The sequence below is a fragment of the Benincasa hispida genome, chromosome 5 (genome assembly GCF_009727055.1).
Source record: "Benincasa hispida cultivar B227 chromosome 5, ASM972705v1, whole genome shotgun sequence".
In the NCBI taxonomy this organism is placed as follows: Eukaryota; Viridiplantae; Streptophyta; class Magnoliopsida; order Cucurbitales; family Cucurbitaceae; genus Benincasa; species Benincasa hispida.
In genome coordinates, this window is record NC_052353.1 from 19,934,357 (window position 1) to 20,006,445 (window position 72,089).

General features: G+C 35.1%; 3 protein-coding genes and 1 non-coding gene across 10 annotated transcripts; 1 reads left to right on the forward strand and 3 right to left on the reverse strand.

Moving 5' to 3' along the window:
• The first annotated feature begins 1,370 nt into the window (after positions 1-1,370).
• On the forward strand, positions 1,371-12,775 carry LOC120078074. Of its 2 annotated transcripts, none has more exons than XM_039032276.1 (6): positions 1,371-1,660; positions 4,551-4,751; positions 6,244-6,360; positions 6,458-6,607; positions 9,074-9,132; positions 12,345-12,775. In XM_039032276.1, exons 1-6 carry the CDS (start codon positions 1,490-1,492, stop codon positions 12,478-12,480), a joined length of 834 nt encoding a protein of 277 aa, XP_038888204.1. In that variant the 5' UTR covers positions 1,371-1,489; the 3' UTR covers positions 12,481-12,775. The 2 variants fall into 2 exon arrangements, with proteins under 2 accessions (XP_038888204.1, XP_038888205.1); XM_039032277.1 differs by having other exon boundaries at positions 1,523-1,660; positions 4,524-4,751.
• A 21,305-nt stretch (positions 12,776-34,080) lies between these two features.
• LOC120078109 (40S ribosomal protein S5) lies at positions 34,081-36,835 on the reverse strand. Of its 3 annotated transcripts, XM_039032328.1 has the most exons (4): positions 36,695-36,766; positions 36,137-36,267; positions 35,949-36,034; positions 34,081-34,983 (listed from the first exon to the last, which is right to left on the reverse strand). In XM_039032328.1, the coding sequence occupies exon 4, from the start codon at positions 34,976-34,978 to the stop codon at positions 34,355-34,357; it is 624 nt and encodes a 207-aa protein (XP_038888256.1). In that variant the 5' UTR covers positions 34,979-34,983; positions 35,949-36,034; positions 36,137-36,267; positions 36,695-36,766; the 3' UTR covers positions 34,081-34,354. The 3 variants fall into 3 exon arrangements, with proteins under 3 accessions (XP_038888256.1, XP_038888255.1, XP_038888254.1); XM_039032327.1 differs by lacking the exon at positions 36,137-36,267 and having other exon boundaries at positions 36,695-36,770; XM_039032326.1 differs by lacking the exons at positions 35,949-36,034; positions 36,137-36,267 and having other exon boundaries at positions 36,695-36,835.
• On the reverse strand, positions 36,177-36,273 carry LOC120078873. The gene has a single exon (XR_005482152.1). It is a non-coding gene; the product is annotated as a small nucleolar RNA snoR116 (small nucleolar RNA).
• A 17,988-nt stretch (positions 36,836-54,823) lies between the features above and the next one.
• LOC120078669 (40S ribosomal protein S5-like) lies at positions 54,824-57,236 on the reverse strand. 4 transcript variants are annotated; one of them, XM_039032962.1, is made up of 3 exons: positions 57,082-57,228; positions 55,923-56,025; positions 54,824-55,688 (listed from the first exon to the last, which is right to left on the reverse strand). In XM_039032962.1, exons 2-3 carry the CDS (start codon positions 55,957-55,959, stop codon positions 55,060-55,062), a joined length of 666 nt encoding a protein of 221 aa, XP_038888890.1. In that variant the 5' UTR covers positions 55,960-56,025; positions 57,082-57,228; the 3' UTR covers positions 54,824-55,059. The 4 variants fall into 4 exon arrangements, with proteins under 4 accessions (XP_038888890.1, XP_038888891.1, XP_038888892.1 ...); XM_039032963.1 differs by lacking the exon at positions 55,923-56,025 and having other exon boundaries at positions 57,082-57,236; XM_039032964.1 differs by lacking the exon at positions 55,923-56,025 and having other exon boundaries at positions 57,003-57,178.
• Between the last annotated feature and the right edge of the window lie 14,853 nt (positions 57,237-72,089).

The following is a 72,089-nucleotide window of genomic DNA, read 5'->3' on the forward strand; positions in this document are numbered from 1 at the left end:
TCGAGGACGGCGTCTGCTTTATTCAATCTTATTGTCTCTATGGTTCATGCTCGTGCTACTTCTTGGCGAGTTGATCTTCTTGGTCTTCTAGTTTGTTGGATGTCTTTGTTTGGACTTGGTTTCTTTTTGTCGTTGTGTTGTCCTCGGTTTGTGGGGTTTTGTTTGTCTTTTCTTTTCTCTGGATGGATTCTGTTCTTTTCTTGTTTCTTTGGTTTGTGTATCGGTCTTCTGGTTCTGTGGTTTGCCTTGCTGGCTTATCCCTTCTGAGCTCTGTCTCTGTTAGTACTTTATTTGCTGGGATGCCTTGATCTCGGGCTGTGGGATCATCTTTATTGTTGTATAATAATATTACCTATTCAAATAAATAAATAAATAGTTGTCTTTTGATGATCATAACTTTCTTTCAATTTTTTTCACAAGATAAGGGGATCTTTTATGGTAAGATATTCCATTTTTAATCCCTCGTGGAAATGATGACAAAGAAAAATCATAGTTTTTGCTTTGTCCGACTAGATGTTGTATTCATTCTTTAGTTGTTTCTCTCAAGTTCATAGTATCCAAGTGAATTTCGGCACCGAGCACCCATGACAAATAATTATTGTCATTAATGTCAAGGGTTGCGAATTTTAATTTTGCTAGGTTTGTCATGACAACACTATCACAAAATATTATATTTATATTAGAAATTTAATATGTACTAAATATGCAAAATAACATTTAATTTATTAATAATAATAAAGAAGAAAAAAAACCGACCTACCTTTAAGACCTACCTTCAGCGACAGAACTCGTGCTAATAATGTGTTGTGAAATTGAGGAGTACGACGGGAACACAGATATAGAGAAAATATAATATAATAATATATTTATATAATAATAATAAAAAAATAAATATAATATAAAATGAAATAACTAAAATTATAATATTTTTTGAAGTGGATTTCTTACAAATGTGCATTCTATTAAGATCCACCGAATGCCACAATTTATAGGTAAAGTGGCAAGTAAGATGTGGACTTACAGGACACCAAGCGAATTATACAAGGCACATAGCCAAAATGAAAAATAACACATGACTTTTAAGATACTAAGCATTTACATCTATTTTATGATATTTATAATAATATTAAATTTTTTCTTGAAAAAAAAACAATTATTGTCACATCAACATCAAACTAGAAGTAATAAGAAAAAAATCCCCCATCAACTTTTATAATATCATTCAAATTACAATATTAGGTGCCATTTTTTAAAAAACTAAGAGATTAGTACTAAAAGGGTATTTATTCCCAAAAAAAGAAAGAAAAAGAAAACAATAACAAAAAATGTTGTGTTGTTGGGAATAATAATAATAATAATAATAAGTATGAAGATAGAAAAGAGAGAGGAGAAAATCAGAAGCGAGAGAGCAACAAAGGCAAAGGCTGCAAAGCGCAAAAACTTTTCTTCAGCTTAAAGCTTAAGAGAGAGAAAGAGAGAGGTCCAGAGAATGACTTCTTCTTCTTCTTCTTCTTCTTTATCTCTCTGCCTCTTCTTCCCACTTCCTTCTTCCCCTTCTCTTAGATACATTAACATTTCCAATTCTTTCTTCTCCCCAAACCCTAATTTCCCACTTTTCACTTCTTCTTCTAGGCGCCGCCCTTCTCTCAATACATCTCTGGTAACTTCTAATTCCCTTCTTTTCTCTTGTTTTTGTTATTGTGGGGTTGTGGGGTTGTGGGGTTGGGGGATTTGGATTGGTTGAACTTACAAATCTCTAGTTGAAATGAATTGCTCTGAATGCTTCATGGAGTTATGTAGGTTTCTTTTCAAGCCTTGCAGTTTTCCGCTTGTTGATTTGTTGTTCTTTATTGACTTGAAGGTACCGAATCTTTTTTATGTATTTAATGCCTAAAGATTTATTGGATGGATCTTTATACCCGAAATTTATAACCGGCAGAGACGTAGTTCTTGAGGAGAAGAGATGATTGTATGGACGAGAGAAATGGAATTAGTTGTTGATGTCAGTCAATCATGAACTGTTAATAAAAAATTTAGAGACATGAGCTTTTAGAGGTGGGCAGATAGTTTTAAGTTTGATGATGCAAGGCATTGATTATCTTTTAATTGAAAAATATTTTTCTTAGGTTTAAACCATAAAGTCATTGTAAAGTTGGTGTACAATATTCATAGGCGCCCTTGGGAATGGTCAAGTGCTAATTACAAATAGAATGTAAGGAACTTCATCAATTTCCTGCAAAGGGACAGTTGAAAGAAGGTAATCTTGTGCTTTTCGATCATTCTTCTGAATGGTACATGATCCCGGAAAAACTATGCAAGAAGGGAGGGAGGCATTAGACCTTTGAGCTGAGATCCCAAAAGAAAATTTTGACTCTCTTCGGGTAGTTGTATTTCCAAATTATATTGGAAGGGAGATAACTCTCACTCTTCCCCTTGCTCATCAAATCTATAAAAAGAGAGCTCACTTTAAAGCTGCCATCTGGATCTCATATCCAAGTCCAATGATCGATGAGATTCTTTGGTTGGAAATCACCCAAATATGAGTTAGGAGGCCCCTTCAAGGACACCTCATCTTCATTGAGGCTTTTTCTTATACCAAGATTGCAGCTTCTACTTGAAGAAATCTATCTCCCTTTAGTGGATGATATTTTTTGGCTAGGTAAATAAAGTCTCATAAATGCTTTAGCAGAAGGCACATTGTCCAACCAAATATCTTTCTAGAAGTAGTCAACCTAAGCATAGTTTAATTGATTAAGACATATGGCCATGACCAAAAGGTCAAAGGTTTGAATTCCTGCACCCCCAAGTGTTGTTGAACTCTGGAAAAAAAGAGAAAAAAAAAAAGGAAAAAAGATCTTTCCAAAAGTATGTTGAAGAGCCAAAGCTTACTGTCACTTTCATTCAAGTGTAAGTAAGGTCTTTGTGCTTGACAATATTTCTCCAATAGCCTAGTGTTGGATGAAGAGAGAGTGCCTGACCATTAGCCAAGCTTGGAAGAGCATCTCCCGATGTCTTCAGTTAATGTTTAGATTGATTTAAGTATATTACTGGGATACATTCCTCTTTCCACTCTCTGACTGTCTCTATTTACACAAACAATACTCTTCTAATTTCTATAAACTATTGCAATTGAGGGACTTGGTTGAACTTGTTTTTGTTGGATTTTTGTACTTTTATTGCTCATAAAGCTTTTAAGTAGGATATCATTTATGACATAGACTAGGGTTTACGGTTCTTGACACTCATTTTCTTGTTTATCTAAAGGTGATTATAAAAATGAAGTCTCCATGTTTGTTGCTCTTTGACTCAGTTTCTCTGGGAAAATTAAATGAGCAGGTTATTTTGCTTTTTTGGGAACCTAGATGTATGGTGATTTTGTTATTGAATTGTCATATAAATTAATGGAATAGTTAGTATTTATAATAAATTTGTTCTTAATTTGTTTTTCTGTACAGTTTAGTGGTCTGACCCATCCATAAGATAAATTTATATTCATTTTGAGAAGCAATAAAGTCAATTTTAATGGATGAATTTGCAATAGAAAAGGAATGAAGGCCTTAGCTCCAAGTCGTTTGAGGTAAGATAATGATAAAATGCTAGAAGGGTATTATTAGGATATTAAGAGTATATTAGTAATTAGTTTAAGAGATCATTATGGTATTTGGTTATAAATTGAGGGAGGAGGAAAGGATGGAATTGTTTTGATGGTTTTAGGCCTGATTTAGTATACTCTTGAGAGGGAAGGTTCCAAGTATATTGAATACTTGGGTTATCTTGTATCTCTAATCTTTTATACTTCAATAACCAATACTATTCTAGTTTTGTTTGGTTTCTATCAAATTACTAACAGAGCAGTTTAGTTATGGCCATGGAATTCGATGCAAATTTGTATGAATAGATACTGAGAGATGTATGTGAAAGGTTGGATCAATAGATAGATCGATGGCAGGTGATCTCTAGGGAATTATTTATTTATCAATAAGGATGCTGAACCAAGGAAAAATTGTAGAACTTCCCCTCTTTCCCATGTACAGGACTCTCTCTAACAAGATACTAGCACAATCATACCCTCCCCATCCCATCCTTATAGTATGTATCCATCTCTCACTACAACCCAACAACTACTCTTTTGGGTTTCTGGGCATCCCATCCTTATTTTTCAGGGCATATGTTGACATGATTAACTTGGTATTTTCTATAGACTGTAACTGATTTATCCTCGATCAGTTATGAAGATTAGTCAGCTTCATTCCTATATTTGCATCTTTCTAAATGCAATGGCCATCATCGATCTTTTATAAAAAAAAATGCTGATATTCTTATCTTGTTTGGTTAACTGACCAGATTTTGATTCCCAGTTGACTTTTGATGCTCTTCAAACCTTCTAATTGATTGATTTATTTATTTGTTTGTTTGTTTGTTTATGTGTGTACTGAGACTGTTTTGATGTTGGCATGAAAATAGCGAGTTTTTGCATCACCACAGTTGTGGGCAGTTGGTTTTCACTAATGATTTACTATCAGGGGATCTTTTTTATGTACTGATTATAGTGGATTCAAGGGCATATAAGAGGAGATAAAGATGGAGATAGTAGCATGCCTCGAAAGAAGCATACAACACAGATGTTTGGATTTGGGTCTAATGATGAGACAGGCACTCAACTTCCAACCCAAGCCCAATCGATTGTGGAAGGATCGGGATCAGTTATGGTGTCTGAGTTCAAACCAGTTCCTGATGTTGATTATCTACAGGTGTGTTGTGGGATCTAATCTTTTATTTTTCTTTTTAATGCCTATGAAACTAATAATAAGTCAAGTCCTACTCCTATCCTTACTCAAAAAGGACAAAGTTAAAAGTTCTATCCACATTGGGTTTTTTTTTTAAAATGAGAAACATATAATTATAATTTCGTTGATAGTATGAAATTACAAAAGGGCAGTAAATGCCGTGAGGTATTACATAATGCTACTGAATGCAAAATGAGAGATGTAAGGTCATAATCAGAAAATAAAGGAGTGAATTTACACCAAGAAAGCGAAATATACAAAAGGTGATAAAAAATTGAGTGGATTCCTTCATCTTATCTTCAAAGATACAACGGTTTCGTTCATCCCATTTGAGCCAAAAGAAGGCTTTGATGATGAAGGTCCATAAGATTGCTTTCTGATTCTTGAATGGATGGCCCATAAGTTCTATCCACATTGGTTAATAGTTATAAAACTAAAAGAGGGCTTGAGAGAGCTTAAGATGTATGGACACAGGCACGCTGAGGTAGGTGCGGATTTACTAAGGGCCCTCTCAACTTGAAAACTTATAATATTTATGTATATTTTGCAAACTAATTAAATTTACATGGTAGCTTAATGACCAAAAGGTCTGTGGTTTGAATCCTCCATTCCTGTTATATGAAAAAAGAACTAAATAATTTAGATTCTTTATAATAAAAAATAGATTCTTATGTTTCTATTTAAACTTTTTATCATATTATCTTAATAAAAAAAATTATTACTTTAATAAATTTAGATTTAACTATGAGATCAAAACAAGGTTAAAATATGATGTTGATCTTCGTTTTTTGGGACTCATTCTATTTTAGTTCACATACTTTCAAAAATTCAAATTTAGTTCTTGTATTTTCAACAAATCTTTGGATTAGGTTCTCATTATAATTTGAAGATATTTTTTGTGGAGACTAAATTTATTTTGGAAAAGTTAACCATAGACCAATAACAGAGACAGATTTTAAAAGTTATTAAAAATACATGGTTTCTATTTGAACATTTGTAAGTATGTGAACTAATGTTTATCTCGGCCATCTTTGAAATAAATATAAAAATGGGCTGTATTTTTCTTCTAATGCATTTTGAGTCTGCAAAAATTTATCTATATAACTTCTGCATTTGCAAATGGTTCAATTTCCCGAGGAAACTAATTTCTCTATTTTTTGGGGGGTAAGAAACCAAGCTTTCCTTGATAAAAGTTTATACAAGGACATACAAAATTAAGCCCTCAACTACCTACATGAATGGGCAACTTGCAAAAATTCCAACAAACGGAAGCCCATTCTTACCCAAGGAAACAAATCTTTTGGGGGTAATCTTTTGTTAACCTTTCATTCACAGCTCTTAGTTAGCCAGTGCACACAATTTCTCGATTATAACGCTTGGCGTGAAGCTCAGCTCCTTCCAAATTACATTGTCTTTTTATTTTTTATTTTTTTATTATTATTCTTTTCATTTGCAGGAGTTATTGGCCATTCAACAACAAGGTCCTAGAGCCATTGGTTTCTTTGGAACACGAAATATGGGTTTCTTGCATCAAGAACTCATTGAAATTCTTAGCTATGCAATGGTTATAACGGTAGAATATGTGATTTAATGTTGATGCATTATTGGAGGGCTATTTGGTGTTTGATGACTACATAAAATTCATATTGCTTTGTATCTTCTGTATGTAGAAGAACCACATCTACACTTCAGGAGCATCTGGAACCAATGCAGCAGTTATCAGAGGTGCACTGAGGGCTGAGAAACCAGAACTGCTTACTGTCATTTTGCCACAAAGTTTGAAAAAACAACCTCCTGAAAGCCAGGAATTATTATCCAAAGTAAGTTTGATGGTTATAAAAATATTTTTACTTAAGAGTTAGAGCTTGTATCTGTGTATTGTTTGATTGGTTAAGTCGAGTAACTGTTTTGAGTTATTGAAAAATGGCTTAGGGAGCGGTTGATGTGCAGAGTTGAGTTGATAGTTAAATTATTGTTTGTGGAGTTTATAAATCTGTAGTTAGAGTGCAAAGTTAAGTTGGTAGTTAAATTGTTTGTGGAGTTTATAAATTTGTAGCCTGGGTGCAAAGTTAAGTTGAGTTGGGTTGGAAAGTATGTGTTTGGTGTGAGTTGAGTTCTCGTATCTTGTGCAACTTTTCTAAACAATTTTGATATTCTCTTGGATTTTGTATTTGTTAGATTAACTTTTTTGTGCAAGTATTGAATTACTCACATATTTTCCTGAAATATTCAACACTCAATTACTTAACATAATTTTTTTCAGTTCTTAAAAACTTAACATATTCTAAACACAAATTTCAACACTCAATTACTTGATATATTCTTGTTCAATTCTTAAAAACTTAACCTATTCTAAAGACAAAATTTCGACACTCAATTACTTAAAAACTTAACATATTCTGAACACAAATTTTCAACTCTCAATTACTTTAACATGTCTTTTTTTTGGTCCATTAAGTTACATTATCCTCAAAGAAATTACACCAAAAATTTATGGTACATTATTGTATGTCATTTTCAAATGAAATTTAAAGCAAACATAAGTCACATTACACCAAAATTGATCCATATTCAAATACGTAAAAATTTCATTCATACTCAAATACAAAAATTTATGGTACATTTGTTTTCTATTCTAGGGCTATTTAGAATTTTTTTTTTTTTTTTTGCCATGATACTGAATAAATTGTAGATCAAATGCGAAGATCGTCAAATCGTGATTTTCAATTTTTTTTTTTAACTTCAAAACAATTTTGAAAATTTTGTTCATTTTCAAAACGTTTCAATACAATTTTGTTTTACTTTTACTTCAAATTACTAGTTTTGACATTTTATAAAATCCTTCCATTTCAAACAGTACACCAATTTTAAAATCTTTTACTTCAAGTCAATCCCTCAAATGACACTTACGGTTGAGTCCGATTGGCTCTTCCCACCAAGCTCCAATAACATGGTCCAACCCCTACCACAAATTTCCTCGCCCGGGGGGAATACAACAACAACACAAGGAGTAATAGGGGGAGATGCACACAAAAATTAGGGAGATGCGTACAAAAATTAATGAAAAAGAAAGAAAACTCAAAGAGAGTCCGTCAGAGGAGATGCAAGCAAAGAAAAAAAAATACTAGAATAGGTAGCGTGAGGGAGAGACCCAGATGCCTGATGGAGACAAGAGAAGGGAAGAACGAGATGGCTGGGGGAGATGAGAGAAGGTGAGGGACGAACCAACGGGTGAGAGAGATGAGAGAAGGTGAGGGAGATAAGAGGTTGAAAATGGGAGAGAGATGATGAGACGTACCACGTGCACTGTAGAAGTCAATGGGAAATCCATGGGGAAGGGAAAAGGTGGGTGGGAAATTAGGGAGGCTAGAACACAATTGGAACAAACCCACCATTTTTCATAAATGGTGGGCCAAACCTTGAGTGTGTTTTCTTATGCCCACCCAACCCAATTCAAACCAGGGGCAAACCCCCTTAGGAAGTTTGGGAAAGAAATTATGTTGTTTTGTTTCAGTTTACTCTTTTGTTTCCATTATTTAAGACCACTTGGAGCAACATTTGTAGGCTGCAATAAAAAAAGTTTTGGTTTCTTATAAGAATTTAAATGTAAGGCCCCAAATTGTGAAAGACGTAAATAGAATTGTGTTATCTGACAGTTGGTTAGTAGGAGGTCGGATGTGAGGAGACTGTACGGGAGGGAGGAATGTTATTGTGTTGAGGGTAATAGTGCAGTAGGAGTCTTTTGTGAAAACTTTTGCTGAGTGCAGTTATTAGGAAAAGCTCTCAACTCTTGTAAAATCACAGGTGATCTGACTCTTTATCATATTTGCTGTTGTGTTCTTGGCTCTGATCAAGGGCCTTTATCGAAGATATTTCAATAGAACAATGTTTGTTCTTGTTCTGTTTTGTGTTTGTGTACTGTTTTGGTGTTTTCCAGGTGCTACTGACTTGGATTCCTAACAAAAAAATTGAAAATCAAAATTGGTTCCTATGCGCCTGAAAATATCATAAGTTATTCTGTTAAGAGTTTACGGTGTGCTTTTAGAATTAGAAAATAGTTTTAAACACCATTTCTAAATATTCTCCAACTTTTGATTCTCTAAAATGTAAGTTATCTGCTTGTTAATACAATAGACAATGAATTGTAAATGTCCCTTTGGTCAACAATTATTTACACAATTTGTTGTTTATTGCTGCTTAGGTGATCTAATTTTATTGTTGACAAATTCAATTGGATAAGTCTTTATTAAATTCTTTATCTATTTTGATTATCTTGGAATTTGTAGGTTAAGAATGTGATAGAGAAGCCCCACAACGATCATCTATCTTTAATAGAAGCTAGCAGGTATGCATGTAGCTATTTTCTTATTTGACAATAATGTGGATTAGAACTCAACATAGTGAAAGTATAATTACACAACAATTTTTAATAATAGTTTATTGGTAAAGAAAAAGAACTGGTTAATCAATGATTAATACTGATTAATCAAATTTGACTTTGACATACCTTTAGTAGTTCTGGATTACTTAAGTGTACACTCAGAGGAATGCAAGAGAGAGAAAGGGAGAGGAGAATGATGTAATACGTGCAAAATAAAAAGTTTTATGTCGGAGTGAATCTGTATGGTTGTGTGGGGTCCATGGGGGATTTGGTTAGTTAGTAAAAGTTCGAGAGCTTTTCTGGAGGCAGGGAGGGGGAGGTAATTTTCATCTTTTGGCATATTTGTTTGTATTTCTTTAGAGCGTAGAGGAGAAGGGGGAGATCTTGAACTCCCTTGGCTTTTTGCCTAAATAGTAAATACATTAGCCAAATAGTAAATACATAATTTCGAGTACTATCATTTTGGTATTAGAACTACCAGTGGAAAGATGGAATCCAGTGTGGCTGCGTTAGAGGAACAGTATGCATTGTTGCAAGTTGGTCAATTTGCTGAAATACAATAGGGTGTTGAGACCATTGCGATGGAGTTGGCCCAGGTGAAAGATGAGTTAGCACAAACGTAGGGTTGGAAGCGTGGTCAAGAAAAGGAGGAATGGTTGAGGGAAGTGGAAGTTTTGAGTCCATTGAGAGAACGCTAACCGATAAAGGAAAACAACGGATGGTGGAAGAGGAGGAACATACAAGGGAAGTAGCGGGCATTGGGTCGCAAGAAGTACTTCTATTCAAATGAGGTTACAGGAACTTGAGGTCTCAATTTTCAAGGGAGCAGAAGATAATGATCCTCACGGATTGGTTGCACAGACTTGAGAGGTATTCTATGGTAAATCGGCTAAGCGACAAAGATAAACCCAATGTCATCTTGCTCTGTTTGGAGGGAGAAGTCCTTAAATGGCATCAGCGGGAGGATGCACGTGCTTCAATGTAAGTTGGGCGGATATTAATATAAGTTGTTGCTGCGATTATTACTGACGAAGGATGAGGATAGGTGAGCGCAATTCTTAGTTTCGGTCCAAGAAGGTATAGTGAGCCGTGAGGGAATGTCATCAGCGATTTGAGCAACTCTCAGGACCGCTGAAGAACATCTTCGACCCTGTCTTGGAGAGCAAGTTTGTAAGTGAGCTCAAAGAGGAGATTCGAACAGAGATGAGGATGTTTGAGGTGGGGTCCTCAAAAAGAAAGATGAAGATGGCCCAAGTCATTGAAGATAGTGAGATAACCCGATTGAAAAGATGGGGAAGCCTACATATGGGTTAAACTTCGTAAGCTTAGGAGTAAGGCTGTTTAAGAAAGAGAATTGATTGCTATTGATAGGAATAAGTCTGTTTACGAAAGAGAATTGATTGCTATTGTTTTAGCAATCCAAAAATGGCGTCCCTGTCTACTTGGAGGGCAATTTACTATTCCAATTGATTAGCAAAGTCTCAAGTTTTTATTAGAACGAGTTTTGGCGGCGTACCAGAAATGGGAAAGTTGTTAGGATATGATTTCGTTATTGATATAAGAAGGGGCTAGAAAATACTGCTGCAGACGCCCTTTCTCGCCTTCCGGTAGCCATGGAGTTGGGTATGTTTTGCTTTGTGGAGGGGAGAAATACTACTGTTTTTTTCCACTCAAGTTGACCAGGACAGAGACATATGTGAGATTCAAGAGGCTTTGCGCATGGGAGGGCAATATCCACTTGGGTACACCGTGAGGAATGATTTCTTATTCTATAAAGATTGGCGTTACGTCCTAATTCTCCTACAATTCCCCTTATTTTACAGGAATTTCATTAACAATCCAATGGGAGCCATAATAGAGTTGTTAAAATGTATCAAAGGCTAAAGCGAGTAAGGTAGGAAACTTTGCTGGAGAAAACTTAATATGAAATGTATGTAACAGTCTGCCCTTTATTTACAGAAGCCGAGGCCTTTTATAGGGAAAATACAACAAAGAGGCATGCAACCAAGGAGGTTAAGTACAACTAACCAAACTGAAAGAAAACTGAACCCAAACCATTACAAACAATAACATTCTAAAATCCCTAAAATTACCCTAACATCAATTCCTCCCCATCCAAAAGAAACTCGTCCATGAGTTTAAACAGAAAGATGAGCCGTCCAGTGCAAAATAGGGGAAAATGTCAGGCACATTGAAGGTAGTGCTAATGTTCATAGATGTAGGAAGGTTCACTCAATATGCATTGTCCCCAAATCTTTCCAGAATAGTGAATGCCCTGTATTTCTTGTTGGAGAGTTTGGAATAAGATCCAGCAGCTAAACGGTTCTTAATATAAGGACCATCACCAGATCACTAGGATTAAAAGATGATTTGCAGCGATGGATATCAGCTTGCTCTTTGTACTTAGAGTTTGCCGCCATCAAATGCTCAAGGACCTCAGCATGAATCTTTTGAACCCGATCAACCGTAAGGTTTGCCTCCTCACCTATGTTGTGTTGGATGTCTCACAATGGAGGAAGGCTATCTGGGACTTTCGTTAAATTGGGAAATTTGTCTAAAAGTTTAACAACCCAGGTCCACAGTGGTTGGAAGTAAAGGGATCGTAGAAACAATTTTAACCATTAATGCTAAAGTAAACTTAAGACACCTGTATGAGGACCTGTTTAGTAGATAATATAGAGAACAGCTATCCTTTTTGTGTTCCAGTGATATTTGAAGTCTGTCTTGAACTCCCTCGACTTTTTGCCTAAATAGTAAATACATGAGTTCGGATATTATCATTATGTTTATACTCATATCTAGATATTCGATCCGCTACTTATTGTGATTTTTTAAAAGAATATATATAAAATAAAATTCAAGTTAAATTTTAAGTTATTATCAAATAGGTGTGGTCATTAAAGCTTCAATTTTGTGTCTAATAAGTACCTGAAACATCTCATAAATCCCTAACTTTCAATTGTCCAATAAATCTTAGGCCTATTCAATTTTTCTAAATTCTCATACTTATCCTATTAAACATGAAATAAAAAGGTCAAAGTCCTAGATATATAGTTGAATTTTGTGTTTGATTAGTAGTTTTCAAAAAAGTTTAAATGAAATTATGATCATGGATAGACTTTTTGGTTTAGGTTTTTAGATCGTTCCGATACTAATGGGTTTGTTGAAAGTTGCAGGTTATGTAATATGGACATCATTTCGCATGTACAGCAAGTCATTTGCTTTGCATTTCATGATAGTAGGTTGCTCATGGAAACATGTCAAGAGGCAAAAAATCTCCGGAAAATTGTTACGCTTTTTTATCTCGACTAAGAACTAGGTCGAAATTCTGTAAATACATTATTATTTACCAGAGATTATTTACATATTTTGGCTAATTTTGATTGTAAAGCTGTTATCCTTGATCCTGCCTGCTGGTGCTCAGAGTTTCCCAATTATTGTGACGGTGGAAAAGAGGCCAATTTGCCTTTCCAGAGTTTTATGTTAGATAGTTTTTGTTTTTATTTTATTATTATTTTTAAGGACAAAAGGGACAACCCTTCCTTTTGAATATGCTGTTCTAATTGGATTTTAGGATTCACATCTGAATTCTGCTACAGTTCTTCAATAGATGCAGTGGGAAATTTTCTTAGAAAGTGGATAAATGTAAAAGTTACTTTTTAATCATTAGAATTAGAATGTTTTAAATTTCAGATGAATATTCAGTACTGCACTGAATGTGTAATTTACGAGGAATGAAGACCACGAAATGGCAGTCCCATTCATTTTTTTCCCTTGGACAAAACAGAACTTATGACCAACGGACAAAAACACACAGTTGTTGAGGGAGTAACACTATCTGGAAGAAGGAAAAAAGTCTTTCAGATCAGAGAGCAAGAGAGCAACATTGAGAGGAGGTCAAAGTTGCAATGATCGCATAAGTAGCTTTGTTTTCTACAGAGGATTGTGACAAAAATGAGCCACATAACTGTGTTTCCAACAAAAAGAATCTTCTCAATGAAAGATTCCAATATCTGCCTTAGTGCCCTACCTAGAAACTTAATGCCCAACCCATTAGATTCCACTTCAAGGGCAGTTGTTATGCGACCACTCCTACTTAATTGCACATAAACTCTCCAATAGTTCTTTTGTTACCAAGAACCAATACTACCACAACTCTAGGTGAACCTGTAACCTCCCAAAATTGCATGACCTTCGTGATCACGAGCCAACCAACCAAGCCTGCCTCTTCTACTCATCAATGACCAAGATGCATCCACGTTCAACTTCCAACTTCAAACTGTCGATGGCATCCACATAGAGAAAAATGGGTGCACCAAAGGAGAGCTCAAAGGGATTTGATCCAAAACCATCCATCCGATTTGAAAGTTTGGAGTTTATCTTGATCCTAAGCAAAATAGAGTCGGGCACTCAAGAAATGACCACCTACCCCTGTCAACATCAAATGAGCCAACACAAGATGGAAGGAAACAGTCTTGCTCCCATATCCATAATTTTTTAAGTTGGCACCACACTAGATGAAGGGACAATTTTGAATTTCAACTTGATCCTCAAATTATAAGTATTCTTGATTTAAAAGATCCTTTTTTTTTTATCAAAGCCCTAGAACATCTCATCCTCAATCTTCTTTCGATTGATAGGAATGGAGAGAATATCAGTAACATCATGGGAAGAAACATCTTTCTAATCAGACTTTTATTTTAGGACCTCTCTAAAGAGGGGGGAAACTCATTTTTGGCCCTGTTATAACTCATTCATTTGAAAACCCACAGGTCATTCTCAATCGAAATGTCGCTACTATTTTTTGCACACCATCTCACACCCTTTGCAAATAGGACTCTCCTCCACACGATGCTTCTCCAAATATGAGAAGGATTATGACCCACCTTCACCTTCAAGAACTCCCTAGTATGGAAATATCTCCCCTTAAGAACTCTCGCCATGAGGCAATTAGCTAGCTTAGCTTGGTTGAAGATTCTAAATTCCATTCATGTTTGATAAGTTATTTGTGTACAATTTTGAGAATGGTTTTAATAAAAGGAGAGACAACCACATGTACGCCAAGTCAATCAATGGAAAGAAGTAGAAAGTAAGGAGGCTATTGGTTTGAAAGATGCCACATCTATGGCTATGTTCTTGCGTTTTATAAATGGAAATGTTTTTTATATTTTGGAAGAGAGTGTGTAGATCATCTACAAGATTTATTGTTATTATATTTACAGGGGTAGAGTATAGAGATTTGGACTCTCATCTCAAGAGAAAAAAATGCATACATTACTCTTAATTTTTAGTCATGATGCGGGTTCTATTTTTTGGTTTTTATTAACGTTTATGATTATTTGATCCATGTTTACTACTCTGTAATCAAATCTTTACAATCGTAATAGATCTTTTTTATTATTCATAGTTCACATAATGTTGTTAACTAGTCATCTAAGAACATATTTAAATAGCTCCACTTTTCATATTACGATTGATTGATTATGTTTATTAGGAAGTAAACATGGTCTAGGTTCAGTTGTTAAGTTGTTTAAGATTCTTTTAGTCTTTATATGGTAATATAATTTTATCTAACATTTAACAAATTCCATCAAGGTTAAAATGCAAATTTTGAGAAAGTTTTTTTTAAAATTTTTTTTTTAAGTACAACAATTGGGATAGGGAGATTTGAACCACAAATCTCGTAGTTATTAGTATGTCGGATGGCAATTGAGAAAGCTTTTCAAGTTCATATATATATAGACTAAATATGAAGACATTCTTAATCTTTTTTTTAAATGACACTTAGAATTGTTTTTTATCGTGAAGTTCTTTAACATTTCTAGACTAAAAATTTGAATAATAATAATCTTTAAAAAATAAAATAAAATAAAATCTCAAGTCAATCACAAAATTCCATTCACGGTTGGTACTAACAATATTCTGTATTAGCTAAAAATCTATCTTATTTTGAGAATTAATAATATGGTCGTCGAGAGTGTCTAGTATGAATTAGTGAGGCTGCTTAGATTTAATAAAAAAAAAAAAAAAAAAAAAAAAAAAAAAAAAAGAAGAATCAAGGTAACATGGGAAACAAGGTAATTGCATTGAGTAGCACATTGATAGTAATGAAGTGTATAACAACATTTTTAAACAATTACAAATATAGCAAAACATATCATTGACGATAGACCCCTACTAGTGATATGATCCATCACTGAGAGATTTGAATGCCAAATTTAAATTTTGCTATATCTGCAAATTTTTTTACATTGTATTATTTCTGCAAATATTTTGAGTGTAATTGTTATATTTGTAATTGTCCCTTTAGATATCGATGATTTTTGAGTCAAAGAGTCGAATAAACTCTCCCCTATTAGGATAGTCTTCAATCAAGAACATAGCCATAGTCGAATAAACTCCAACATCTCAAATTTCGATTTTATGCAATTTTCTCGCACTTTCTTACCGATGAATTTTTTTTGCACAAGAAGGTATGAGAAATATATCTTTGGTCTTAGTAGTATAGGTAGGCTCATCAAACAATGGAGGAAACTCTAGAACGTAAATAATTGATTGATAGAATTTTTTTAGCATGAGAAGATGTGAGAAAAATTCCAACATGTTTAATTGCTGTAATTTTCTTGTAATGAGAAGACTTGAGAAAAAATTCAAGTTGAATAGAATGTTTCTAGCATCAAGGTATGAGGGAAAAAAAATCACTATTGTAAATTACAAAAAATGTAAAAGATTAAAAAAAACATTAGAATGAAAATAAGTTAGAAAGCTCAAAATAATAAAATTTAAAAAGAGAGAGAAAAGATAATAAATAAGAAAACCTAAAATCTGTAACAAATATGAAAAAGAAAAAGGGAAACTCTTATAAATAGAAAAATTTCAAAAATGTTTACACTTTATAACAAAAAGTTCCAAAAGTACTTATGCTTTTGAAACTTTTTACTATAAAGTATAAATATTTTTTATATTTAAAAATATCCAAAAGAAAATTTACTATATAAGTTGCAAAAAAAAAAAATGGTGAAAAAAATGTTGAGAAAAAACTAAGCAAACGCAAATTCTATAGAAAGAATTAAAGATGAGACTTTTAAAAAATAATGATGAGGGTTTTCACTTTGAAGGACAAAACAGTCATTCCTTATTAGTCTTCAAAAAATAAAAAGCATCCTAAATATCTTTAATCCTCCTTTATTTGAACTATTTTTGGCAATTTTTCAATTGTCCCTAATGTAAAAATGACAAATTGATGATATATGGTTGTTCTACTTCCTTGTCGCTATTTGTGAAAACAAATGAATGTAAGGATGTGACAGTAACAATTGTTGCAAACTACTACTTCCATTATCAATGGACACATTTCTATGTCGGAAGGAATGATTCCTAGAATCATTCGTTTCCAAAACTCTAGAAATATTTTCCAAATTTGAGACGAAAATCAGTAAACAACTATGATGATGAGAGGATTACGAGTAGTTGTCAACAAACGACGACCGCTAGGAGAAAAATGTGGTTGTGACTTTCGTGAAAGTTTGTTCTCTTACTTCTCCATTTTCGAATTGTTAATACAAAGACTTCTTGCAAACTTAAACATACAGCAACAATAAAATCTCGGAGAAAATCTTTAGAAGACTTTATTAGTTTCTTAGAACAAATATCTATATACGGTATCAATACATAACGGACAACTGAAAATAGGGATCAAGTGGCTTCGTTGATAACTAAATCAGAAACGTCAATGGCAACAAATCCATATGGAATAATTAGGTAAATAGCAGTAATTACACTATCATTTGGAAAAATAACAAAAAGCGGAGTAGTTTTTAATTATAGCAAAACGCATGAAGATCATGTGAGTCAAACTTTTGGAAATCCTAAAATGCCCTTATCATCTCTTTTAATTGCAGTGTAATTAATTCGACATCTGTATTAATGAGACTGTAATTAATTCAACTATATATTCCAGTAGACTTTCAATAGCAACTAACTTGATTATTTCAAGTGGATAATCATCCTTAAATCTCGTGATTTTAGTAGTTGTTATGAATATATGTACCAAATTTAATACTTATTTTGAATTTTTAAATCTTCTTTAACAACTGATTTTAAAATCATTGTTTGAAATTTAAATTATCATATAATATTAATTATCCCAATAAAAATTTATTGTTTTTATAATACTTTCTATTAAACTTAATCAAGATTCACAGTTTTAAAATAGTTTTGAACATTATATTTATTATCCTTTGGTTTCAAACATAAAATATTAGAATACAATACGCAACCCTCTCTTTCTTCATCCTCTCGACGTTTTCTTCTTATAGCTGTTAAACGATTAAGAGTTTTGTTCAATGGTAAGTGAGATGAAAATAACTACTATCATTACTTCCTATTTATTGAAATTTTTGTTGCTTCAAATACATCTTTTAAACATCATGTCAATCTAATCCAATCTAAGGTTTTTCCAACTTCTGAATATATTATTTCTCGGTTAACAATATATCGTGATGACTGCAAAAATCTTAATGTGATTAGAATTTTGGAAGGCAAGGATGTGAAATCTTAATGTGATTAGAATCGTGGAAGACAATTGACGACAAGTCTACTTTGTAGGATGAAAGACTCGGCTTAATCGACCACGACTAATAGTTCAAATCGCAGAGTCTCTTCTTTCTAAAGTGATTCCTATCGAGCCATTGTGAAAAGGTAGGCCAAGTATATAGACGGCGTTGGTATTAACATGTTTGCCTTGGGGGTCTTATACCCATCTTGACTGATTTGATCAAGGAAGTGAAGAAACTCTTATCAAAGAGTGTCTCTGAGCGGAAGCAAGATCGTTCCAAACTCATTATGACAGAATTACCACATTCACAATCAAACATACAAGTTATGCATTAACAACAAATTACAACATGCTTTGTGACTTTAATCAACAAAAGAGCAAATACATACCAATTAAGAACCCTTCTTACCCTCAAAACTCGCTTTCATCAACGGACTGCACCTCTCGCTCACGTTGTGCAAGCCAAACCAATCGTCCACTAAATCGCTGTCGTCTACCCATGAACGGGCTCCTCACGAACACGACAGTAGGAAAAACACCACCACTCGGAACCTCAGTATTATCAAAGTGAGAATCCAGAAGGTGTGGGCTTTGTTGGATTTGGTAGAGGGAAGGAGGAAGGAACGATCGTTTGCCACGACCAAGCAAGTGGGAGATATCGGGTATCTATCGTATAGACAGATGCTTGATCATTTACGTAAAGGTACATGATTGTGTAGTAAACAGGGTTTGATCGTATAGACGATCATTTAGTAAAACGCTCAGGCGCCCGATAGCTTAGAAAACGTTAGACGGTCATTTAGGTAATTCTATGTGATCGTTTAGGTGTACACGATCGTTTAGTAAACTCTGAGCTGTCGTGTATGCTCTCGGTTTTTGATGTGATAGGTAGTGTACCAACTCAATGAGCGAATATATGATCTTTGCAAAAATGAAAATCATTTTCATTTTATCCTTCACTTACGAAAATTGAATGCAACCTCCCACTAACTCATTCGGTAACAGAGAAAAAGTCGGGCAACAATTATCCCATTATCATTTAATTAAAAAAATAAATATAATCATATTATATTTATAACCTATAGTTTAATATCACATCATATGCAACATATGAACCATAGTCCTTTTCTCCTCCACTAAATATAAATCATATTTATATCATTTTCCTCTAGTTAATGTATCTCATACATAATGTCAATCATATCATATATAATTGACCTGCTCAATCATATCATATATAATCAAACTCTCTCTTATCAATTTGAACACTTCAAACTGACCCAAAAACTGATTCTTAACATGAATCCATTGAGCTACCAAGGGAACCGTATGGACCTATGGCTTAAAGCTCCAATGGTACATGAATAGCTGACTAAACTCTTTAGCCACAAGATCCATCATCTGTTAACTGTCAGGCATTCCACTAAAGATCGTCAGCTACACTTTTCTCACCACAGATGTATTTATGTGTCCATCGGATATAACCAATCAACAGTACGATAACCCTTCGTAGATGCTTGTAAATATAGCTGGGCTACCGTTTTCCCCTGTAGTTACATCTAACTTCTTAAGTATCATTGATCCCTCTAATAAACAATACAACATAGTCCTACTATGTGTAGACACCTCTCGAACCATGAGAAGGTGTGTGGCGCCTCATCGTTCAAGCCCCAAATCAGCCCTCAAGGGAGCAATCTATCTACTTACCCCTGCTTCGGGGAATCAGTGAATTCCATATTGTGTAGCTGAGTTCTCAGCTCCCAAATCAGACGAATCCCTAAAGTGATAGGTTTGAGTTGGTGATCTGGCCACTCGCACCCATGTAAATCAAAGGACCGCCCTCAAAGGCAGGAGTTCCCAACTCACTTAGGATTGAGGTCATGTTACCTATGGTCATCCTAGTGAAGTGAAGTCTCTGTCATGAACGACGTTATATAACGAGACTATTACACTTCGTGGCCTGGTCTTATACAAACTCCTTTGTATAGGATGCCCCTGCTCACATGTCTCCACATGAATGATTAGGATCAGACCATTTGTAGCAAGCCATAACACTTATAACTATTCTACAAAGTGGGCCGCATCCGTAGCGCTACCAGGATAAGGTTTCTCTCCTATATCCATATACTACAAACCATTTTGGTTATCACTTAAGGCATGATCCACTTGTATGTCTCCACATACATGCTTAAGCTACAATGACAACCAGGGATCTTAGTTTATTGGTTTGTGGTAAAGCAATTAATACATCCAATGTTCTATAGACAAAAGTGAAGAAAATATCATATATTGTTACATCACAAGCATTTGTTCAATATTGTGTTTACAAACTACTTGGACCCAACGAGAGTTTAGGGAATCATCCCCAACAATCTCCCACTTGTCCTAAAGCGAGTGGGGTGTACAAAGAACTAGTTCAAAACAATAAATTAGGACACTAAGGCCCAGTACAAAATATCTCCCACTTGGGTTAGTCCAGCCGCGGGCGGTCCCGTAGACCCATGCTCTGAAGGCGACCCTAAAAAACTGTAGCCATGAGAACCTTCGTAAATGGGTTAGCAATGTTGTGTTCTGAAGCGATCTTCGTGACTATCATGTTCCCTCGATGCACTATCTCGCGGATGAGATGATACTTCTGGTCTATATGTTTGTCGGGGTTGTGACTCTTAGGCTCCCTGGAGTTCTCCATAGCACCACTATTGTCACAATAAAGGGTGATGGGCCTAAACATGTCTGGAACAACTTCCAGATCTGCCAGGAATTTCTTGAGCCAAACGACCTCCTTAGCAGCTTCACAAGCCGCTACATACTCGGCCTCCATCGTGGAGTCAGTGATGCACCTTTGCTTAGTGCTTCGCCACACTACTGTTCCTTCGTTAAGAGTAAAAACTTTCCCTGAAGTGGACTTCCTAGAGTCCTTATCAGTCTGAAAGTTAGAATCCGTGTATCCAATAAGGATCAAATCCCTAGTTCTATACACAAGATGTAGTCCCTCGTTCTTCGAAGATACTTGATGATGTTCTTGACTGCGGTCTAGTTACCCTGTCCTGGGTTAGGCTAAAACCTACTGACTATTCCTACAGCATAGCAGATGTCTGGTCTAGTACAGAGCATCGTATACATCAAACTGCTAACGACAGATGCATATGGGACCCGTCTCATCTCCTTAACCTCTTGAGGCGTCTTAGGATACATTTCCTTAGACAAAGTAGCTCCATGCCTAAACGGTAGTAGGCCTCTTTTAGAGTTATGTATCGAGTATTTGAGCAACATCTTGTCAATGCACGATGCCTGAGACATCACTAAAGTTTTGTTCTTCCTATCCCGAAAGATTTGTATACCAAGAACAAACTGAGTCTCTCCCAAATCTTTCATTTGAAATTGGGTTGCTAGCCAGTTCTTAACTACAGTCAGTAGTCCTACATTATTCCCAATGAGTAGGATATCGTCTACATACAACATTAGAAAAACTACTGAACTGTTCATAATTTTCTGGTAGACACAAGGCTCATCAACGTTGATCAAAACTGTATAATTTGATCGCAGTATCAAACTGAATATTCCAAGATCGAGACGCCTATTTCAGCCCATAAATGGACCGATTCAGTTTGCAAACTTTTTGCTCTTGACCTTAGGCAATGAATCCCTCGGGCTGCACCATATAAATGGTCTCCTCAAGATTGTCATTCAAAAAGGTAGTCTTGACGTCCATTTGGCAAATCTCATAATCATAATAAGCAAAAATGGACAGAAGGATACAGATCGACTTCAATATGGCAACAGGCGAGAAATTCTACTCATAGTTAACTCCCTCCACCTGGGTATAACCCTTTGCCACAAGTCGAGCTTTAAAGGTTTGCACCTTCCCATCAACACCCTGTTTTCTCTTATAAATCCATTTAAAACTTATAGGTCTTACCCCAACAGGCTGATCTACAAGATCCCACATTGAGTTGAAGTACATCGACTCCATCTCTAGATCCATGGCTATGACCCATTCATCCCGGTCAACATCCTCCATTTCCTTCTAATAAGACAATGAATCCTCAACGTCGCCATCGGCTAGCATAGCCAAGATTTCCATGAAACCCAGATAGCAAATAGGTGGGCTCCCACTGCATCAAGGTTCCTTCAACATTTGAGGTAGAACCGGCCTACCAGATGAACTATCATCAACAACTCTTGTTAATGAAACAGACCCTTCAACAATTCTTGTTGAAATTTCAGTAGTTTCGTTGGAAAGCTCACGTAATACGATCTTACTATTTGGATTGTGCTCCCTAATATGATCCTCCTCCTAGAAGGTAATGTTCGTAGAAACAAACACTCTGTTTTCCGTCGGATCATAAAAGTAACCCCCTCATGTACCTTTGGGGTAGCCTACAAAGAGGCACAACCTCGACTGTGGTTCCAATTTCTTTGGATTGGCCTCAAGTACATGTGCTGGGAAACCCCATATGCAGAAGTGATGTAAACTAGCTTTACGCTCATTCTGCAACTCTAGAGATGTTCTCGTAACACTCTTGGAAGGAACACAATTGAGTATATATACTACAGTCTCCACTGCAAAACCTCAAAACGAGTCCGATAAGGAAGTTAACTCATCATCGACCGAACCATGTCTAACAAGGTTCTATTTCTCCTCTTCGCTACACCATTCTGCTGAGGTGTACCCGGCGCTGAGAGTTGGGAAATGATTCAATGTTCTATCAAATAACCCTGGAACCCCGAATCCAAAAACTCTCCACCTCGATCCGATCGAATTGTCTTAATCAGTCTATCCAATGCATTTTCTGTTGGAATTGGTGTCCTGATTCTCCCGGAGTCTCGTTGTTTTGTAAAGATACACATTGTTCAATAAATAAAATAACTGTTATTTAATTTTGGCATTTACTCATATCCAATAAACAAAGCTCCTTGGTTATCTTATGTAAACTTAAGCATGTATATGTGATATACAAGTGAATCATGCCTTAAGTGATAGCCTAAATCGGTCTATAGTATAAGGATTAAGGTGGGATACCTGATTCTGGTGACACTACGGATACGGCCGGCTTTGTAGAGGTTTGCAAGTGTTGTAAACTACTACAGATGGTAGATCCTAACCATCCGTGTGGAGACGTGGAGCGTGGGTATCCTATACAAAGAGTTTGTATAAGACCTAGACCACGAGATGACTAGACTCTGTATATAACATCGTTGATACTAGAGACTTGCATCTCACCTAAACGACCATAAGTGACACGACCTCAATCCTGAGTGTTTTGTGAACTCCTGCCTTTGAGGGCGGTCTTTTGATTAGTATGGGTAAGAGTAGCCAGATTGTCAAGTCAACATGCCTACCTTTTTGGGGACTTTTTTGATCTGGGAGCTGGAAACTCAATCCATAAGATAGAATTCACTTCTTTCTCAAAGCAATAATAAGTAGAGAGATTGCTCCCTTAAGGGATGGTTTCGGGGCTTGAACATAGTGGCCACAGCTTCTCTTTGGAAGAGAAGACTCAGTCATAGTAGGACTATGACTTATGTTCATTAGAGGGATCAGCGGTACTTAAGGAGACAGATGTAATTACAGTGGCATAACAATTATTAGCCCAGCTGTACTTACGAGCGATCTGTGAAGGGTTGTCGCACTGCTTATTGGTTAAGATGGACACATAATATATCTATAGTAAGAAGAGTTCAGCTGTCAGTCTTTAGTGGAGTGTCTGACAGTTAACGAATGGTGGATCTCGTGACTAAAGAGTTTAGTCAGTTATTCACGTACGGTTGGAGCTTTGAGCTATAGGTCCATAAGGTCCCCTTGGTAGCTCAATGGATTCAACTTGAGGATCAGTTCTTGGTGTTGATTTGAAATTTTCAAATTGACAAGAGGTAATTCCATTATATGTGATATGATCGGTATGGTGTATGAGATACATCAAGTGGAGGATTAATGTAAATGAGATTTACATTAAGGACCATGGAATAAAAAAAGAGTTATGGTTTATATGTTTCATGAGATGAAATATTAAAACTATAAATTATAAATATAGTATGATAGTTAGTTATCATTTATATTTATAATAATATTAATTATTGGATAATTAATTCTTTTTCTTTTAAATAACCAAAGTAGTGGATGGTTATTGGATCATGGTAACCGTGAGTTTAAAAGGAAAGTGGTTTCCTATTTTGAAAAGTGGTTTTTACAAAAGATAGAAAAAGTTTTAAGTTTTCTTCTCCGCGCAAAAGAAACTCACGAAGTCGTCAAGTAAATACAGATTTACTAAATGACGGCTGGACGAGCTAAATGATCGGGCAGGTGCGAGCTAAACGATTGTGCAGTGTTTACTAAATAATCGCATAGCTTTGTTAGACGATCGCTGGCCAAGGTAAACGATTGTGTAGAGTCTGTAAGCGACAGATCGAGCTACATGATAGACTAAATGATCTATAGCTTTTGCTATATGGTCGCATATCTTTATCTAAACGATTGGCATCGACCTATATGATAGGTCTCAGCCATCGCCCACTTGCCCAATGTGTACGCGATCGTTATTTCCTCCGTTCGTCTGCCTCATACCAAGTCCAAACAGAGCCCACCCTCTGGATTCCCACACTGAGAATACCAAGGTTGCCTTGTTGGTAGTGTCAGAATCAAGTTGACACCGTTGAGGTTTTCTGAGGCCATTCGTGGTGCTGTGGAGGCCATTTGTGTTGCAGAAGAGTTCGTGACCGAAGAGATCATTGAGAACGAGCGTGAAGTTTTTGTGTTGTGTTCGTGCGGTGTTGCGGTCATATAGATCAAGTGTTCGTGGTCGCTGTTGTTCGAGCGATCGCGCAACGAAGCGTGGAGACGCTGGTGCCATTGTTTGTACAGTTTTCCCTTTGTACTTTTGAGACTTTTATGCTGTAATTTCTGTATATGATTTGCATAACCGTTTGTTTGAAGTCGATTGTAAATGATTTGTTGATTCATGATTGTAATTTGGAATAGTCTTGTTCCCCTGCTCATGGAAATCTCGTTTTCGATTTCCTTCATTTTCAACTTCAGCCTTGAACTCTCTGAACTTTTCAAAGGATTCATACTTCTGTTGCATCAAATAAACATACCCATACCTAGAGTAATCATCAGTAAAGAGTTAGGATTGGTGTCCTAATTCTCCCGAAGTCTTGTTGTTTGTAATATACACATTGTTATGAATAAAATAAGAGTTATTTCATTCTGGCATTTACTTATATCCAATAAACAAAGCTCCATGGTTATCGTATGTAAACTTAAGCATGTATATGAGATATACATGTGGATCATGCCTTAAGTGATAACCTAAATAGGTTTGTAGTATAAGGATTAAGGTGGGATACCTGATCCTGGTGATACTACAGATACGGCCTGCTTTATAGAGGTTTGCAAGTGTTGTGAACTACTATATATGGCAGATCTTGACCATACATGTGGAGACATGCGAGCGGGGTGTCCTATACAAAGAGTTTTAATAAGACCGGACCACGAGATGATTCGTCTCTGTATATAATATCGTTGATACTGAAGACTTACATCTCACGTAAGCGAACATAGGTGACATGACCTCAATCCTGAGTGTTTTGGAAACTCCTGCCTTTGATGGTGATCCTTTGATTAGTATGGGTGAGAGTGACCAGATTTCCAACTCAACATGCCTACCTTTTTGGGGACTTGTCTGATTTAGGAGCTGGGAACTCAGTTACACAAGATGAAATTCACCCCTTCCCCAAAACAGGGGTAAGTAGATAGATTACTCCCTTGAGGGCTGATTCTGGAGCTTGAATATAGTGGCTACAACTTCTCTTTGGAAGAGAGGACTCAGTCATAGTAGGACTATGACTTATGTTTATTAGAGGGATCAGTGGTACTTAAGGAGTTAGATGTAACTACAGGGGCATAACGGTTATTGGCCAAGATGTACTTACGAGCGATCTGTGAAGGGTTATCGCACTATTGATTGGTTAAGATGGAGACATAATATATCTGTAATAAGGAGAGTTAAGCTGTTAGTCTTTAGTGGAGTGTCTGGCAGTTAACAAATGGTGGATCCCGTGACTAAAGAGTTTAGTCAGTTATTCACGTACGGTTGGAGCTTCGAGCTACAGGTCCATAAGGTCCCCTTGGTAGCTCAATGGATTCAAGTTGAGGATTAGTTCTTAGTGTTTATTTGAAATGTTCAAATTGACAAGAGGTAATTCCATTATATGTGATATGATCGGTATGGTGTATGAGATACATCAAGTGGAGGATTAATGTATATGAGATTTACATTAAGGACCATGGAATAGAAAAAGAGTTGTGGTTTATATGTTTCATGAGATGAAATATTAAAACTATAGGTTATAAATATAGTATGATAAGTTAGTTATCATTTATATTTATAATAATATTAATTATGGGATAATTATCTATTTTTCTCTAATAACCAATTGAGTGGGAGGTTAATGATGGTTTCATGGTAACCATGAGATAAAAAGAAAAATGTTTTCCTAAATTTTAGTAAGTTTTTGCAAAAGTTAAATTGAGAATTCCATTCTCGAAAAGTTCTCACGGAAAGGTTGTCAAGTAAATACGATTTACTAAACAATAGCTTGGAGAGACTAGACGATCGTGGAGTGTGTCTATACGATAGAAACTCAGCTGGCCGATGAGCTAAACGATCACATAGCTTTAGCTAGACGGTCGCATAGCTTTTGTTAAACAATTGGGCATCATCTATAAGATAGACATCTGCCATCTCCCACTTGCTCAATCGTTTATCAATTGTTCTTCTCCGGTCTCTACCTCTAGCCAAGTCCACACAGAGGCCACACTTTTGGATTCTCACACCGAGAATACCAAGGTAGCCATTGTGGTGGTGTCATACTCAACTCGACACTGTCAAGGTTCTGTGTTCGTGACCTTGGTGATCGCTTTGTTCGAGTTCGCTGTGATCGTGCAGTATAGCGATCGTGGTGTATGAGCATTCGAGTGTTGCAGTCTTGCAAATTGATCGAACGTTCGTGATCAAAGGGTCTTGAAGATGAGTTTTCAAAGGTATGTGAATTCTTCTTTTGATCGTGTAGTAAAGCATGTTGTAATTTCTGTTTTGCGCATAGCCTGTTGTTTCTGTTTGTGTACTATAATTGTGAATGTTCATATACGATTGAAATTTAGAACGATCCTTCTGCTGCTCATGGAAATCCTCATATCTGATTTCCTTCATAAAGGTGATGAAATACTCATAGCCTCCCCTAGCTCACACATTCATTGAACCACGGAGGTCAGAATGCACTAACTCTAGAGGCTCTTTACCTCGACAACCTTTTCCAGTAAAAGGTCTTTTAGTCATCTTACCCTCAAGGCAAGATTCGCACATCGGTAAAGAATTTTCCTTTAACTCACTTAAAAGTCCATTCTTCACCAACCTCTCAATCCTATTGAGATAGATGTGCCCTAATCGAAGGTGCCAAAGTTTGGTATTTTCTTTTGGAGAAACACGTTGACGTTTATTTTGAGTTACGACAGTTTTAAACATCTCTATGTTATAGAGGGAACTCGTTGCTAACGGCCTTAGCACATACAAGTTATTTTCCAGATATGTTGTACAGATTTCAACTCCATCTTTATGAATAAACACTTTATTCAATTTAAAATCAAGAGTATATTTACACTATAATAAGTATTTTACAGAAATTAAGTTCCTTTTCAACTCAGGAACTACAAATATATCATGTAAAACAAGAAATTTCTTTTGTAAAGTCAACTGGACTCCTCCCACTGCCACAACTGAGACGACGTGCCCAGTGCCTACTCGCATCGTCATCTCACCAGCCTTCAGCTGCCACCAGGATCTAATCCCTTGAAAGAAAAACAAACATGATTAGTGGCGCCCGAGTTAATAACCCAAGCAGAATCATCATTTTCCACTAAACAAGTTTCCAAAACTAGTAAATCATATTTACCTTGTTTTGCCTTAGCCTTGACTGCCTTCTTTTCCTTAAGCGAGAGAGGACAATTCCTCTTCCAGTGTTCGTCTTGGTTGCAGCGGAAACACTTTCCCTTGTCAACCGGCCTCGGACGCCTACCCCGCTGGGCGACAGGCTGTGGGTTAGCAGGTGCCTTCCCCTTCCCTTTACCATCCTTCTTCTTCTTCCACTTTGCAGTGTTAGAAGTAGAAGGTGCAGACTTCATTCCTAAGGTCGAACCTTTATGGAACGCCTTTAAAGATGAAGCAACATATGCCTTACCTCTTTTCTTCTTCTTACTTTTCAGTAGGGATTGGAAAGTCTATAACTCGTTGAGGAGAGTTGTGTGAGGGTATAGTCCACTTTGTTAAGAATCATATTGCTAACAAAGTGTAGGAAGCTATCTGGCAACGAATGCAGGATTATGCTAACCTGGTTTCCCTCATCGATCCTAGACCCATTCATCTCCGCCACATTAAAGTGGACAATCATGTTAAGCACGTGTTAACGAACAGAGGTGTTGTCCTTCATTTTAGAGTTGAAGATACATTTAAGAACCTCGTGCTTGAGCTATCTAGACGGTTGTCCGAACATCCCCGCCAAGGACTCCATGATCTCACGCGCTAAGACCATGGGATCATGCTTCTTGGCCAAAACTTCATTAAGACTGGTCAAGATATAGGCTCGGACCTTCTCATTCGCTCGTGTCCAATGCTCGCAGGCCTCCCGAACATTTCGAGTGGTATTAAGAGGTGGAATAGGAGGACACTCCTCCATAAGGACGAACATGAGATCATCGATGATAAGTATTATTGTGATCATGTGTTTCCAACTAGCATAATTCTCGCCAGTCAGTTTGTCGGCGCTAAGTAAAACTAAAGTGGCGGTAGCCATTACTACGTTGCTGAAAACATAACAAACTTAATAAATCTATGCTAAACCACATTTTAACACCAATTTTAGTTTTAGAAAAATAGTTTTCAAGTACCCTAAGTGAAAAAGACTTCTATTTTGCAATGATGCCCCAGGAGACAGGACAAACGTCACCTGTGGGGTGATCAGATGCCCCTTCACTGGAATGAGACACTCTCAACCATTAGGCAGAAATAACTCTTGTAACTACACCTAGTAGTCACCATTTGTTCGGTCCAGAACTGTTAACCCTTAACAATTCCACGTAAGTGTAACCCCTCGTTTTCAGCCCTAGAGTCCCGCCCTAATGCGCCCATCGTAGGGAAAAAGTAGATTATGAAAAGAGACTAAAGCGACCTTATCCTATACAGGAGATCAGATAAAGAAACATGCAAAACTGTCATCCTATGGGGGGACACTCCCAAGGTGCCTCAAGGCGATGCACAGAAACTTTATCCAACCTAACGAGAGAGACCGTGGGATATGTTGTCACACGTCCCGCTCCCACTTACTATGAACATTCTCTCCATCCACCTTGATATTGACCTACCCAAACACCATCCTTTAGTGGGACACTCCCAGGGTGCTTTAAGGCCGAGGATAGATCTCACAGTGTGGACAATAAGGGGAGAAACGCGAAGAGGTTTACATGAAGTATCAGATACCCCAAGTACCTCCCACTGAATGTTCTACCTAGGGGTTCATTAACTTAGACCATCTGGCTACTAATTTTAATCTAAGTCAGTTTAATTTGCCCAAAAACAACTCTTGTTTTTTAAATTAAACAAGTTCAAGTAGTCACATTAGACGCTTTAACGGACTGTCCTCAAATTTGCATGCATGCATCAAATCTATCTAATTCACATTTCCAAGTAGGTTCTCAGGTAGGGGTATTCTGTTTCCGTCACCTTAAATAACTCAATCTAGACAGAACCCACCTTAGACAAAAGATCCCTTATAGATAGATTTGCTACACTTTAACCTTTTATTAGTCAATTTAATCCTATTAAACTGATTAAAAGATTAAAGTTTAGGTTGCTAATCTTATTAGAACCGTGAACTTAGGTCTATCTCTACCAAGTTTTTAAACACTTTTAAAACCATAATTCAAGCCTAAGTTCACATGCACGTCTTTCTTATAGATTTTAGTTCTAATTTCCTTATAACTCTTATAAAAGAAATAACTAAAACCCATACACATGGCAACACAACTAGGTATTTATAACACTTATAAATTTAACCTATATGTCATGCTTCATGTAGTGTCCATTCATTACTATACATAACATTTATATACATATAATGAACCAAGCAAACATGCTTCCATACACCCTTATACTATAACACTTATAATATAAAGATGATGCATGTCTATGCTTTATGCATGCATAAATATAACTCTTATATTATATGATGCATGAGCATGCTCTTATGTAATTTAAATCATGCTTCTCTAAATCATAACCTTTACAATAAAGAGATGATACATGACCAATGCATAACCTAAGGTGTGATTTCTTCTATATGGCATATCATATGACATATAAATAAACATACATCTCATGTACATTACAAAAGATTAATGGGCCGGGATGAACCGCCTCAAAACTAGAAATAAATTCTATCTATTACATTTTTTCATTGAGCAAACCAGTTCACAGGCGAACCAGGTCCTGAACCGCCCGAGCGAAGCTCCCCGTCGTTTAGTAAATGCGATCAGGTATACATGATCGTTTAGCTACGATCAAGTACTAATTACTATGCAATGAAGCATGAGGTACCCGATCATTTAGCGCACAAGACATTAACCCGTGAGTCTAAACGATCGTTTAGACGACGACGTTGCTGTGAAGCACGGTCGTCTAGACGATCACATCACAAGCACTTCAGTAAACTTTTTACTCCGCAATCATGTAGTCAGTAACTAAGGGATAAAGCTTGCTGAGCTACACAATCGTCTAGTGCGCACGCGTCAACTTACTCCCGAGTATATCGATCGTTTACACAACTCGACCAACGTTTGGTCATCTTCATCCTCAAAGAATAGCAACTCCTTGCCTCAAAGCCTCATCACGAACGACTCACAGAGACTCAAACACTTTGAATTTACAAACTCGATAACAAGTTAATACGCCCAAAAACACAAGCACCTTACAATTAACTTTAAATGTAAAAGAATTTAAATACCCAGAGGCTTCACCCCAGAAAACTCCATTAATTCACATCCACCAAACCATTTAATATTTAAACAGATGCATATATGTTTTAACCACCAAAAAAGTAAATGTTACTCTTTGCATCAATGAATTTGGAATATCATAACCTGGCTCTGATACCAATTGAAGGAACTCTTATCAAAATGTACCTCTGAGCGGAAGCAAATTCGTTCCAAACTCATTGTGACAGAATTACCGCATTCACAATCAAACATACAAGTTATGCATTAATAACAAATTATAGCATGCTTTGTAACTTTAATAAACAAAAGAGCAAGATACATACCAATTGAAGAACCCTTCTTTGCCTCAAAACTCGCTCTCGTCAATGGACTGCACCTCTCGCTCTCGTTGTGCAAGCCAAACCAATCATCCACCAAATCGTTGTCGTCTACCCATGAGCGTACTCCTCACGAACATGGTAGTAGGAAAGACACCACCACTCGGAACCCTCGGTATTCTCAGAGTGAGAATCCAGGAGGTGTGGGCTCTATTGGATTTGATAGAGGGAAGGAGGAAGGAAAAATCGTTTACCACGACCAAGCAAGTGGGAGTTATCGAGTGTCTATTGTATATACAAATGTTTGATCATTTAGGTAAAGGTACACGATTGTGTAGTAAAAAGGGTTTGATTATGTAGACGATCATTTAGTAAAACGCTCAAGCGTGCGATCAATTAGAAAACACTAGACAATCGTTTAGATAATTTTATGCGATTGTTTAGGAAAAGGCTCGCGTGTACACAATCGTTTAGTAAACTCTGAATTGTCGTGTATGCTCTCGGTTTGCTATGCGATAGGCAGTGTACCAACTCAATGAGCGAATATCTGATCTTTGCAAAAATGAAAACCATTTTCATTATATCCTTCATTTACGAAAACTGAATGCAACCTCCCACTAACTCATTCGGTTACGACGGTCCACGGAGAAAAAGTCGGGCAACAATTATCCCATAATTATTTAATTAAAAAATTAAATATAATCATATTATATTTATAACCTATGGTTTAATATCACATCATATGCAACATATGAACCATAGTCCTTTTCTCCTCCACTAGATATAAATCATATTTTTATCATTTTCCTCTAGTTAATGTATCTCATACATAATGTCAATCATATCATATATAATTGATTTGTTCAATCATATCATATATAATCCAACTCTCTCTTGTCAATTTAAACACTTCAAACTTACCCAAAAACTGATTCTCAACATGAATCCATTGAGCTACCAAGGGGATCGTATGAACCTATGGCTCGAAGCTCCAACGGTACGTGAATAGCTGACTAAACTCTTTAGCCACGAGATCCACCATTTGTTAACTGTCAGGCATTCCACTAAAGATCGTCATCTACACTTTTCTTACCATAGATATATTTCTGTGTCCATCGAATATAACCAATCAACAGTACAATAACCCTTCACAGATGCTAGCAAGTACAGCTGGGCTACCGTTTTGCCCCTGTAGTTACATCTAACTTCTTAAGTACCACTGATTCCTCTAATGAACAATACAACATAGTCCTACTATGTGTGGACACTTCTTAGGCCATAAAAAGGTGTGTGGCACCACATCGTTCAAGCCCTGAATCAGCTCTTAAGGGAGCAATCTATCTACTTACCCCTGCTTCGAGGAAGGAGTGAATTTCATCTTGTGTAGCTAAGTTCCCAGCTCCCAAATCAGACAAATCCCCAAAGTGGTAGGTTTGAGTCAGTGATCTGACCACTCGCACCCATGTAAATCAAAGGACCGCCCTCAAAGGCAGGAGTTCCCAACTCACTCAGGATTGAGGTCATGTTACCTATGTTCATCCTAGTGAAGTGAAGTCTCTGTCATGAACGGTTATATAACGAGACTATTACATTTCGTGGTCCGGTCTTATACAAACTCCTTTATATAGGATGCCCCAGCTCGCATGTCTCCACATGAATGATCAGGATCAGATCATTCGTAACAAGTTACAACACTTATAACTATTCTACAAAACGGGCCGCGTCCATAGCATTACCAAAATAAGGTTTCCCTCCTATATCCATATACTATAGAACATTTTTGTTATCACTTAAGGCATGATCTACCTGTATGTCTTCACATACATGCTTAAGCTACAATGACAACCAGGGATCTTAGTTTATTGGTTTGTGGTAAAGCAATTAAGACATCCAATGTTCCATAGACGAAAGTGAATAAAATATCATATATCATTACATTACAAGCATTTGTTCAATACTGTGTTTACAAACTACAGGACCCAACGAGAGTTTAGGGCATCATCCCCAACAGGAAGGATGTAGCATCCTCAAATATTGTTTGTTTCTCTTCTATTTATCAGATCTCCACAATTGACATCAACGGCACATCATAATTGTTTAGTAATTTCAATTGACTATTTTTAATTGGGATTTTCACACTCTAATCTAAATCGATTTTTTTCTTCATGAATACAATTATTTAGATAAAGTTTTTGTTAGTCCAGCCCTCATTTTCTAAACTAATATTTTGGTCTAGAATCAAGAAAAAGTATTGTTACAAAATTGGGTAAGTCCAAAAACGATGTAGATAGTTTCGTTAAGTGATTTTCTATTGCAGTGTATTTATTTTTAAGTTTAGTGTATTTGTTGAGTTTGGAAGCTAATCATTGTATTTGTAGGTCACATAAATATCTCATTGAAAGTATGGCAAAAAACTCTCGCACCATTGTTTGCGGAGGAACCAATTTTGGAGAGGAAAATGGTGACAACCTGATTGGAAAAGAGGTGAAAACCTAGCCAACCGATAGTCTCTAGATGTTAGTTTTAATTCCAATGTAATTGGGAATATTTCTTAACAGGTCAATTGCAATCTCATGTAGTTTAGACTTTTATAAATTCGTTTATTTTTTATTTTCAATTTATTTTGCCATTTTTATGAATGAAATGATGATTTACTACTTTTACAAATGAAAAATTAAAATCCACTATTTTTCTCGTTAGCCCAATCCATATCAACTCAAAAAGCCCAAAACGCAACTTAATTTTCAAACTGTCATTTTGGGGCATGAATTTGCTGGGTATGTATTGAAGGGCCGAGAAAGAGAAACTAAAGATCATTCTGATCCTGAAAAACTTCAAGGATTGCTTAGAAACAGAGCATAAACCTCAAGATTTGGCATATGAGATAAACTTCAACAGAGTTTGTAAAGTCCAATTAACATTACACCATTGACGCCAAAAAAAAAAAAAGATAAGATTGAACCATTAGAAGGAAAAAAAAAACCGATACAATATGGACCAAAACATACATTAAAAACCAAAGAAGACAGGTACAATTAAGATAATACTAGAAAACATACTTGAAACTTTAAGAAATACATCATGGATTAGCTTGTTCTGATGGAAACCACAATGATATCAAAACTTCAAAAAGCCTAAAACAAGTAGATATGAATTGTCGTAACAAGGAAACCAACTATAGTGTTCATTAGAAGAATGTAGCCAGACACAAGAAAAAGAACATAAAACTCTTGCTATGCCACATAAAACAAACACTGAAATATAACGTTAACGATTAGCCTTTGCAACTCTCTCAATCTCGTCCTTTTTCTTGATGGCATAACTGTTTGAAGAACCCTTTGCTGCATTAATAAGTTCATCAGCCAAGCATTCTGCAATTGTCTTGATATTCCTGAAGGCAGCCTCACGAGCACCAGTCGTGAGGAGATAGATTGCTTGGTTAACACGGCGCAAAGGGGATATATCCACGGCCTGACGCCTAACAACACCAGCTGAACCAATTCGAGTAGCATCTTCACGTGGCCCACTGTTAACAACGGCATCGACAATGACTTGAATTGGGTTGAGATCAGTTAGAAGATGAATAATCTCCATTGCGTGCTTAATAATCCTGACAGCCATAAGTTTCTTCCCATTGTTCCTACCGTGCATCATAAGTGAATTTGTGAGCCTCTCGACAATTGGGCACTGAGCTTTTCGGAAGCGCTTGACAGAGTACCTCCCAGCAGTGTGGGGTACATAGGTGGCATGTTTGGCAGGTGCAACCCCAATGTAATCAACCAAAGAGATGTCGTTCACCTGGACATCATCAGAGGTCCACCGGTTGAACAGTTTCACATCATGATGAGGCTGGGTCAATTCCTGGTTTACCACATCAACTTCAACAGCCATTATTCCTGAAGAGCATTTATTTACACAAAAAAAGTGAGAACTAGTTGGATTAAACGAGTCATGCACATCCAGATGCCTTTTCCATAGAGAAAATTATAAAGGCAAGGAAACCAAACAACACCAATCCACACGTTCTCTCAAAAGCAACTAACCCCATTCCCCATTCCTAATGGAGAACTTAATGAGTAGAAAAAGAGGGAAAAAAAACACCCGGTATAAATTACCACAAAATTCCATGGATTCCTTTAATAACCAAGGCTTTCCACAAAAGTAATAAATCCGAACTAAAAAATTAGACAAATAAAACTCTACTTATTATTCAATTCACTAATAATAGATTGATATGTGGATCACATAGTATAATTTCGAAAAACGGAGCTTCCTGTCAAAGAAGAGAACAGATGGAAGGCCAGTTGAAAATATTAGTATTCGTCTTTCTCTTTCAATAAAATTAAAATAAGCAAAAGTATTATGTTGAAAACATTTAAAACAAAAACTCCCCATGCTTCAGTAGGAGAGCGGGTTTTCTGAAGGAAAATTGACTTCCCCTAAACACCATCCTCCTCTTCATTGGCAACATGTGTGCAAGTATATAGTGGTACAAGTAATGTGTTCTAAAAATGGAGTAAGCATACTCACAGCTAGAAATAACTTAATACAAATGCACACAACTGCAATAATTCGAATATGACAGAACTTTCTTATAAACTATTAAGGGTTGAAACTACCATACGAGAGATGAGTCTTAAAAGTTGAGATACATTTTGTCACAATATTCACAAGTAAAAGATACCAATGTGAATAATTGTTAAAAAAAAGGTATTTTAATAACAAAAGATGGGGGAAACCCCCTAAATTCATAGCACTGCCCGAGGGTTCTATCCAAATACCCAGAAGACCATTCTAAAATAATTCATTTTGAATAACAACTAAGTAGGATGAATGTTGAATACTCAAAATGTAGGAGCACCTGAATGCACAAGCCTTAACAAAGGTAAGGGAAGTGCCAGAATCTTGGCCCCAAATCCTTGTTGGCAACGTACAGCGCTGATGACACTACAGAAAAGAGCGCCTCAGAGACTCTAATTTATTGCCTTTGGCAATTTCACATTCGATACATTACGAGCAGATTAGCTCAGAAATTGAATATAAAAGAACCTATAAATTGAAAAGGTGAGCTAATCCTTATCGATAAAAGAGGCTCAGAAAGATTCATGTTGACATCAACAAACTCGCCCTAGAAAGAAGGCAAAGCTTTCATAGTTTGATGGTATATGAATTCGTCATCACTGCCATTAACAAATGAAACAAATTTATTGAAACAGTAAACAGTTGGATCAGAATATCAACAAATCTAAAAAAACTTGAACTCATTCACGCAATCAAGGCATAATGGCTGCAAAATGACCGATGGAGAAGTAAAGAGATGAATAAAAATGAATTAACAATTAAATAGGCAAAACTCACATGAGCAAGAGTAATATTAACACAGCAGATCTACAGTATTGCAATACATACATTTCAATCAATTCCTGCAAGTCCCAGAAACAACAAAACTCGAAAAACCCACCACTTAATGGCAACAAAACTAAAACATAAGACGAATGTATGAGAAATTGGGGATGAAATTAACCTACAGTACTGAAGAACTCCAAAGGAAAATAATAACAAAAGAGCAAAACCCAGAGGCTAAAAATATGAAAGGCGGCGTCTTACCGTAGTATGGCGGCAAATGAGGGAAGAGAGAGTGAGGATGAAGGTCAGTAACCGGCCGCCGTCGCCGATTTGCGTATGTAAGGCCCTAGAGAGAAGGGGATGTAAGGAACCCTAAAGTGATATATATACATATTAAAAAGCCGGTTCGGTTCGGACTGAACGATATATTCTCCGAACCGGTCCGGTCTTGACTTTTTTTTTTTTTTTTTTGTGAAGATGACATTTAATCCTTTTAGAAATTTAAGTCCCAATTTGATAACTATTTCATTTTTTGTTTTTAGTTTTTGAAAAATAAGTCTATTATCTTCCTATTTCGTACATTAATTTGTATTTTTCTTGAGTATAATGATTGAATTTTTAGCCAAATTCTAAAAATAAATACAAGTTTTTAAAACTACTTTTTTTAATTTTCAAATTTTGAATTATTTTTTAAGCCATTGGTAAAATGTAGATAACAAAATAATAGACTTGGAGGTGGGAGCAATATCTATAGACTTAATCTTCAAAAATCAAATGATTATCAAATAAGGCGTTAGAAATTGTTTCTTTACTTTATATCTCTTATTTACATTGCTTTGTTTTAGATATTATTTATGCAATTACTTATTCTAAAGGGCTTGATACTTTTCTTTCAAATTAGCTAGACACTACTTGCACTTATTCTATAAAAAGAACGTAACTTAATTGGTATATTATTTGTACTTTCAACCTCGAAGTTAAAGGTTATCTATTACTTTAAAAAATATATTCTTTTAATGAAAAAAAAAATAAAAAGAGAATTTAATTATAAAATTTTAATCATACAACTTTAATTTATGATTATGAGAATTTTGATAAATCATGAAAAAAATATTTATAAAAATTTTGGAAGTTGAGTAAGGGAAAATAATAGTTATTTTAATTAAGTTTAAAATGTATTACAAAAGAATATATAAATTAAACATGTAGGTAAAAGATATAAACTAAAAATGTTGTACTACTTTTTGAAATTTGTTGTGATAATCATCTTGATAAAAAAAAAATATAGTTTTTCTATTTTAATTGGGATGATTTGATCATCTTTTTAATTTCAAACTTTAATATGAACCAAAATAATATTATTTTCAAATAAACATGCTCATTTAGTTAAAAGATGTATTTGATATTTTGATTTGGATACTTGATTGTCCTCTTAATTTTAAAGTTTAATTTAAATAAGAAAAAAAATGAAAACGAAGAGATATTTGTAGTGGGAAAATTGGAGGACATGATGCCTACTTTTAGAGTTTGAAAGGGAAAAAAAAACTTAGAAGCTCAAAAATAGGATTTTTTTTTTTTTCTTTTAGCGTGTGTCAAGGGATCGAATCCTGTAATGGAAACAAATGATCCCTTTACAATTAATTTTGAAAAACGTTAATACATAAAAGAAAACATGCAATGGTTAAGCACATAAAAAATACAGGAATGGGATTACCTTTGAAGATCTTTTTCTTTCTCTTCTCCAAGTCTTGAATAAAAACACGAATTCCCCTTCTCGTTCAGGACACCACAAAAAAAGACTCCCCTACAATTCTCTTGGCCAAGAACCTAGTTGTGGGGAACCTTTCCGTAAGGAGAGGGAATTATAGCGAAAAACTCCTATGTGTTTTGCCTTTTTGTTTTTGAGAAAATTTTGAGAGAATGTTTTCTCGAGGGAGAGAGCGTGTAAATTATACATAAAAATTCCAATCCTTTAGAAGAGAGGAGGGAAGTTACATCTTACCTCCCCACTCTCTTGCATGAGAGTTGGTTTTTTTAATTTATTTTAATTAATTAATTATATTAATAATTATTTAATTTAATTTAATTTAATATCATATATTTAAATAAATCTATATTTGAATCATATTCAAATGTACATCTATTTTATAACTTATAGTTTTAATATGAATCGAACTCATATTATTGAATATTTGAATCTTATCTAAATAAATTAAATCTCTCATATTATATAGTTTAATGTTGAATCTTATTCAAAATTAACTTTGTATTATAACGTATATGAAGGAACTCTTATCCAAGAGTACCTCTGAGCGGAAGCAAGATCGTTCCAAATTCATTATGACAGAAATACCGCATTCACAGTATAACATACAAGTCATGCATTTAACAACAAATTACGGCATGCTTTCAAACTTAAACAACAAAAGAAAGAGATACATACCAGTTGAAGAACTCTTCTTCTCTGAACTCTCGCTCTCGTCAATCCAGCAGATCTCATTGTCGCTGAGATCGTCAAGCCTATTGTCCACCAAATCTCATTGTCGTCTACCAACGAATGGACTTCACACGAACAAGCAACAACGACAGACACAACTACTCGGAAACCTCGGTATTCTTGGAGTGAGAATCCAGGAGGTGTGGGCTTTGTTGGATTTGATTGAGGGAAGGAGGTAGGAACGATCGTTTACCACGACCAAGCAAGTGGGAGATATTTGAAGTTTATCGGTATAGACGATCATTTAGTAAAATCGCTCGGGCGCGCGATCGTTTAACAAATGCTTCGCGATCATTTAGATAAAGCACGCATGTACACAATCTTTTAGTAAACTTTGAGCTATCATGTATGCAATCGTTTGCTAGGCGACAGATAGTGTACTAATTCGTGTAGCGATTAACCGATCTCTTATAAAATGAAAACCATTTTCATTTTATCCTTCAGTTACGAAAACTGATTGCAACCCCCCACTATCTCATTCGGTTACGGAGAAAAAACCGCCAACAATTATCCTATAGTTGTTTATTAGAAATAAATATAATCATATTATATTTATAACCTATAGTTTAATATCACATCAAATGCAACTTATAAACTATAGTTATTTTCTCCTCCACTAGATATAAATCATATTTATATCATTTTCCTCCAATTAATGTATCTCATATATCATGTCAATTATATCATATATAATTGACCCGTTTAATTATATCATATATACTTAAGTTCACTCTTGTCAATTTGAACACTTCAAACTTACCCAAAAACTGATACTCAACTTGAATCCATTGAGCTACCAAGAGGACCTTGTGACGTCCCAAAAGATTGTAAGGTAAAATCCATCTTGTTCCTTTTTATTTTTGGGTTTGATAATACATGATAAGTGGTTAGGGGATTTTGGAAAAAATATATATATATTTATATATATTTTAAAAAAATTATTATGTATATTTCTTTAAGGAAAAGGGAGGAGTTAAGGTTTAGTGGCATACAATTGGTTATAAATGTGGAATTAAAGAGTCCTTGGTTTGCTGCAGAGAAAATAAAGGAAAGAAAATTTTATTTTTTCTCTCCTTCTTCTTCCTTCCAGCCCCCCCTCGCAAGACCCTTCTTCCCCAACTCGTTTTCGCCAGCTCTACATGGTTTGACAGGTCGTCGGTCGTCTGAACGCCACCGCCTCCTCACAATCGTCGTCCGCGTTGTTCACGCCTCAGCTCAGTCGCACCGATCGCGCCTTAACTCTCCGCCGCTCGCACCTCAGTTTTCTGCCAACGCCATGCCATCCCCTGTTCCACTTCCGCTCATTCCGTGGTGAAGCTCGGTCGCTCGAGGAGTCCGCCCGAAGCCGCCATCGACCGCGCCAAGAAGCGTCCAGACCATTCGTCAACCCGAAACAGCGATTGACGAACCGAGGCTGCAAACTCGTTCATCCAAACCCAAAGCGTCCAACCATGCCTTGCCGAGTTCGCCAGTCGCTGACCTAACCCAAGTGTCGTTCACCAATTCTGACGCGGGTAGTTCCGATTGTTGCCAAATTGTGTTTGGTTCCATGTGATTCTTCTGTTTGGGGTAAGTTTCGAGTTCCTTTGGTAGGCTCATGGTCATTGGCTGTATTGGGCCAAAGCAATTTTTTATTATCCATGGAATTTTGTGGTTGGATTCAGGAGTTGTGGTGGTGAAGGAAGTTTTCAAGCGGAGTGAAGGTTCGTTTTGGGGCAGCTTAGTATCCTTAGGTAAGTGGATGCAGTGTCAATGCTTTTGTAGGTGGGTTATGCTACTATGTTTTGTGTCAAACTGTTGTTATAATTGTGTGGCCAGGTTGGACGGTTTATTTGGAGTGTTGGAAGATCGTTCGAGTGTGTGGGTTTCGTTGCTTTCGTGCTTGCATTGGAATTTGCTCGTTGGGTCAAACTTAGGTAAGTGGTTTACTACCGGTCCCTCGAACCTAGGTAAGTGGAATAAAATATTTTGATATGCCTGCTGGTCAAATGAAAATTTTCGAAGCTTACGCTTATGTCACTGTATGTCAATGTTGTATGTTGTCGCAAAGTTTGATGGATGGATAAATTGTGAACTGTTGGGTGATCTTAGCATGATTTATGACCTTGTTTGTATGCTTATGTCTGTTTTAGATTTCAGTGACTGTTAGTATTACCATTGGGCTATGCACATCGTATGTTGTGAACCTTTGGGCCCACACCCTATGCTTATTTACGGTGTCCTTTTGAGACCACCACTTATGTTTATGTTTGTGATCTTTTGGTCACTACTTATGAAAGCGTGCCTTTGGGTTCACCCCTTATGCTATCATTGAATGGGCCTAGTAATGGGTCACTTACTGGGTATATTTTTATACTCATCCTTTTCTTTTCATGTTTTTCAAGTAAGGGTAAAGATAGGCAAGCGCATGATAAGAGGGATCCGTGACCTGACCATTTGGACGGATTATTGCTTCTGCACTTAGGTTTCATGTACTAGAGTCTAGTTTAGGAGTTAAGCATTTTACAATCTTATGAAATATTCATTAATTTTATTTAATTGTTATTTATTTAAAAGTTGGGTTACGGGTTCCCCGAACGGTTATTTTTTTCTCTTCTTTGCTTATTTGAACATTATTTAATTAAATAAAAATTGTATCTCCTTTATTTTATTATTCTTTAAGAAAATGTATTGTCGAGCCTATGCAGCATAAAGTAACATCCCAGAAACATACTAGAAATTTGGGTCGTTACAGACTTTATGGACTTATGGCTCGAAGCTCTAACGGTATGTGAATAGCTGACTAAACTCTTTAGCCACGAGATCCACCATCCATTAACTTTCGGATACTCCACTAAAGACCGATAGCTGCATTCTTCTCACGACAGATATATTTCTGTATCCATCGGATATAACTAGTCAACAGTATGATAACCCTTAACAGATGCTCGGAAGTACAGTTGGGCCAATTTATTGTTTTGCCCCTATAGTTACATCTAACTTCTTAAGTACCAATGAACCCTCTAATGAACAATACAACATAATCCTACTATGTGTGGATACCTCTCGGGCAATGAGAAGGTGTGTGGCGCCACATCGTTCAAGCCTCGAAATTAGCCCTTAAGGGAGAAATTTATCTACTTACCCCTGCTTTGGGGAATGAGTGAATTCCATCTTGTGTAGTTGAGTTCCCAGCTCCCAAATCAGACGAATCCCCAAAGTGGTAGGTTTGAGTCAACAATCTGTCCACTCGCACCCATGCAAATCCAAGGACCACCCTCAAAGGCAGAAGTTCCCAACTCACTTAGGATTGAAGTCATATTACCTATGGTCATCCTAGTGAACTGAAGTCTCTGTCATGAACGACGTTATATAACGAGACTATAACACTTCATGGTCCGATCTTATACAAACTCTTTTGTATAGGATGCTCTCGCTTGTATGTCTCCACATGAATGATCAGGATCAGACCATCTGTAGCAAGTCACAACACTTGTAACTATTCTACAAAGCGAACCGCATCCGTAGCGTTATCAGGATAAGGTTTTCCTTCTATATCCATATACTACAGACCATTTTGGTTATCACTTAAGGCATAATCCACTTGTACGTCTCCACATACATGCTTAAGTCACATCGAAAACCAGAGATCTTAGTTCATTGGTATGTGGTAAAGCAATCAAAATATCTAATGTTCCATAGACAATAATGAAGAAAAATATCATATATTATTACATCACAAGCGTTTGTTCAATACAGTGTTTACAAACTACAGGACCCAACGAGAGTTTAGGGTATCAACCCCAACAGTATCTATATACATTACATAAATTGTATCATATACAATTAACATTTTTTTTCCTTAATCAATTTGAGCACATCAAAACCTTTCAAAACTAATGATCCTTAGTTTATCCATTGTGTGTTAGCAGAGGAACGTAATGGAACTACAGTTATAAGCTTTAATGATTCGAGATTAATTAATTAAATTCACAACATTCATTAACCATAGCTGCACTTTTATGAACTGCAAAATGTTTTGTGTCCACTGATATAACCATTACAAGTAAGTATATCCTTCATGATTCGTTCGTAATTACATTTGGGTAAAATTATCGTTTTACCCCTATAATTACCTCTCACTCCTTAAGTACCATTAATCTTCTAATGAACAATCGGTTTATGGTTCAACTGTAAACCATGTCCCTCCCGGGTCAATGAGAGGGTGGGGCTTTATTATTGAAGACCTAAAGTCAATGCTTAAAGGAGCAACTTATCTACTTACCCTAAAGATAGGAATGAATGAATTCTATCTTGTGTAGCTATGTTCCCAACTCCCGGCTCGATCTCGTCTCCAAAATGTTAGGCATATTGAGTCGGCAACTTGAGTCACTCTCACCTATAAAAATCAAAGGATGATACCTCACAGGCAGGAGTCGATACTCACTTAGAATTGAGACTGAGTTACATATGGTCATTGTTTGAAATATTAATCTCTTCAATCAACGATGTTACAAAAAGAGATTAAATATTATGTGGTCCAATCTTATACAAACTCTCTATATAAGATACTCTCATTCACATATCTCTACATGAACGATTTGGATGAAATCATTTGTAACGTTTACAAAGTGGGTCATATCCATAGTGTTACCAGGATAAGGCGCCCAACTTTATCCGTATACTATAGACCTTTTAGATTATGACTTAAACATGACTCACTTGTATGTCAACTACATAATATTCAAGTTACATTAAATAATCTTGATCTTAGTTTATTAGATTGAGTTACACAAGTCTAAATATCAAATACAAAAATACTTAATTTTATTAAATAAATAATTTGTTTACAATGTATAAACCACAAGTTTAAGACATAAATTGAAGGGATCGAATCCCCAGCAGAAGCAATTAATCTCTATCTTCATGAATTATTTGTTCCTCTTCTAGGTTGCATAAAATTATTTTTTTCCTCTTCCTCTCACGTTTTCTCTTCCTTCAACTTGTCTTTCTTGTTCAACTAAATCAATCACTTCCTTATCTTCTTGTAAAGCATGTTCTTCTCTTTGTTGTTGTGTCCTCCTTTCTTGCATATTTCCACCATGCACTGAATTGCTTGAAGAATAGCGTATTAGGATCTTGTACTTGTGGTACTCCATCTTGTGACATTTTTAAGTTGGTAATAAAAGGGGCTTCGCCACACTTCTCACTAATTTCACTCAATGACACTCGTGTTTATCACTCGAAGGGCAAGTTTTTTATACTAGGTCAAAGATGTAAGGGTTGACTTAAATTTTGGTGCACTCTTGTTAGAAGCTTAATGTAACCAATTCAAATGATCAAATCTCACAAACTAAGACTAGAATAACTCAATCTTAGGAACAACAACTCAAAAATATGAATAAATTAAGAATCTAAAAACAAACTTTTCATGTGTCTTGAATCTTGAACACTTTTTTTGCTGCTTTTTAATTTTTTTTGCTAATTTTTTTGCTCTTTTTTTTTTTTAAAAATGATCTTAGAGCAAATTTGAAGAAGATTTCAAGACAATTTGTAGTATGTCTTTGCACGAAAAAAGAAAATTGAGAAACAAAACAAATTGAAACAAAGTAAAGATATTTTACCTCTAGAGTCAACCAAGGATGATGACCAAATTCTCTGATATAAAATGATAATCCCTTATAATGTTCGATGGATACAAAGCTAGAGGTCCTTCTAGTATCCTTGCAACTCTCATAAATAAAGCTAACTTAACGAGTTGATTCAAACCAAGAGCTTATTTAGAAGTGAAGGACTGTGAGGTCCAGATGCAGAAGCAGGATCGGTCCCAAAATTAGAATTTCACATAATCAAATTTCATAGAACATAAATTATGCATATCAATAGAAAATTATAGCATGCTACAAGAAGGAGAAAAGGGTTAGAAATTCATACTCTTGAAGACAAAACCTCTTCACGAAATCCTTCTTTCTGAACCATTCACGTACGAACCAAGAACCAACCACAAGGACACCACCAATTGGAGTTATTCTTTTTTGGGTAGAGAATTCTCTAGAGTGTGTGGACTCTGAGTTTTGGGAGAGGGAGAATAGATTTTAGAGAGAGAAAATTTCTTAGGAGAATGTATTCTAGAAAAACTTACACAAAGAGAGACTCTGCAATTCTTCAATCAAGAAGATGAAGATACCACCCTTTTCTGAATCACATTCCCACATACGATTAAGAGAGAAAAGAGGGGGAGGGAGTTACAACTCCCTCCCATATTTATTTCAAAAATTAATATAATATTCAAAATAGTTTAATAAAATAATTTAATAAATTATTTAATATATATTTATATGATAACCACCTTATCATATAATATATATTAAACTATACGTTATATCAAATTTAACACATAACCTATAGTTTTTATATTGTATCAAATACAATATAACCTATAGTTTGTTTCTCTTTCATTAATGCATGCATTTAATATAAATCACATTTATACTAAACTTAATTATATGAATCTCATCCATATAATTAATATTTGAATCATATTCAAATATTTATTTCCTCTTAGATAAACTTTATATTTAATGTATCAAATACATTATATAAATTATATCACATATAATTAATTTAATTTAATTATATCACATGATCATTTAGGTTATCATTTAAACATGTTCCACCTATATGTCTCTACATATAGGTGCATCTCGATCTTGGAATATAAGATTTGATCCTATGATAAAATCTTATGGCTTTGATCAGAATGTTGATAAGTCTTGTGTTTACAAGAAAGTCATCAACAACTCAGTAGCTTTCCTCGTGTTGTATATGCTGATGAAAAATTAAGTGTCAATTACTCGACAACTAAAATCTTGGGGACGTAATATGCGATGCATGTTCTTAATGTATGCGTTGATTATCATGCATTGTTGGTCATGCTTGGGAAGTCTATGCGACAACAAATGTATGCATGACCATGCGTTCCTGTCACAAGTTTTCTTGCACTCACGCCAAGTATAACACGAACGCAAGTTTCTCGGGTGATCCGAGGTCGAACTCAGGGACTTGTAGCTAGACGAATGCAGTAATGTGCATGCGACGATTGAATAAAAGAATAATGGAGGGGACGCTAAGCTAACACTACTCCTACTCCTAACTAACAGACAACGCAATGAGAATATGAATGAGAGGTAAAGACACAACAACTATTGACAGGAAGTAAATGGATGGAAAAATAGATAAAATGTGGAGATGTCTTCATTGAAACCCTTAAGAGTGATCGCAAGAGCAACCTCAGCCAACGCAAGCTATGCGATCATACTACACACACTAAAAGCCTAAATCTAGGACGTATGCAGTGTGTATGCATAAATGTCGAGATGACCGCATACAGCCACCATATCCTACTTCCTGGACGCAGCCATTGTCCTCTCAGTAGGGTGCATACGTTGTGTAATAACAAACGGAGCTTATTCCTAAGTCTCTATTCTTGCTTATGCAAACCTAATCTAACCCTCTCGAGCATCGATTCTAATCTAGCTCTCTCAAGTCTTAGGTTCTTTCTTTAGACTCTCTCTCGAGCAACTCTAAATGTGTGATGGGCGCATACATAAGACAAGATAATCACACAAACTTGGCTGACGCAAGATTATTCCTATCTCTAGTGAACAATAGTTTACATTGCTTAATGCAACCAACCACTTACCCTCCCAGGCAATTAGTTGTTGTTGACTTTACTCATAGACAAGCGTTGCGTTCGCCTATAAAAGGCATTGCTACAGCTTCACACCAAGAAAATAAGGTTTCCTCACACACTCACGCAACGCACACCTCTCGGTGATTTGCTACATGCTTCATATCTTTAATCCACATGACTAAGTATGCAATACTCTAGCAATCTCACTAAGTGATGCAATGAAAGTTAAGGATGCTAAGTAAAGAATATGGAGATGGAATCGAAGGAGACACGGAAATGCATTGAACACATAAGGTATTAATTCCTTAATCAAAAATGTAATATAATACAATATAAGAAACAAAGAGAAAATGAAATGACCGACTGGAAGCAATGACTTGCTTCCAACGGATGTGCATCAAGGCTACTGGTGGTGCCATAGATGGGCAGTGGAGCTGACTCTCTCGAGATCTAGCTTCGGTCGTTACTCGGAATGGATGATGGAGATGAAGAACTCTCAAGCTTTCTTCTCACGCATTAGTCTGGATCACAAGTATAACCCTGGATGAGTTGAAATTCTGCTCATCAGCTTCTTTATATAGAGCTTGGATCGTCGACAGCATTAATGGACTACTCTGATTCTGATATTCGCAGCGCGTTAGTCCTTTTCTGAATCTCTACTGCTAACGGTGTGATAGGTGAAATGTCAACATCATCTTTTGATTTCCTCGAGATATGCGCTGATGTGTTTATTTCACCAGCCTTGCATTGATCCCTTTATTATGCATTATCGTGTAGCCGCAATCATGTAGTGACCGCATTCGCTTAATACCACGACTTCTGCACGATGACTGCAATCGCTTGACGATCGTAACGCCTATGCGATGGACGAATGCGACTGATTACCGCAACACCCATGCATTGATCGAATGCGTTCGCCTTTGCGATGGAGACTTTCTCCGCATGCGGTCGTCTATGCAGTAGTTTGGCTTCCGCATTTGTATCCACTTTTTGCATTAGCTACAAAAATAGACAATTCAGCGTATAATAACGCATAATAATTGGTTAGCCGAGATTCTTAATGTTGAACACCGCAAGCTCATTTTCTCATGAATTCTTAACATAATTGTCGTATATACTGCTTAACAGCCTTCATAATTATAAATAAAAGGCCTAAGATGACATGCATTTCTGCATGTCATCAGTATGTGAATGATATCCTATGCATGTCATCAGTATGTGGATGGTATCCTACTCATTGGGAATGACGTAGGTGTTATGACTTCTGTAAAGAAATGGTTGGCAGCTCAATTCCAAATGAAAGATTTGGGATAGACGCAGTTTGTTCTAGGGATCCAGATTATCAGGGATTGTAAGAACAAAAGGTTGGCCTTGTCTCACGCATCGTATATTGACAAAATGCTTGTCAGATATTCGATGCACAATTCCAAGAAGGGTTTATTACCTTTCAGGTATGGAATTGTATTGTCTAAAGAACAGTGTCCTAAGACTTCTCAAGAAGATAAGGAAATGAGATTAGTTTCCCATGCATCGGTTGTTGGTAGCCTTATGTATGTAATATGTACTAGACCTAACATTTTCTATGTAGTAGGGATTGTCAGTCAATATCAATCCAATCCAGGATTAGATCACTAGACAGCGGTCAAAATAATCCTTAAGTATCTTCAGAGAACGAGGGACTATATGCTTATGTATGGAGATAAGGATTTGATCCTTACAAGATACACAACTCTAACTTTCAGAATGATCGAGATTCTCAGAAATCCACATCAGGGTCAGTATTAGAGGAGCTATAGTTTGGCCAAGAATAAAACAATGATGCATCGTCGACTCTACTATGGAAGCTGAATATATAGTTGCTTGTGAAGTTGCTAAAGAGGTTGTTTGGCTTAAGAAGTTCCTTACTGATTTGGAAGTTGTTCCAAATATGTCTTTGCCCATCACACTTTATTGTGATAACAATGGTGCTGTGAAAAATTCAAAGTAACCAAGGAGTCATCGAAGAGGCAAACACATTGAATGGAAATATCACTTGATTCGGGAGATTGTGCATTGAGGTGATGTGACTGTCATGAAGATTGCTTCAAAGCACAATGTTGTTGATCCCTTTACAAATCTCTCACGGCTAAATTATTCGAGGGCCATCTAGTCTACGGGATATGCGGCATATTGTCTAAGGCAAGTGGGAGATATTACTGGGCTATAGTGTATGCCTAAGTTTATTATATTTTGTACTTTATTGGTATTGTACATTATGCTCCCTAGGCTTTAGGACAAGTGGGAGATTGTTAGGATTGGTGTTCTAAATCTCTTGTATTCTCTTAGTTTGTAAACATTGTATAAACAAATTGTTATTAATAAAATAATTGTTGTTTTATGAGCACACACTCAATCCAATAAACTAAGATCTTAGGTTATTTTATGTAATTTATGTTGGGATTGTGTCCTAATTCTTCCGGAGTCTTGTAGTTTGTAAACAGTTTGTACGCATTGTTATTAATAAAATAAGTGTTATTTTATTTGTATTTACTTATATCTAATAAACCAAGATATGTTGTTATTTCATATAAACATAAGCATGTATGTGAGACATACAAGTGAATCATGCCTTAAGTAATAACCTAATAGGTTTGTAGTATAAGGATAAATAAGGGAGACCTTATCCTAGTGACACTTTGGATACAACCCGCTTTGTAAAGTTTTACAAATGGTATGATCTCCTTACCATTCATGTGGAGACATGCGAGCGGGGGTATCCTATTCAAAGAGTTTGTATAAGACCGAACCACAAGATAGTCTCTTTATATAACGTTTTTTATATTTGAGACTTACATCTCACTAAAATGATCATAGGTGACATGACCTTAATCCTGAGTGTTTTGGGAACTTCTGCCTATGAAGGCGGTCGTTTGATTGGTATGGGTGAGAGTGGCCAAATTGTCAACTCAACAAGCCTACCTTTTTGCGGATTTGTTTGATTGAGGAGCTGGGAACTCAGTTACATATGACGGAATTCACTCTTTCCCCAAAGCAGGGGTAAGTAGATAGATTGTTCCTTTAAGGGCTGATTCCGGGTCTTGAACACAATAGCCACATCCTCTCTTTGAGAGAGGACCCAGTCATAGTAGGACTATGACTTATTGTTCATTAGAGAAATCAGTGGTACTTAAGGAGTTAGATGTAACTACAGGAAAAAAACAGTAAATTGGTCCAACTGTACTTACGAGCGATTTGTGAAAGGTTATCGCACTGTTGATTGGTTGATATGGACACAGAAATATATCTGTAGTGAGAAGAGTGTTAGCTATCGGTCTTTAGTGGAGTGCTCAGCAATTAACAGATGGTGGATCTTGTGACTAAAGAGTTTAGTCAGTTATTCACGTACTGTTGGAGCTTCAAGCTACAGGTCCATGAGGTCCTTTGGGTAGCTCAATAGGTTCAAGTTGAGAATAAGATTTTGGTTGATTTGAAGTGTTCAAATTAACAAGAGGAAATTCAATTATATGTGATATAATTGATATGATGTATTAGATACATTAATTGGAGGAATTAATATAAATATGATTTATATTATGTACCATAAAATAGAAAAAGAACTATGGTTTATATGTTTCATATGATGAAATATTAAAACTATAGGTTATAAATATAATATAATAAATTAGTTATCATATTTATTTATAATATATTAATTATATGATAATTAATTCTTTTCTCTAATAACCGATTTGAGTGAGAGGTTATTGGAAGTTTTATGGTAACCATGAGATAAAAGGAATTTTTTTTTTCCAAAATTAGAGGTTAATTCATTCGGAAATTCTCACGGAAAAAGGCTATCAAGTAAAAAGAGTTTTTACTAAGAAATAGTCATTAAGAGCATACACGATTGTCTAAGAGTTTACTATAGATAGTTACTCGTTGATTGTTGCTACTCGATCGAGTAGCAAAGTCTATACGATAGGCTTCCATTATCTAAACGATCGAGTACATTGTCTATACGATAGATAGTGTTTCATATCTCCCACTTACTCAATCGTATACCTCCTATCTTCCTCAATCCAAGATCATACAGAGTCCACAACTCCTGGATTCTCACACTGAGAATACCAAGGTATCACTTATGGTGGTGTGCTAACTCAGTTCGTGAATTGAGTTGGACTCGATTGGGTTCGAGGAGCATTCAGACGTTCGTGGAGGTGGCTATTCTGTTCGTTGTATCCGAGTGTTATTCTGGACGCATTGGAGACTGATCAAGGGATACTTGAAGAATAGTTCTTCAAGGTACACATACTCTATCCCTTGTATCCTCTTATAGCATGCTGTAATTTCTGATCATACATAACATGTTTGTTTTCGTTTAAGACTGTAATTGTTGTGTTCATTCTAAATGGGATTTGGAACGATCCACTTCCGCTGCTCATGGAGATCTCTATTTAGATTTCCTTCATATATGTGATATAATTAATATAATGTATTTGATACACTATAATATAAAGTATTTTGAGAGAAATTTGAATATGATTCAAATATTAATTATATGAATGAGATTCATATAATTAAATTTAATATAAATGTGACTTATATTAAATACCATAATTAGTTTAGAGGGATTAAATTTTGAATATGATTCAAATATTAATTATATGGATGAGATTCATATCATTGAATTTTGTATAAATATGATTTATATTAAATATCATGTAATGTTAAGATAAAATAAAACTATAGGTTATATTGTATTTGATACAATATAAAATTATAGGTTATATGTTGTATTTGATACAATATAAAATTATAGGTTATATGTTGTATTTGATATATATATAATAATAATTAATTAATTAATTTAATTTTAAATTTAATTAAAGAGAATGAGTTACAACTAAATTTTATATTATAACGTATCAAATATATTATAATAATTATATCATATATAATTAAGTTGAACTAATTATATCATATATAATTAATTCCCTCAATTAATATGAACAATTCAAATTAATCAAAAATTAATTCTCAATAATTCTTATTGAGCTATAGAGTAGACCTGATGGAATTGTAGATTGAAGCTCCAATGGTACTTGAATAATTAGTTAAACTTTTTTGACTAATTAATTAGTTATTCAACACATTAACTGTCGGTCACTCCACTAAATACCGATAGCTGCACTCTTCGCACTACAGATATATTTATGTGTCCATTAGATATAATCAATCAATAGTGTGATGACCCTTCACAAATTGCACATAAGTACAGCTGGGTCAAAAGTATTATTTTGCCCACATCTAACTTCTTAAGTACCACTGAACCCTCTATTAAACAATAAGTCATAGTCCAATTATGTCCAAACCTCTTTCGGGCTAAGAGATGGTGTGGCGCCATATTGTTCAAGCCCTGGAATCAGCCTTTAAAGGAGAAATTTATCTACTTACCCCGACATTAGGGAATGAGTGAATTTTGTCTTGTGTAGGTGTGTTCCCAGCTCTCCAATCAGACGAATCCCCAAATTGGTAAAGTTTATTGAGTCAGCGATTTGGCCACTCTCACCCATACAAATCAAAGGACCGCCTTCATGGACAAGAGTTTACAACTCACTCAGGATTCAAGTCATGTCACCTATGGTCATCTTGGTGAAATGTAAGTCTATATTATTAACGACATTATATAATGAGACTAATCATTTCATGGTCCGGTCTTATACAAACTTCTTTGTATAGGATACTCCCGCTCACATGTCACATGATCAGATCATTTGTAACACTTTATAATAATTGTAACATTTACAAAGCGGGTCGTATTCGTAATGTCACCAGGATGACATCTAGCCTTATCCATCTACTACAGATCATTTAGGTTATCACTTAAACATGATCCACATGTATGTCTCTACATACATATTTAAGCTACAAAAGATAATCTTGGATGTTAGTTTATTGGTTTTGTGGATTAATGCTACAAAATGTCAAATAAAATATCTTAGATTTTATTAAATAAATAAATCGTTTGTACATTACAATTACAAACTACAGGACCCACGAGATTTAGGGCATCAACCCCAATAAGAAGGATGAATAACTCTTAGATCGAACTTAGAATCTACAAAGGTCACTCAAAGATCCTAAAACAACTCATTTCAGAATTAGTTTGATCAAAACTAATCTAATGAATAGATTTAAACATCAAACCTAAAGCAAGATTTGAATGAAAATACAACCCCTAATGGGTTGAATAAGCACAAACATTTTAATATCAATTGTCTAAGTTTTAGAGAGCATTACATGCCTTTTTAAAGGTCAAAAGATCGTGCATAAGACCAAGAACTCAAGAGTTGTTCAAACGCAATTATTTACAAACGGTAGAAAATAAGACCTAGGAACTTAAAATTTAATTACATATTAAATAATCAGTCAAAATGCAAAACTAAAAATGTAGAAAGTCTCCAAATTTTCTTAATTAACTCCTCTAGAAGGCGGCAAAGTTGATTTGCACGTTTGATAAGGTTTGACTTCATGTTTTCCCATGCAATGCACACTTGACATCATTTTTTTCACAAAACCGATGTGCTTTTTTTGTCCATCGTGCCATCTCATGTCTTCTTGACTCATTGAACTAACATTATATATAAGTTTGGACTCAAAATTATTTATCAGTTATTGTAAATTTGCTAGCTTTTGAAGATGTAGTGTGAAAGCATCTTGAATCTTCTTCGCCTTACTTCTTATAATTGCTCCCTTGGGTACATGCAATGGTTCAATGGTTAATTGAATTCACATAAAAGATTTTGACTTTAAAATTAGTTTAAAATCGAGAATAATATTGTGTAAGATTAAGTTTTCAAGGTTTCTGTTTGCATAGAAAAAATAAAATATTTTTTTAAATTAAAATTTGAAAATTTGAAATTAGGAGAAGAATCAAATATTAAGAAAGAATTATTATAAAATTTTATACAAAAATAGAAAAGTAATATTTTAGTTTAAATTAAAGTTTGAAATTGAAAAGGATAACCACATCATCGAAATCAATTTAAAAAATTAATATAAATAATATTATCACAATTTTTTTTAAAAAAAACCTGTGTAAATTAAAGTTTAAAATGAAGAGAACAATCGAATCATTCAATTCAAATAAATAAAAAATAGAAAAATATTTGGATAATTGTTTTACATGATAAAATTCCTAAAAATATTTTCAAATATAGCAGAATATCACTATCTATGAATGATAAACCGCGATAGACAGCAATATATTTCTGGCAATCGTGATAGACTTCTATCACCGATAGACACGACATTTTCCTATATTTGTAAATAATTTGTCTCATTTCCTCTTATTTGAAAATAACCCAAAATATTTTGGTTAGTTAGAGACTAATCAATGCATCCATGAAAAAATAAAAATAAATAAAAAATAAATAATTAGCACAACATTGTATAACTATGTTCCATTTGTTAACGTGCAACACACATAGTATCAAACTAATAGGCCCAAGTAGCTATCAGTCATTCCCAACACTTTAGCTCCTTACATTTTTTAGTTGTTTATACAAAGATTTCTAGCAAACTTAACAAAAAGGTACATAACAATACTAAAATCTCAAGAAAGTCTTTGGCAAACTTTATCATCTTTTACAAAAAATATTTATACACTTTATCAATACATAACAGAGAACCAAAAATAAGGAACAAGTGGCCTAGTTGATAACGGAGGGAAACAAGGAGTCTAAAAAGGCAAGGGAGAAGGCAAAATTACATATTGGTTCACTTTTCACATTTATGAAAGGTTTGATTTTTATGATAAGTGATTTTTCCATTAGTCAACTTAAAAAAATTATTCTAAACCTAAAAAACTAAGACTTCGTATAGTACTTATTTCTTACAATGATTTACATCTTTCTTAAGTAATCAAAATTGACTTGGACTTTTAATCCATTGATGAAAAATAGATGACAAAGAAAGAAATTTGAAGATGGAAGTAGTATTTATAAACTTAATTTTCAAAAACAAAATGATTAACAAATGAGACCTAAAATGTTTAAATCAAATAGACATTAAATTTAGTATACGAGATGATTTCATCAGATTTAACAGTCTAGTTAGTTAACATTACATTACGGGAAAAAAAACACCTTGACAAAATTGAACTATTATTAGAGACAAACATCCCTGACAATATGGACCCAAAACATACATTTAGCAAAATATTTACCTAGAAACTAAATGATACTAGGAACCATATTTGAAACTTTAAGAAACAACATCATGCATTAGCTTGTTCCGATGGAAAACATTAATGATATCAAAATTTCAAAAAGCTTAAAACAAGTAGATATGAATCGCCGCAACAAGGAAACCAAAAGGGAACCTAAGACTATGTTCATTACAAGAATGTTACCAGACACAAGAAAAAGAACATGAAACTCTAGCTATGCCACATAAAACAAACCCTGAAATATAACCTTAACGATTGGCCTTTGCAACTCTCTCGATCTCGTCCTTTTTCTTGATTGCATAACTGTTTGATGAACCCTTCGCTGCATTAATAAGTTCATCAGCCAAGCATTCTGCAATTGTCTTGATATTCCTGAAGGCAGCCTCACGAGCACCAGTTGTTAGGAGATAGATTGCTTGGTTAACGCGGCGCAAAGGGGATATATCCACGGCCTGACGCCTAACAACACCAGCTGAACCGATTCGAGTAGCGTCTTCACGTGGCCCACTGTTAACAACGGCATCGACAATGACTTGAATTGGGTTGAGATCAGTTAGAAGATGAATAATCTCCATTGCGTGCTTAATAATCCTGACAGCCATAAGTTTCTTCCCATTGTTCCTACCGTGCATCATAAGTGAATTTGTGAGCCTCTCGACAATTGGGCACTGAGCTTTTCGAAACCGCTTGACAGAGTATCTCCCAGCAGTGTGGGGGACATAGGTGGCATGCTTGGCAGGTGCAACCCCAATGTAATCAACAAGAGAGATGTCATTTACCTGGACATCATCAAAGGTCCACCGGTTGAACAGCTTCACATCGTGATGAGGCTGGGTCAGTTCTTGGTTTACCACATCAACTTCAACAGCCATTATTCCTGAACATTTATTTACATAAAAAAAGTGAGCACTAGTTGGATTAAACACGTTGTGCATATATATATATATATATATAATCTAATCATTTTCATATTCTCCCTTCTTCAAATTAGATGGTTAAACCCTCTAGTCTTAAATTAAAAGGCCACATTTCCCCTAAAAAAATACAGGCAACATCTGGAATTTCAAAACCTCGTACGGTTCAACTATAAATGGGAGTAGCAGAAGTAGACCATAGATGTGGTGATAAAATGAGAAAATCACAAGCATAGGACCATTTCCAATCAAGAGTTCCACATTCTCCCATCTTTCACACTAGGGCAGAGAGAGACCTCCCTAGAAACCAGATGACAGGAAGGATCGATCAGATCAGGGAATCTATAATCCAAATTCTTCCTAAAATTGGAATCATAAGACAATGTTGCAGCATAAAAGATGCGAAGAGAAACCAGATACATATTTTCCAGAGACAAAATTATAAAGGCAAACGAACTGAAACACCTTAGATAAATTAATGAGTAAAAAAAGAGGAAAAAAACAGCCAAGATAAATTACCACAAAATTCTATAAATTAGAAATGGAATCAAGCTTTTTCCACAAAAGTAATAAATCCAAACTCAAAAATTAAACAAATAAAACTCTACTTCTTATTATTCAATTCATTAATAATAGATTAATATGTGGAACACATAGTATAATCTCGAAAAACAGGGTTTCCTAACAAAAAAATAAAAAGAAACACAGAAGTGGAGGTTGGTTGAAAATATTAGTATTCATTTGTCCCTTTCTATAAAATTCAAATAAGAAAATAGTATCGTGTTGACAACATTCAGAACAAAGATTCCCCAAGCTTCGGTAGAAGAGTGGATCTTCTGAAGGAAAATTGACATCCCTAATCGCTAATTATCCTGTCCATAAACAACAACTGTGCAAGTATAAAGAGATACAAGTTAAGTGTACTAAAAAATGAGTCTTGAAATTTCAGAGATATTTTGTGGCAATAATATTCATAAAAGGCAGTTTAATGACAGGGGGAAATACCGCTAAATTCATAGCAGTGCACGAGGGTTCTAACCATTAAATACCCAGAAGACCATTTTCAAATACAATTCTAAAACAATTCATTTTGAAAAAAAAAAAAAAAACACATGATCAAGAGTAATATTAACACAAAAGATCCAGAGTATTGCAATCCAAGGCATGAAGTATATAGATTCCAACAAATTCCATTCAAACTCGAAAAAGCCACCACATACTGGCAACAAAACTAAAACACAAGGAGAAAACGTGATAGAATTCGGCAAGAAATTTACCTACAATACTGAAGAACACCTAAGGAAAAGAATAACAAGAGAACCAAAACCAAAGGCTGAAATATGAAGGGTGTTTTACCGTAATGGGGCGGCGAAGGAGGGAAGCGGCTACTGTGAAAGGATAAAGAAGAGTGAGGAGGAAGGTTAGCAACCGGCTCCAATGGCCGATTGGTGTCTGTATGGCCGTAGAGAAGGGAAAGGATGCGGCCGTAATATTGGGACAGAGGAGAAATAAACCCTAAAGGAATATATATACATATTAAAACCGGTGCGGTTCGGGTTGAGCGATTTTTTCCTCCGAACCGGGCGGTCTGACATTTTATCTTTTTAGAAATTGTTTCCCCACTTATATACTTGTACCTCGCTTATTTACCCTTTTTTATGTTTAAATTTTGTTTGTGCTGTGATACGCACGTGTTGTGTAGAGTTTAAAAAGATAATTTATTTATAAAATTTTAAGGATATATTATAAAAACTATCCATTAAATATATTGGTACTTGTATTTATATTCTTAAATTTTTAATTTTAAAAATTGAACCCTAAAATTATATAAATGTTAAAATTGGTTCAATTATATCTTCAAACTTATATAATTGTATGGAATGTAACATTTATATTGGTAGAGTTCAACTTTTATCATTTTTGGGTCCAATTTCTACAAGTTTTATAAGTTTGAGGGTCCAATTTTAACACTTTATAAGTTTCGGGGCCCAACTTTTACAAGTGAAAGTTTGAGTGTAATTACAACTATCACTATGCTTCAGGAGTGATTTTTGTAATTTGCCCAAATTTTAAAGATACAACTTCATTTTATGAACAAGAGAGTTTTATTTCTTGAATAAATCAAGAAAAAAACATTTTAAAAAAATTGGAAGTTGAGTTTGGAAAAATACTAGTTGTTTTTTAGTCAAGTTTAAATTGTTGTGAATTTGAGGAGTACAATGAGAACACATATGCCAATAAAATAAATAAATAAAATATAAATATATGGAATAATAAATAATAAAAGTAAATAAAATAACAAATTATGGATTTCTCCACTTTCTCCAAACTTTTTGGAATTTGCCCTATCTGTGGCTTTCAAAACCCACAAAATGTCACTATTTATATAGAATTTGTCAAGTAGGAGGTGGATAGACACATGGACAACTCATTGGAAAATGGAGGTATGACACATGGTCAATGGACACTAAGCATAAACATCTAATGGACATCTATTTTTTATAATATTTATAATACTCCTCCTTAGATGTCCATTACATATAAAGTATGTCTCGTTAAAACGTTACTAGGAAAAAACCCATTGGGAAAAAAAAATCTTAGTGAAGGAAAAAAAAGTATATATTTCATATAATCTAATACTCTTAAAAATAATATAGTATATTTACTCTCTCTCATAGAAACATCACTTGAGATCTCCGAGACATCGTATTCCAATGTTGTGCACCAATTTTTCAAAGGTTGTTGTAGGTAATGAGTTTGTAAATAAGTCTGCCAGGTTATCATTTGAATAAATTTGTTATATAGTGACGTCACAATTTTCTTCAAGAACATGAGTGTATAAAAAGTTTTGGTGAAATATGTTTTGTTCTATCTCCTTTGATATATCCTCATTTGATTTGAGATATGCATGTTATGTTGTCTTCATATAATATTGTTGGAAGATTTTTACTAGAAGACAAACCACATGTTCCACGAATGTGCCGAGTCATTGATCTTAGCCATACACATTCTCGACTAGTCTCGTGAACTGCAATAATTTCAGTATGATTTGAGAAAGTGACTGTTATGGTTTGTTTCACCAATCATCATGATGTAACAGTTCCTCCACATATGAATTGATAACCTATTTGAGATCTAACTTTTATGTGGATAAGATAAATATCTAGAAGTTGTATAACCAACTAGATCATTCGATTTATTTGAATAAAACAAACTCATATCAATCTTTCCTTGGAGATAACGAAATATATACTTAATTCTGTTCCAATGTCTTTTAGTTGGAGAAGAACTATATCTTGCTAATAAATTTATTGAAAATGCAATATCTGATCTTGTATTAATAGCAAGATAGATAAGTGCACCAATTGTACTAAAATATGGTACTGTAGGACCAAGAAGTTATTCATTATCATCTCAAGGTTGAAATATATCTTTCTTCACATCTAATGAACGAACTTCCATTGGAATGTTCAATGGATGTGCTTTGTCCATATAAAATCTTTTCAAAATTTTCCCTATATAAGTTGACTAATTAACAAATATCCCATAAGCTAAATGCTCAATTTGCAAGCAAGGCAAACTTTTGTTTTTCCGAGTTCTTTTATCTCAAATTCTTTCTTAAGATATTTTATTGCCTCTGGAAGCTTTTCAGGAGTTCCAATTATATTTAAGTCGTCAACATATACAATTATAATAACAAATCCTGACTCTAATTTGTAACTTTATTGAATACAATTAGAGCTAAGATTTGTATGGGATATTTGTTAGAGTCAGATCCCAATACACATGTGAACTTGAAGTAACTTTATTGAATACAATTAGAGTCATCAACCAATTCTAATGTGAACTTGAAGTAACTTTATTAGAATGCATCGCTATTGTCTCATTTCGATCCCCATGCATATGGACATATTGGATTATTTTGATATCTTTCATTCAATAAATATCCACTCAAGCGATTGTATCATATTCGTCCTGATTGTTTCGATCTATATCATGATCTTTGTAACTTTATTGAATACAATTTTTGAGAATTTGATTTATATGTTTTAAGTATCTTAGATCCTTTTGGGGTTCTCATATAAATATCATTATCAAGAGATCCATATAAATATGTTGCGACTACATCCATAAGATACCTGTTCAGATTTTCATATACAATCGAACCAATTAAATATCTTAATGTATTTGCACCCACCACTGGAGAATACGTCTTCTCATAATCAATACTAGGTCTTTGTGAAAAACCTTGTGCAACTAGTATTGCTTTATATTTTGTGACCACGTTATTTTCATTTATTTTTCTTACAAATACTCATCTGTATCCCAGAGGTTTGACACCTTCTAGTGTATACTGGTTCAAAAACCTGACATTTTGAAAGTAAGTTTAATTCTACCTCGATTGTTTTTGTCTACTAAAACCAATTTTTTCTATGTCGACATTCTTCAACAGATTTTGGTTCAAAATTCTCATTTTTAGATATAATATTAAGAGAAATATTATACGCAAAAATGTTGTCAATAACTACATGAGTTTGGTTCCATATTTTTTCTGTTATGACATAGTTTATTGAAATCTCATTATTATCTTTAGGTATTTCACTTTCATCACTAGTCATGTCAAGGATTTATTTATGGGTATTTACGTCATCAACCAAATCTTCTTGATTATTAATTATTTTTCTTTTTCGAGGATTTTTATTTTTGGAACCCACTGGTCTACCACACTTCTGGTGTGTTCCAAACTCATTAATGACAACTTGCTATGTTAGGATATCAATTTTCGATGGAACATTTTCAACTGATATATGTGATTTAGTTACTTTATTTGCATCTATAAACACACATGGTAATTGATTTGCTATATTTTACAAATGAATTATCTTTTGAACTTCAACATTGATCTGTATAGAAATCTAAATGAGACTATAACGATGCATTCCATGTAATTTCTTTTTCCAACTTCTTAATTCCTCCGCTTAATGCTAGAAAATTTGTCTCATTAAAATGAAAATCAACAAATCATGAAGTAAATACATCACCTTTCAAGGGTTCAAAATATTTGATAATTGATGGAGAATCATATCCACATATATTCCTAATTTCCTTTGAGGATCCATCTTAGTATGTTATGGTTGAGCACTGCACATCAAAAAAATTCTCAGTTGGGAAATATTTGGCTCATAGCCATAAGCTAATTGTAATAGCGAGTACTTATGATAAACTAGTGGCCTAATGCGTACAAATGATGTTGCATGCAAAATAGCATGTCCCCATATAAATGTAGGAAGCTTATCTCTCATAAACAATGGTCTAGCAATTAACTGCAAACGTTTTATGAATGATTATGCTAAACCATTTTGTGTATGAACATGAGTTATATGATGTTCAACACTTATTCTAATTGACATACAATAATCATCAAAAGCTTGAGATGTAAATTCATCAGCATTATTAAAACAGATAGTCTTAATTGTGTAATTAGGAAATTGTGCTCTTAACTTAATTGTTTGAGCAAGTAATCTTGCAAATGCAAGATTTCAACTTGATAATAAGCACACGTGTGACCATCTACTAGATGCGTCTACTAATACCATAAAATATATAAATGGTCCACTTGGTGGGTTAATAGATCCACATATATCACCATGAATTCGTTCTAAAAATGCTAGTGATTTAGTCCCCACTTTAACTGGTGATGGTCTAATGATTAGTTTGCCTTGAGAACAAGCATCACATGATAATTCATTAGATTGAAGAATCTTCTGGCTTTTCAATAGACATCCATTTGAATTATCAATAATTCTTCTCATCATTATAGATTATGGATGACTCAATCAGTCATGCCAAATTGTAAATATGTCTGGATTCATGAACTTCAGATTCATTATTGTAATGTTTCAATTACTCGTGCATGAGTATAATATAATCAAGAAGATAAAGTAAACAACTCTTTCGATATACGTTTTTTATTTGAGATAGTAGATATGATATATAGATATTCCACATTATTCTTACTATCAGTCTCAATACGATAACCATTGCAACGTATATCTTTAATGACAAGGATGACACATCAGCTCCTTTGACAAAAGAAGAAGGCCAGCTTGGAGCTACCTCAGCAACCACCGTGGCGTCTCTCTCTCCTCAAACCGTTTATGGTATAACCAATTGTTGCCCGATCACCTGCACACCAAAAAAGGACAGAAGCTGTTAAATTTGATTCTTTCTAATTTGTCGTTTCTCATATTCAATTGATGTGTATATATATACCTTTATTCATTCTGTAAATGATACAAGAAAAGAGAAGGAAATAGCACATATCAATATACAAAGAAAAATGAAGAATAAATTACCTTCCTCAGCTAAGCTCCCCTGTCTCACTTTTTCCCTGTCCTTCATCAACCATTTTGTTCATAGCTACTCTGACTTGGTATCAGAGCCACCAGATACTCTTTGCTCTCTTGATAAGCAAAACAATCCCAAAATGGCAAACCCACCAGCTACCTCTCAGCCTACTTTTCCTAGAATCATTAACAGTGGAAACATCACAAATCCACCCCTCAATCAGCTACTAAACCAGGCGACATCCATTAAGATGGATAGGTCCAACTTTCTCCTCTAGCAAAACCTAGCATGGCCAATACTCAGAAGCTACCGTCTGGAAGGCTTCCTAACCGGAGAAAACCCCTGCCTAAGTCGTTTCATTGTCAGACAAGCAAATGAACATTCAGGTGAAAGTTCAAGTGCTGATCCGAGCCCTGCAAATTCAGCAAGAGTTGAGCTACAATCCAATCCATCTTATGAAGCATGGATAGCAGTCGACTAACTAATCTTAGGTTGGCTTTACAACTCTATGAACCAAGATATTGATACGCAAGTAATGTGACACCAAACAGAAAGGGAGTTATGGAAAGATGTCAAAGAGTTTGTTGGAGTTCAATCGAGGGCTGAAACTGACTACCTGAAGAGGATGTTCCAACAAACTCGCAAAGCTGCCCTGAAGATGAGTGAGTACTTAACCTTGATGAAAAAATATGTTGATAGTCTTGCTCTTGCAGGTTCACCAGTGTCTTCTTCTGACCATATATCTCAAGTGTTAGCTGGCTTGGATGAGAAGTACAATCTGGTTGTTGTAGTAGTGCAAAGCAAAGGCACAACTAGATGGTCCGATCTTCAATCTGACCTGTTATCTTATGAGAAGAGACTTGAGTATCAGCTGACCATCAAAACTGGTGTTACTGGTATGACAAATATGTCTATCTCCTCAAACTCTCCATCAGTAAATGTAATACAGAATAGTTCTAACACTCTATCAAACTCCCATCGAAATTTCTATAGATACAATCAATCCTTAAACTACAGAGGTGGAAGAGGAAGAAATAGAGGGCGCGGTCGATGGAACAATGCCTCTACAGCCAGGCTTACCTGCTAAACTTGTGGAAAAATAGGCCACACTGCTGATGTCTGTTATTTCAGGTACAATAAAGAGTTCAACAATCCTAGACAGACACATACTCGAGCTGAATCTACTCAGCTCTCATCAAATAGACACCAAAAACAGCCTACCTCAGCCTTAATTGCTCACTCAACAGCTACCTCCCCTGAAACAGTAGCTGACCCCAACTGGTATGTTGATAGTGGAGCTTCAACACATGTAACCAGCAGCCCAACCTTCCTTCAATCTTCCTCCAGCTACACAGGTATTAACAGAGTTGTTGTTGGTAATGGTACTCCTCTTAATATACCTCAGTCTGGACACTCCAATCTACATACTAAGAATGGCATTCTATCCCTACTAAACATACTATATGTACATGCAATTACCAAAAATCTAGTCAATGTATCCAAATTAGCCAATGATAATAATGTTGTGGTTGAATTTCATGTTGATTTCTGTGTGGTTAAGGACAAAACTCGGGGATGGCACTTATGACTTGATGACTTAAACATGGAATTCACCTTTTGGACAATGTCAACCAACTGATAAATAAAGCACCCTCCACATCAGGACTCTCAGGTGCTCGCTTGACAACTTGGTCCAACCAGTTTTTCTCACATTCTGCCCTTGCAACCAGTACTACTGTCTCCAAACTACTTTTCCATAGAGGATTAGGTCATCCATCCCCTAAAATTTTGTCTAAATTGATTAGTGGATGTAATCTGAAAAATGTTGTTAATGAAAAGTTCTTTTGTGAAGCATGCCAATTTGGAAAGTCCCATAATCTACCATTCTCTAATTCTCTTTCTCGTGCTAAACAACCATTTAAGTTAGTTCATACTGATCTCTGGGGACCAGCCCCAATACTGTCAGCAGATGGCTATAGATACTATGTAATATTTGTGGATGACTTTAGCAAGTTCACTTGGCTTTACCCCCTAAAACAAAAGAGTGATACAATAGTTGCCTTCCAAAACTTTCAAGCTCTTGCTCGCACACAGTTTAATAGAACTATTGGAACCTTGCAAATGGATGGAGGAGGAGAATACCAACTTGTTGCTCAAATGTGCACACAACTGGGAACTTATATCAGACTGTCTTGTCCTCACACATCAACTCAAAATGGTCGTGCTAAGCGCAAATATCGGCATATTGTTGAGACTGGTTTAACTCTCCTTGCTCAAGCTAGGATACCACTGCATTTATAGTGGTATGCTTTTCAAACCGCTGTGCTCCTTATTAATGGTGTTCCTTCTTCTGTTCTTCAGGATATCAGCCCAATGGAAGCACTACTTGGGAGGAAACTGGACCTGACATCCGTGTCTGCTACCCACATCTTCGACCCTATCAGTCTCACAAATTTGACTTTCATAGTAAAAAGTGTATGTATCTTGGTCCCTCACCTATGCACAAAGGGTACCGTTGCCTCACTAATGATGGAAAGATAATTATCTCACGTCATGTGGTATTTAATGAAGAGGACTTCCCCTTTCAAACTGGCTTTGCCAATAACCAACCCTCAAGCCCTTCCACCTCAGCTCCTCCAATCACTACTTGGTTCTCTTAACCATTAATAAACTTACCCTCACCCTGTCAATCACCAATTGCCCACCTTCCTCGTCCATCTCAGGTCCAACATCACTGTCCTGATCCCTTGTTAACTCTAACCACCCCACACTCAAGTTCTGGTTTACCATCTCCAAGCTCTCCACTCATGTCTCCATCTTAGGCCTTACACAACTCACCTAATTTTCCTATAGACTCACTTCCACCAAATTCTCCTCCATAGTCCTCTCCACAACATCAACAAATCTCTGCCCAGGCTTTACTAGGCACTTATCCTATGATCACTAGGGGAAAGACTGGTGTTTTCAAGCCCAAAGTCTGGTCTGTCGAGCTTGTCACTAATCTCACTCAAGCCGAACCACACACTTTTTCTCAAGACCTGTCAGTTCACAATGGAAACTAGTAATGGTTGAAGAACTTACAGCCCTGCAGTGCATAAACACTTGGACACTAGTCCCTCCTACTTCTGCCACCACTGTAGTTGGTTGCAAATGGGTTTACAAGTTAAAATGTGATGCACAAGGATCAGTTCAGCGGTATAAAACACGTCTTATTGCCAAAGGCTTCCATTAGCATCCTGATTTTGATTACTTCGACACATTTAGCCCTGTTGTCAAGCCCTCTACCATCAGAATTATCATCACACTTGCAGTCTCACATCACTGGCCACTTCGTCAAATAGACTTCAACAATTTCTTCCTCAATGGCACACTCAAAGAGACTGTCTACATGTCTCAACCTTCTGGTTTTGAAAGTGCAACCCACCCTCACTATGTCTGCAAGCTCAATCGAGCTATTTACGGCCTTAAACAAGCCTCTCGAGCTTAGAATGATAAGCTAAAAGGTTTCCTCTGTCGCACTGGCTTTAAAATAAGTTCCCTTAACACCTCCCTATACTATATGCGAACCTCATCATCCATTACCATGCTTCTTGTCTATGTGGATGACCTAATACTTACAGGCAATGATCCAGCTCATATTGATCATCTTGTATCCATCTTCCATTAACAATTCTCTTTTAAAGATCTTGGCACACTTAGTAAATTCCTTAGCATTCAAATCTGCTATACACCAACTGGTCTTCACCTTCATCAAGCTCAGTACATCATTGACCTGTTAGCCAAGCTAAATCTTCAGCATGTTAAGCCTTGTCCAACACCTGCTGCCCCTGGCACCTTGTTATTAATCAATATAGGCAAATCTCTCCCCGATCATTTTCTCTATCGAAGCACAGTTGGTGCCCTTCAATATCTAACTAATACCCGCCCAAACATAACCTTCATTGTCAACAAGTTAAGCCAATTTCTCAAAGCTCCTACTAATGTACATTGGTCAGCTGTCAAAAGAGTACTTCACTACCTAGCTGGAACAACACAGCTTGGCTTAACCATCCACTCTGATCCACACCTTACCATTTCAGCCTATTCTGATGTTGATTGAGCCTTAAGCTTTGATGATAGAAAGTCCACTGCTGCCTACTGTCTTTATCTTGGCTCCATTCTTATATCTTGGTCCTCTAAGAAACAAGCAACTGTGGCATGCTCTAGCACACAATCCGAATCCAGAGCTGTTGTGCATGCTGCCACTGAAGTCATTTAGGTGCGCAACTTACTCACTGAAATTGGCTTCTCTCCAACCGACATTCCCGTTCTCTGGTGTGATAATATGGGAGCGAGTGTATTGGCCGCTAACCCTGTTTTCCATGCTCGAACTAAACACATCGAAATTAATGTGCATTTCATTCGAGATTTCGTCCTCAGTGACCAACTCCACGTGCGGTATGTTCCTACAACAGAGCAGTTTGCGGATTGCCTCACCAAAGCACTTCCAATTCAAACCTTCTCTTATTTGTGAAGCAAGCTCGGCCTAACTCAGTTAAGCTCTCGCTTGAGGGGGGATGAAAAGGATGACACATCAGCTTCTTTGACAAAAGAAGAAGGCCAGCTTGGAGCTACCTCAACAACCATCGTGGCGTCTCTCTCTCCCCAAACCGTTTCTGGTATAACCAACTGCTGCCCAATCACCTGCACACCAAAAAAGGACAGAAGTTGTTAAATTTGATTCTTTCCAATTTGTCGTTTCTCATATTCAATTGATGTACATATCTACCTTCTATTCATTCTGTAAATGATACAAGAAAAGAGAAGGAAATAACACATATCAATATACAAAGAAAAAGGAAGAAGAAATTACCTTCCTCAACTAAGCTCCTCTGTCTCACCTTTTCCCTGTCCTTCATCAACCATTTTGTTCACAGATACTCTGACTTTTAAAACTAAGTAGATTTCTCTTTGATTGACTAGAGAACAATGCATTATCAATTGTAAATTTTGTTCCTCTAGGCAAAATAATATTTTCTTTTCCAAAGCCTTTAATCAGGTTTGCAAAACCTAACATCATATTGACTTTTTCTTCCAACATTATTAGTTTGGAAAAATATTTTCTACTTGTAAGTATTGTATGTATAGTTGCATTGTCTGCCAGACTTAGATCTTCTTTACTCATTTTTTAGTCACCCAACATATGAAAATGATGCAGGTTTCTTCATTAAAATAAAATAATTACAATAAGAAAAACTATATTTGTAATATACAAAAATCAACATCTCTAAGAGAACAAAAAAAAGAAGATAAAAAAAAAACATTAAATCTAGATATTTTCAAAGTTATGAAATACTTGATGGTCTATCAATTCTGCCAATTTTCTCTTCAGGAGATTCAAATAAGTCTGTCACATCCAAATTTGTCATATAGGATGGGTCGAATATGTCACTATCCTAGTATGCAAAATTTTCTTCCATATTTTTCTCTTTTTTCTTCAAGGAGGCTTGATAGATATCAACTAAGTGTTTTGACGTATGACAGGTACGTGACCAATGCCCAGTCATTCCGCATCAGAAGCATTTATTTTCAACACTTTTTGAACTCTTATCTTGTGGAGTTTTTCCTTTGTAATCATAATTTTGTGTGGTTCTTTTGAAATTTGAATGATTGGAATGACCACTATGAAAATAATAATTCTTTCTTCCTACATCACGATCACGGCCTCGACCACGACCACAACCATGATTATTATTAAAATTCGTAGCATTCACTTTAGGGAATTGTGTCGTTCCTGTTGGTCGAGATTCATGATTTTTCATCAATAACTCATTATTTTGTTGGGACATGAGAAGACATGAAAGTAATTAGAAATATTGTTTGAAACTTTTCTCTTGATATTGCTGCTGTATAGCATATTCGAGAAATGAAAAGTAGAAAATGTCTTCTCTAACATATCAACATCAATAATTTTCTCTTCGCATAACAACAATTTTAACTGAGTTTAAATCATGCGGAGTTGTAATCACTTACTTATTTGAAATCCTGTAGCCTCAAGTGCATCCACTCATAAACGAGCTTTAGGAAGAATAACTGTTTTTTTATGATCATACCTCTTTTCAAATGTTTCCACAAGATACAGGGATCTTTTATTGTAAGATACTCTATTTTTAATCCATCGTGGAGATGGTGACGAAGGAAATTCATATCTTTTGCTTTATCCTAACTAGATGTCGTATTTCCTTCTTTAATAGTCTCTCCTGTTGGGTTTTATATCCTAAAACTCGCAGTTTGTAAAATGATAAACATTTTCAATAATCAATAAACTTATTATTGATTTTATAAATGATATGAAAGTCTAAATCCAATAAACTAAGACCCATTACTACTATATGAGTACTTAAACTTTATATGGAGACATAAGAGTGGATCAAGTTCGAGTAAAAGTCGAAATGATTTATAGTACACTAATAAGGTTGGGTACCTTATTCTAGTAACTCTATTAGATGCAGCCTACTCTGTAGTTGTTACAAAAAGTTGTAAAGTGCTATATACAATGTGATTCTAATTCGTACATGTTATGACATGAGGAGTGGGGGCGTCCTACGCAATGAGTTTGCATAAGATCGAACTAAGAAATAAGTCATTCTTACTTTATAACATTGTTTACTGACTATTTCACTTATGACCTAGGTAACTTGATCTTAATGAGCTAACTATGAACTCCTATTTATTCGGGATTATCCTTAGATTTGCATAGATGAGGGTTGGCTCAACAACGCCAGCTCAATAAGCCTCCCATTTCAGGGATAAGATCTAATAGATAGTTGGGGACATAGGGTGCAAGACGGAGTTCACACCTATCGGATTTAGGGATAGAAGAAAGGTTGTTCTCTCAAGTACTGAATCCAGGTCTTGAACAAGGGGCCCCACCTTCTCACTAGGCTGAGAGAGTTTGGTTTAGTGATTGGATCACAAACCAGTTGTTCATTAGAGATTAGAGGATCAGTAGGAACTTGAGGAATAAGACGTAATCTCGAGGGTAAAACAGATATTTGACACAGCCATTATTATGAACAACCTGTGAAGGGTCGACTCGCTGATTATGGTTAAATCATGTGGACATAATATATCTACAGTGAGGGGAATGTAACTATGGGCTTTAGTCGAGTGACCCATTAGTTAATGAATGAGGATTAATCTAGTCTAATGAATTTAGCCAATTAATCTCGAATCGTTGGAGCCCATGATCTGTATGTCCGAGAGGTCCCCCTACTAACTCGTAATTGGACTAGCTCTAGAATATCGTGATAAGTTAATTTGAAACGTTCAAATTAGAATTAAGAGAATTAGTAATTATATGAGATATAATTACGTGTTTAATTTGAGAATCAAACGGAATAGGAGAATTTATTTTTAAATATGATTTAAATATATAAAGATGGATGTGTGTAAAATTTAATTTAATATTTGATATTAAATTAATTAAGTTTTATTTAAAATTAATTTATGAAATTAATTTTATAAAATTAAAATTTTCCAGTTTTAAAATCAAAATGGATTTTAAGAAAAAATCAAGTTTTGATTTTGAGATAAAATTAGAAAATTGGAAAAACAATACACAAAATAGAAAAACAAGTTTTTCCATTATCCATTTCTTCATGCTCACACATTTTTCATTTCCTCTTCTTCATTAACTCCAAGCATGAGCTGCAACTCATGCAACTCTCTTCCTTGCATGATGATCTGCAATATATTGAAGAGATTGGAGTGAATTTGAGGCATGCAATTAAGAGAGAATTTTAGAAAAAAAATCATGCTAAAGAAAGTGTTCTTCAATAAGATTGCTGCTGTGAGTAATTCTCTAAAATCCCTTGATTCAAGCTTGTTTTGAGTTCCACAACTCAATCTAGAGCACCAAGAGAATAGTTGGGAAGATCTTGAGGTGGTCTGCAACAAGATTCAGAGAAGATTGCAGCTGAAAATCATGATTTGAAGAGGTTCTACAAAGGTATGTCATGGAACTTACTTGTTTTCTGCAAGAGCATGTTTTATATTTTGCCAAAATTAATGAATTAAAGTGCTTGAATGATCCTTATTGCTTCCATTGTTGCTGATACATTCCTACATCTCCAAGATTAATAACTTCCAGGTGGACTTCGGCATCAAGCACTCATGACAAATAATTATTGTTGTCAATATCAAGGGCAACAAATTCTAATTTTGTGAGATTTGTCATGACAACGCTATCATAAAATATTGTATTTATGTTAGAATTTAATAGATATTAAATATGTAAAATAACATTAAATTTATTAATTATAACGAAGTGGAAAAAACCAACATACCTTTAGGACCTATCTTTAGCAGAAAAAACGACATAAGCTCATGCTGATAATGTGTTGTGAATTTGAGGAGCACAACGGGAACACAGATGCCAATAAAATATGAGATTAAAATAAATATATATAACATAAATATATAGGATAAATGAATATTAAAATAAATTAAACACAATATATATAATATATAAAATAAAATAAATAACAAAAGTAAATAAAATAACAAATTATGGATTTCTCCACTTTCTCCAAACTTTTTGTAACTTACCCAATGTGCGTGTATTTCAAAACCCACCAAAAACCATTATTTATAGGCAATTGCAAGTAGGAGGTGAATTACATAGACACTAAAAATGAGTATTTACAAGACACGTGGACAACACATTAGAAAATAGAGGCATGACACATGGTCAATGAATACTAAGCATGACTATAATATTTATAATAAAAATGTATTATTAAAGAACATATAAATAAAACATGTTTAAAAAATTATAAACTAGAACATTTTGTTCTAATTTTTAAATAAAAATTTATTATTTTTTATAAAAAAAATTATTTTTAACATGATTTGAGCCTACTGTTTTTATAGGTGTGTTACCTATATTTGATATTTTGTAAAGATGACAAACATCAAATATGTATTTCCCATTTGTCCTTATTCCTTTTATTCGCGTGTGCTCGGTCCTTTTTCTAATTTGGGCAAATAATAATTTATACCTTGGGGTTGTATCAATTTAAACCTTAAATTAATAATTGTATTAATTTAAATTCTAAACTTTTGGGTAATATCAATTTAAACCCCAAACTAATAATGATACTAATTAAAACCATGAACTTTCGTAAGCATATTAATTTAAACCTTAAAATTTCATAAATATATCAAATTAAACCCTAGACTTTAATAAGTGTATCCAAATAAAATACAATGGAGGGTTTAAATAGATACATGTATGAAAATTCAAGGTTTAAATTGATACACTTATGAAAGCTTAAGGTTTAAATTAATACAATTATTAATTTGGAGTTTAAATTAAAATTTTAAATTGATAAAACGATTAGTTTAAAGTTTAAATTGATACAATTACTAAAGTTTATGGGTGTAAATTGATATTTGGCCTTCTAATATTTTTTAATCCTTGCACGTCCTACTCAGATTCTTTCTTCTTCCCTGCTGCATCCTTCTTTTATAAATGAATGTTATTTACCTATCCAAATTTTCTCTGAAATTAATTTGAACCAAAATAAATGAATAAAAAACTTGAAATTATTGTTTTGGAACAAACCTTGTAACATAGTTAATAATCATAATTATAAAAACACAAGCAACAATTTACATATATTGGTAGATCTATATCCCTGCACAACAATTTAAAGATTAAAACTATTAAATTATGAACCTTAACAAATTAGTGTAGAAACCCATTGTAGTCCCTTGACAATGCCAACAAAATCATATCCAATTATATTGATGTTTACCTTTTTAAAAAAGAAAAAAAAAATTGTCAAATAAAAATACAAAAGCATGGATGTATGAACACAAAAGAAAGTAACAATACTTCAATTAACCAAACATTTGTCGCACATGCAAAATATAAGTCACAAAATCGTAAAAAATTCACTACCATGAACATATTCTCCAAAAAGTAATTAAAAAAAAAAACACAAAATTGTCGTTTTGGAATTCAACCTTAT

Excerpts from the sequence above, each read along its gene's own strand:
- LOC120078074 (XM_039032276.1), top strand. The coding sequence starts at position 1,490 with ATGACTTCTTCTTCTTCTTCTTCTTCTTTATCTCTCTGCCTCTTCTTC. Across the intron at positions 6,608-9,073 it reads GCCAGGAATTATTATCCAAA|GTTAAGAATGTGATAGAGAA; the intron begins GTAAGTTTGATG and ends TGGAATTTGTAG. Across the intron at positions 9,133-12,344 it reads TCTTTAATAGAAGCTAGCAG|GTTATGTAATATGGACATCA; the intron begins GTATGCATGTAG and ends TGAAAGTTGCAG.
- LOC120078109 (XM_039032326.1), bottom strand. The coding sequence starts at position 34,978 with ATGGCTGTTGAAGTTGATGTGGTAAACCAGGAATTGACCCAGCCTCAT.
- LOC120078669 (XM_039032962.1), bottom strand. The coding sequence starts at position 55,959 with ATGCTTGTGATTTTCTCATTTTATCACCACATCTATG. Across the intron at positions 55,689-55,922 it reads ATTTTATCACCACATCTATG|GAATAATGGCTGTTGAAGTT; the intron begins GTCTACTTCTGC and ends ATAAATGTTCAG.